The sequence below is a fragment of the Nestor notabilis genome, unplaced genomic scaffold, assembly GCF_000696875.1.
Source record: "Nestor notabilis isolate BGI_N333 unplaced genomic scaffold, ASM69687v1 scaffold32234, whole genome shotgun sequence".
In the NCBI taxonomy this organism is placed as follows: domain Eukaryota; kingdom Metazoa; phylum Chordata; class Aves; order Psittaciformes; family Psittacidae; genus Nestor; species Nestor notabilis.
This window is the reverse complement of record NW_009924863.1, coordinates 329-53647: the sequence shown is the minus strand read 5'-3', so window position 1 is coordinate 53647 and position 53319 is coordinate 329. Positions and strand designations below refer to the sequence as shown.

Sequence of the window (53319 nt, the reverse complement as noted above, 5' to 3'; positions counted from 1 at the left end):
GGAATATATATATATATAAAAAAAATAGCTCCCCAACAAGTAATTATTTTCTTGCCTATTTTATCACCTAAAGACCTGTAAGGAAAAAAAAAAATCAAGTCATTTTGGAGATAAACTGTCCTGGCACTCTAGAATCCATCTGTTCCCTGTCAACACGCATGACATTAAGGAGACCACACATGGGAGAGTGGCACAGAATATGAGGCTTATTCAAGTTTTCCCTTCGTACCTTGACACTGGTTTTAACTATAAATAAAACCTCATTATTTCAGATAGGGCAGGGGAAGCCTGCATTTGCTGTCTCATACAGACTTTCCTGAAAACGTTCCAAATTGAGTATCTAAATATAGGCACTTGAACCAAGTTCCTTTCAGGCCATCGAATGATTGTTCAGCTGGAATTGTTGCTGCTCAGCCACTTGTGCGCTATAGAATGGGGAAAAAAATAACTTGTTTTGACAACCCTGAATGGGGACATACGTAATAGTAGGTATCCACATTTGGAATATTGTTTTGTATTATGCAATTTATAATCAATTAACTTTCTGCAATAATTTCACAGTAAGGACGCAGTGTACATTACCAAGGATTGATTCTGCATTCCAGTTGTCTCCATGTCAAATAGTATTCTTTCAAAGCTCCAAGTGTTTGACACCCATATTTGCTTACATAATTGCCATAGTAGTTTTCTTTTCATACTCCTAGTCCCGTTTCAGATGAATATACAGATACATCTTCGCCTTGTAAGAACACTTTAAAGCTGAGTATTGCACAGGCAGTGGTTTGACCTTTTTTGTTGTTTTTTTTTCTTTTTTCCTTTCTTCTTTCCTCTTACAACTTTTTGAGACTTTTTCCCCCACAGCTTGCTTACTCTGAAACACAGGATTGAATATTATTTTTACTAATAACAGAACTGTTATGGAAATGTCATTTTTATGATAATGCAAAGAACAGTTATGTAAGCATGTGTGTATCTTGGCCAACTAATGCACGTGCTGAATTGTATTACTGCACTTACTGTTTGCTCTGTCAATAGACTAACATATCAGAATGCTTAAGTACTGTGTCAATTTATCTGCCAAAGAAAAGAATTTAAGCTTAGTTTTGTGCCAAAACTAGTTTTTAAACTCTAGATCACCTGTGCCTCTCTGTGCCATTTTGCCAATAGGAATATGCTAAACAGGGCTATTAATCACCAGTACTAATAATACTGTGGCTGTTATAGCTGCGACTGTGGGGCTGCAAGGAAGGAAGGCAGCACAGGAAATAGCATGCTAGTTACCACCTGTAACAAAACCACCTGTGGTAGTTCTTAAGGTTTTACAGAAGCTGCCTGATGCAATTGCCAAAAAGGGAAATACACTTCAACATAAATATGTATGGTTTCCGTGAAAGAGAAGCATGAAGTGGGCATCCAGAAATAAACCAAACCAGGAATTACGGAAACATACCACATTTGTAGAATAAATTGCATACCACTTTTACACTGGAAAGTTCGCACTGGAAGGAAGAGTGAAGAAATGAGAGAAATACATTGCTATTCAGAGTAGCAAATGGAGTTAAACAAAGTACATCCCCACCATTTTCCCTATATTGCTGCTTATGTATGTGATTTGGCATGAACTTTATAGAAGTCCAGGAATGAGTTCAAAGACAGGAATTACCAGTAATTGAGATTAAGCGCATTACTCATTAAGTAAAACAAATGAACATTATGACACGCCATATATAGAAAGGAATCCTTAAAGAAGTTTGAAGAAAAAATAAATTAATGACCTTTGCATGAGAACCTTTCTGCTTTAATGAGAAAACCCTGTCTCAAATGAGACTAAATAGCTCCTGACTTTGCTGTGCTTCTTCAATTGAGTCTAAACCCTTAGAACTTCTCCACTCTTTGCGCTCATCCATCTCCCCTTCTGAAGCAGAAATTTGAAGCCAGTGATGTGAAGACCCCAACTTCATCAAATCCTACACTAGATTGTTTGCTAGTAGTTTTAAACTCAGCTATTACTATTCCCCCTGGACAGTATGGGTTTTCTACTTAGAAGCTTGTCTCATGTTTCATTTATTAATTTTTAAAAAATTATCTGTGAAGATGAAATTATACATATTTCAACCGAGGTTGGCTATTTGAGAATGGAACTGCATTCTGAATTGAAAACTGAAAACCAAATTATGTAGGTTTTCTGTTATAAGGGGGCACTTCCCCACCTATTTAAAAATATTAACACTTCCTTTTTTCTGAGGTATGGCAGTTTGTCTTAATATTTTTAACATTCCATAGATATTGGGATCCTGCCTGTTATCAGGGTAGCCCCCAGAAGGCAGTTAGCAAATCCCCACACCAAACCAATAAAAACACTCCAAACAGTAACATCCCTCCCCAAAACAGCAACAACAAAAACCCAACTACACAAACAACAAAACCCCCAAACCCAAAAAACACCAGCAAGAGAAGTCACACAGAAACTTGCCTTATGGAAACTCCCATTACCTGTTTAAATTTCTGGAAGGTATTGCATAGGTGACATTCATCCTCTCACCGTCCACACTTGCGGACATTATACCCTGTGTACCATGTCACATTTTTTGACTTTGACCCACCTTTCTACTTTAAGATTATGGCCAAAGTAGTGCCAGAATATATGCGTACGCAACCTAAGCATATAAATGAATAACAAAAAAAAAACCCACAAAACCCAAACAAAAAGCCCAAACCGAAAACCATGTAAACGTCACAGAAGACAAGAATCTGAACCAACTATTCTGGAGAAACCTAGGTGGGTTATTTCAGTCATTACAGAAATCATCATATGTTTAAAAAAGTTAGATCTTTAATGGAGTTTTTCAGCAGCACAGGAACTAATCTTTGTATTTGTCTATTTGTACAGCCTGATGCTTCAAGATCTCACATCTAGGACTAGGATTATTTCTGTTTCAACTTTAAGATACCTGTAAAATCCATCAGGTAACCTGTAACATGTTTGGTGTAATTTTTACTTGGGTACATCAGCAAGATTGGAGAAAAGGTGTGAGAGAGAAAAAGGTATGGGGCTAAGCACAACTTGTGAGGTAAATTATAAGGTATACTGCATCATTATCATAAGAAAAAAAATGCTTGTACAAACTTCTCAGCTTACACTGTCACCTCAGGGCTGTCAGCATGTGACTCAAGATGATTAAAATGACCAAATATTAGACAAAGCATTTTGCCTACAGCTTGCATTTAAATACTTGTTAGTAACGGAAACTACAGGGAAATAGTCCTTCCTCTTCGACTTTTAAAATTTGTATTGCTTTACAATAAATCTGTATTGCTTTACAATAAAATTTGTATTGCTATACAATACATAGCACCTTGCCACCCTGTGGCAAGGGAACACTGAACACTTACCCTTCTTTCATTAAGTACTTTCAAGGTCTGTGGATGAAAGACACAGCATAAATGCCAGGTCTGAGCATTAATGCAGATCACTTGAATTCTATAGGGGGGTTTCCCTGTTACTAATTTTATCTCTTTTTCCTGTTTTTTGCCATCCAACGAAGGCTTGTTTCTGTATCACCTAGCAACAATGTCACAGAGACCAGGAAAAGCAAAGGCTGAGCAGTTGAAGCAGTGTTAAACCCTGTGGAGCTCCCACCCCTCAGCTGCTTAGCCAGCTACTCAAGTAACCGGTAAGTAAGTAAGGGGTCTGCACGCTGAACGCAAGCCTGGCTCGCTTTGAAGCCTTCTTTTCTTATATACATACACGCGCGCACACACGCACAGAGCCCTCAGAACATTGAATTCTCTCTCTGCTCACTGGCACACTAGAGCTTGTCACTGAAACACCGACCTGGAGCAAAGCAGGGGATATCCTGCATTTTTTGAGAAACCAGAGCCAAAATCTTCTGCACTACTATTTCAGAGGGGCCAGGTAAGAGACTTTTACCTTTAAGTCTTGAATTCAAATCAGACAGTAGATTTACTTCGGCTGTTCTATGATTCTCCCAGCTTTTTTCCCTGAGTAGGAAGAATGACCAAAAACAGAGGATGAAAGTGGTGAACAAAATCACAACCCCTTAAAGCAAATTAAATTGTCTACTCTGATTTAAAATCCCATATAATTAATGTTTCTAAGATGAGAATAAAGATTTGTATCCTCTTTTTGGTGAAACTGTTACCTGGACTTACATAGAACTACCATAGCATTTTCAATAGTAATCCTACTAAAATAATTATGACCTCAAACAGTTAAAAAGCTTGGTCATATAATTTTATGGAACATTCTCCTAAGATTTATATATGGATGACTTTTGTTATTTTTCCATAAACATTTATTAACATGAAGAATATTTTAAAAGCAATTCAGCCAGGTTGTCTAATCACTTTTATTTAAAACCAAACAAAACTCTCCATTCTTATAAAGCACATGCAATTCCTGAACACTGCAGCCACTGTTTCTTTTTAAACCTTATTCTGACTGTAGAGCAACTTTGTCCCCAATTTACGTACATAAAGTGACTTTTAAAACTTAAATTTTTATTTTACCTAAGTAACTTAACTAAATTAGTGTCTATATTCCCAGTGCTTACAACTCTACTCCCAAACACTGATATTTATTTATAAATGGCTGCCTATATTGCTGAATCTCACAAATAGACAAAAGTATTTCAGCAGCAGTATCATCACAGCTGAACACAGTAACACCGATATAGTCTGTTTACTGCTATTAAAAGATTTCTGGTTTATTTAATCTGTGTAAGTCATATAAACATTAAATATGCTTCTGTAATTATTTTTAAGAACCTTAATTAAATTGTATACATTTGTCTATGCTACTGGAAGTTGCTCTTATTTGTTACTGGGAGCTGTTGCTTACTGGCCCAATTTTTATTCCATATGCATGGTCTTTTAAAAACAATACAATCATTCCTTATTACATGTGAATAAATGTTGCTAGCTTTGTACTTTACAATATATATACATGAGCAGAGATTAAAGATAATGTCTTGTAATTTTCCATGTATTACTATTTGTTTACTTTATATACAGTCTATAGGTTGACTGTAGGAATACATATGCTTATCTATCTATGGGCTGTAAATATGCATTTTCTCACTATAGTTATCTGCATATATGATGGGGGACAAAGACATACAGAACTGTGTGAGAAACTTGCACACTGATTTTCAAGGATTCCAGAGTCCTAGGAATAACTTTCTAGCTACAAAGGCACTATACATCTATGATTGCTAGCCTAACCCAGAATTTGAAAATATGAAGAACACAGAAGCTACAGATCTTACATGGGAATGACTTTTTCATGTCATGGTTTAGAGAAAACTCAGTTTAATGGAATAGTTGGAGATCAGCAGTGAAAAGAACAGATCCCTCTATTATCATTGCAGAATCCTTACAAGAAATTTCTTAATGAAAAAAATTCCTCCTGTACTTCCAATTTCATCTTTAACTTCCTCTGCCTTATGATCTCTGCAAATGAATGTAGTAACCACACAGACTGGGTCTTAATACAGCTTACCTTGGAATTAATCAAAATTAATTCTGAAATGACTGGAGGGTTTACAACTGTAACTCCTAATAGGAGCTTCCACACCAGCAATAAAGGACAACAGGTCAGGTCTCTGTACAAAGAAACAAGATTATCTCGATAGATCAAAACATGATTGCACAAAAGTATCTTATTAAAAAATGCCCACAAGCATAGGGAGGGAGAGCTGGTGGCAAAAAAGGTGCCCAGATTACATAAAAAAAGACAGAAGATTGAGAAAACCACAGACTATTTTTTCCATATGCAATATATTTAAAATAGGTCTGACAAACTGTATTTGTCAGCTGATCCTAGTGCACAGGACACGTAATGAAAGACAAATCAGTAAGCATGAATAAAAAAATAGTGATATAACACTAATAACGCAGTACTAGATATCCTTCAGTACATCAGATCAGTCATTGCAAGTTTTTAAAACCCTGTCACATTACTAAGGTTTCTATGCATGTTGTTATGCTAAATGATTTAACTATCACTTCTCTCTCCAACCATAAGCCTTAGTTACTATGTAACAACGCAGTACATGAACAGCAAGATACCTCAGCTTGACATCATGGAGGTTTTTTTTCCACTTTCAACTAGATCTACCTCTTTATACCCAACTTCTATAAGTAAAACCTATTAATTCAGTCTTCAGATAAATGTTACCACGTTAAAAAGTCAGGCCTCACAATAAACACAGTGTATCTCAAGGATGTTGTAATTTATTTGTGAGTTATTCTCAAGCAATGTTACAAAACATTTTAATGTCTTGATAAGAAAATAAAATTTAAATAAAAATACATTCAACAATACATCATCATAATACAAATTAAAACTAATGACAATTTACAATCCTAACAGAACTAATTACTGATTAACATCATCTTTCTAGACTAATCAAAATGAAGGCAACTTTTATTATTAATCATCCTACTCGTACCTAATTAAATTCTAGAACATCTACTGCCTTTTAAAACATTATAAAATGAGAAATCAAATCTTAATGGTCACAGATATTCAATGGCCTTTGTTTTTTTCCTAGATATTCCAGTACCAAAGCAAAAACAAAAAGTGCATATTTAAAAAACAGTTTCAAGAGCATACAATTTAATTTTTTTGTAAATTTGACTTTGAAAACAACAGAAAATGGCTCCAAGGAACAGATAATTTGCCACAGGGTTTATCTATATACAGCAAAACCTAACTTTGACACTCAGCCACATTCATCTTTGTTTAATGGCAGCTTTTTGTTAATGGAGCGTTTTATGAATGACAGTCAGACCCACTCTACCTTGGCGAAACACATTTCTTGGCATTACTATATTCCCTCCTCTCTCCCCCCCCCCCCCATTTCTACTGTTGGCAAATAAGTCCCTTAGAATACACCAAATGTGTAAAAAGGGTAAAGGCAAAAACAGTGGACATGAATAAATGATTGTGACGTTGCACACACTAGTACTGAATCCTGGATATTCTAAAATGGTTTGTCTGGTATTAAACCAAAATAGTTATCCTAATCAGTTACATTCATTCCAAAAGATATTTAAATCCTGTCTTTCTAACTTGCTCCTATTACAGAAAGCCTCCTTACAACAGTATAATAGATGTATAGTGATTTAACCAGCTTACAGTTTCAAGCATTGTGGATTTCTATTCTATTTGTAAGTTACGTTCCAAAATTAATTTGGCCAAATCATGATTGTAAAAGAACAATAAACCCCCCAGAAACACACCCAACAACAAAAGACCCCACAGCAAATGCTCCAAAGATAAATGTACCGCATACAGTTATTATTAAAAATAATATTCCAAGGAATACCACTGTATTTAATACTGATGAAGCAAAGTTGCCACAGTAATACCTTTGCTTCTTCCTGATTATATACATATATATTCTTTCAGCATAAATCTAGCTTCTCAGATGATGTGAGCAAAAATTAATCTTACCAAAGTCAAGAATGCCAGTTTAAAATCATGTTAAGTGGCAAATACAAATTCATATAACTAAAGATACAAAAATACTCACTGAAGCATTGCTTAAAGACAAAACAATGTTGATCATTCAACTGATCATAACAAGCAGATACTACAAAGTATCTAAAAATAATCTGGGATAGTCCAGATATCTAAAGTGCTTTGAGTGATTATAGTAGAGATTATTTATTAAATTTGTAGTCAAAAGGTGAGCTGGACCTAGTTATTACTTTCTATCAAAAAAAGTAAAATTATACATGGGATGATTGTAAATGGAACTTAATCACAATCAGTTCACATTTAATTTTATCTATCTGTAGGCAAACTTATTTAAAAAGAATGTTGCTACCCCGCATTTCTTTTTAGATTAAGAAAAACTATGTACCTTAAAAATCCTAAGGAAAATAGTGGTCTAATGTCACTCCATATACTACTCACCCCAAATGTAAACAAGAGGTACGACATAAGTTCCCTGATTTCTTCTTCTTTAGTACTTAAAACCATAACTAACACTGGTATCTGCTGTCCAGATTACTTGCAGCATACTGCACAATTTTGTAAGACTTCAGATGTAGATAAATCAAGTCCTGACAACACCTAATACAAGAAAAAACAGTCAAACGAATGGAGTGTGAAGCTTCAGATCTTTTCCCATGTCATAGTATCTTGGGATTTCTATTTCAAGATCTGTATCAGCAGGGCAGGCACTCATGGTAAACTCATGCAAGTTTGCAGTGTATGTATTGAGAGATGTCGTCCAACCAACAAATGCCGTATGGATTTTCTTCCATTACAAAGCTTATTGTTTAGAAAGTTCTTCCCGACAAGACAACAATGGCAAAACAACATTTAGATTTATTCACTCCTGTTAACTCAAGAACCTGGAACTTCAAGTTCTTCAGCAAAATGAGAATAAACTTAAGACCAGATTTCCAAGTAGATATTTTTCTATTAAATATTAAATAGATTGTCAACACAACTAACATTTATGTTCATTCTTAAATACTTTGTAAAAAGGCATATAATGATTTAAAAAACAAAACAAAAAAACAGGACACCCAAGAACATTTCCAGTTTCTTTTTTCATCCAAGTGTGCCGCAGTTTGTTTTGGTTAGGAAACTTTTCCAACAATTGGATTTTCTCTGGAAAAAATAAAATACTGTATTTAAATATTTTAAGGTTAACATTAGCTTTTTAGTTCTCATCATACAAATTTATTAATCAAACCTTTATTTTTTCGCATAATTTCTACCACTACTTGAGAAATTCCAGGATTTGTGGAAAACCTCACATACTTTCATGTGAGACCTCTAAATCAAAGTTAACTTTTCTTAACAATTTGGGTTGACACTAAACTAGGCAAACCAAATCAGGGTTTGATCATTCTCTTTTTTTCTGGTGAATCAAGCCTTATTGATGCAAAGAAGAAATCAGAAAACTTGCTAGTGGTGTTGCATAGATATCAGCCAGGATTGAAGAGAATTGAAAGAATCCACTCCGAGTCCAGAACTCCAAAGAACTGGTTATTTTTTTTTGTTGCTGTTTTTTAGCCTTTTTTTTTTTTTAACTTAACCAGAAATAGTATTTATCAATTTATCATTGAGTATGGCAAGTGAATTACAATTAATGTTTTAGTTAATATACTGCATAAAAGATATGTTCCTGCAGTATAACTTTTGCAGTTTTATGTAAGTTGGTATTTAATTATTTCTTAACTAAAATTTGAAATGGGGGGCAGGTGGGTGTGGGGGTGGAAAAAGGAAAACCAACAAACCCTCTTCCCCCTCAAAAGAAAACCAACCCAAAAAACCCAAACCCAGAAGGTAGGCAGACAGGGATAAATTTTGTGTGCACTTCAGATACTAAGTTGCAAGGAAGCGACATAATTATTGTACCAGCTTATGGGAATCTCAACAGGAACACAGGTGAATCCCATACCAGAGGAACTTCTTTTATCTTCTAATAACTGGCAAAAAACTTGCATTACTACAAATTACGAACCCTTTTTTCTCCATGTCTTTGTGTTGTCTAAATCTACCTTTACCTTAATTATCTTTATCTGAGCAAGCCTGGATTTGTCCTGTGATTAATTTTTTTTTTTAAAAACCACACATTCATGTACATCAAAATCACACAAGATACTTACTCACTACCATATTTAGCACTAGATGATCTCTTCTTTCGGTATTTTTCATGTGATTCATTCAGCTTTTCTACAATATCTATTATCTGTTTAAGTGTATGAAAAGTTGCTACAGAATCTTCAATTGTGAAGTTAGAATAATCATCTGGTTCTTTCCGTGGACCTTGATAGACTGCTATACTTCCACAAGCCTCTACAAAAATTACCACAATTATCTCAATTAGAATTTTGTTATTTAGCAAACAGATCTATTATGTAAATGGTGATTCTAGAATTCTAATGTGTAAAGTTACTCTAGCTTATACATAAGATGGGTTAAGACAAAAGCAGGAGACAGTATCACCTAGATGTAATTACAGTTCTGTGGCTTATTCTCTGCTGGCTGTGTTGAGCATCTTGAGCATCCAGTTCTCTCCTGTTCACATTAACAGAAGACTATGCTTTCTTGCAACTCAACCATGTTCAACAGAATTCACACCACAGTCAGAAAAAGGAGACCAAAGACTCAAGAGCAACTGGCTACAGTTGCAGCCTCCCTAATTAGGCTGAGATATTTAATATATGCAAATTCAGTTAGAACAATGTGCATGCCTTATGTCTACTGTAAAAAAATGACTGACAAATGTCTGATACCAGAGCACTAAGATAACAAAAATACAATCTGTGTCTCTACTCTCTATTATTTTCAAGTAGGTTGTTAAGACAACAAACTCATGTTACGGGCCTAAAGAATTAGAGCTGAGCAGCATCAGTATTAATTCTTTTGAATTATTATTTGAGTACCTTCTAGCTTCTGTAGTTTAGACATGTTGATAGTAAAAAGTGAGTAAATTCTTTCTGTCTCTCTGTCTCCATCAATCTCAATAGGAACATCTCTAAGAGGTGAAAAAAACAGATGGGTAATCAATATAAGTCACTCCTGAAAGCAAGTAAAAACTAATTCTGTTTCAGTACACTTAGGCTTTTAACATGTCTATCACTCAGAGATAGCTTCACAATAGCTACACAAAACAGCATTCATTGCAAGTGTTCTATAGAAACAGGCATACACAGTTTTGGGAGCAATGAATACAGCAATACTAAAAAAATCACTTTTTCCCCAACAGAATTCATTATTCCATATGTCAAGATAAAAATATCAAAATCAGATTAATTGCCATTAAACTACAATTAAACACTTAAAAAAAAAAATCTACTATACCAGAACAGAAGGACAAGATACATTCCTAAACCAGAACAGCTAAACAAAAAACAGAAAAACAAAAACAACCAAAAGTTATTAAATAACATGTATCTTTTGAACTGTTGAGAAATCTAATAAAAGAAAGAACTGAGTAACATGGAAAAAGTATTATGCAAGTTTTCTGACAGTTATCTTGTAGGTCTTAGACTGAACTCTGGAGGACTGAGATCTTTAGTCTGTAATTTATGCAAACTATCTAGTGAAGGGTAAATTTATTTAAATATCAAAGCATTTGTTTATTTTCAGAAATCAGCAGCTTAAAAGGCATTATTCGTTTTAAGGCATTACTCATTTTCCTGACATACCTACAAACGCCAAATGATTTGTCAGAATCTACATCTAAGGTTTAGTTGATTTTCTTAGTACACTGTGTTTTAAAATATGTAAGGTTAAAATTAAAAAGTGACTGTATAGACAAGACAATATCATTATGGAAAGAGAGAGACTTCCAGGCTGAGCCCTCTGTAGCAAGGTATTTCAATTATTTTATGCAGATGATCTAGGCATGTCCTATTTCTGCATTCAGCTTCCCATCTGAATAATTTGAGCTATTAAATCTATTATTCTGCATGGAAAGAAATCAATATTTAATATTTCTGATTTACATGCTGCATTGGTTACCTTCTCTACATATGGTGGCTGATGACGTAACTGACTTTGTAAAATCCAGTAGGATGTGCCTATTACTAAGGCATGGTTTTAGTAGCATAACTTGCTAAAGGAGACAGGCAAAGCTTTGCATTTGGGTTTTCTAGTTGAATAGTGAATCATACATTATTTGTCCTACAAAACATATGTATTTTCATTTGAGAAGCAACTTACGCAGTGCAAGGAGCACAGCCAATTGTGTTCTCTATTGTAGCCTTGCAGCAAAGCCAGTTCCCGTTCAGGAAAGCAGAAGGATGGTAAAAACTAAGCCGCTTCTGATTTGATCTCGTTACCCGACAAAGAGCTTCTATCCATTCACTAGCTTCTACACAGTTATTTGCTTGGATATAGAGCGGCTTTTCTCCATGTAGTACTTGAAACATCTGTAGAAGGAACACAAGATTATTCTTCTCAGTAAAAAAAATCCAGTTATTGAGGAATTTTGAATATGTAAAAATGTATTTCAAAGCTCAAGGAATTCAACAAAGCCAAATAAAGACAGAAGTCAAGACAGAGGAGAAAGAAAGGAAGACTTTTCACCTCTCTTTCATTTTACTACACAGCCCTAGGAAAAAACCAAACAAAAAACTAACAAACACACATGTACAAAAAAGCACACCAACAAAAAACACTGCCCAAACACACCAAACGAAACAGCAGCCTGTGCTCCACCTACACCATTTCCTCGCCCAAAAAATAATCCTTCGACTATCAGAACATGATGCATTTTCTGTCCTCTTTTTTCACGTCTTTAAATGTGATCTCAGACTTCATGCTTCATATGCTTAGCATGACAGAAGATTCTCAGAATTCTCTCCTTCAGCCATCCATAGCCTAAGTAACAGCTGTACTTTTATCACTGCCTCAGAATTTTGGACTGAGGTAATACTAGAAATAATGATGTGTTACAGGTCCAGAATAAGGCTGTGAGCACAGACAACTGTCTCAGCTGAGGAAGGTATTATAGGAAGTTCTTATCAAAAGGAATAAATATAAGTTTGGTAATACTACATTTCTAGTAGAACGTAATACCGTCCATACTACTGCTATCTTACATAAAAGTGGTTTGAAATAATGTCATAGAAGTTTTACCCTTTGTTCCAGATATTTAAAAAAGGGGCAGAAGTCATAAAATTGGTCAGAAAAATTGGTACAGAGATCCAAATCTCGAGGATAAGTTCCATGTTCAGAGTACTTGGAAATATTGCATACAGCTTTTTACTCTAGATCCAAACCAGATTTTTTGCTGAAGTGTTTAGTAACAGGGTTTCAGTAACACTAAATTAATTACAATCTTATTTAAAGAATACATCAAAAACTACGTATAAACTCTTTTGACTTACATTTTTCTTGTTGAAGGAGCTCTCATCAAGTTTCTCCACTGCAAGGATGTTTTTGATTGGAATAGTGAAAATTGGTTCTTTATCTGTCAAAAATTGTAAACAGATGAGTGAAACTATTTTTAAAAAACTTTTATAACTTCAGGGCACTGATTCTGTAAGTTCTCAAAAAGTGCAGTTTTATTATTGAGAAAATGTATGTGAATCATAGGCAGAAGCATTTGGTAGCCAAGGTAAAGTAAAACGTATTACATGTACCTTAGAAAAAAAAAATTATCCATTGTAGAAAGCACAAATCAGATGCAAACACTTAAAAAATACTGAGAAAATGAAAATAATGGTAAATATGTACCTTGCTGTTTGTGGTAGGTGAATTCTCTACTTGTTAGACAGAACCACCGCTTCTTGAAATTCTTTTTACCAATCCGAGTCCTTCCCTGAGCTCTTTTGTACATTTCTCTGTCAAGACATAATCGAACCAAATGCAACCATTAATCTTCTGAAAAGCATTCAAAACCATTTATTGAGAAAACACATAATTGTTCATTATGCAACAACATAAAAATCTACTTCACTGTAGATTAAAAGAATAATTTACTAGATGTTCAATATTGATCCTCAAGATTACCTCCCAATATGGTGATCGTGTGCAGGGTTCTGTAAACAGGAAAGGAGTTTGAAAAATATGCAAGCCAGACTCTCGTTCATAGCAGTAACTTTGGAGCGGGTACTTATTTATTCAGATCCAGAACTCTGAATTTTCCCGAAAGGGAGTAAGGTGTATCCAACTACAAGGTTCTCTCTTTCCTGCTACTTTCTACACTGGCCTTATCTGGATCAGAAACTGAATATAAATGAAATGATGCTGAACACAACTCAACAGCCAGGGAAGACAAACTAACTGTATTCAGTACACTTCAAGTATACTCGTAACTGGAAACTGTTTTTTTTTTTTTTTGAGTGACAACCATCAGTTTAATAGAGATTAGCTTCTAAATTGCTACAACTAAGTGTTAATCTATTACTACAACTGTCTCCTTCATTTCTATTTAGTATTTTAGTCAGAGGAACATTTTTTCCTTTCTTCCTTGTTTGAAATTTGGATGCTTCTTTCACAGAAGAATCTTTACTCCCTATGAATCTGCTTCTCAAGAAAATTAAAATAATATTTTTTTCCGCATAAATGCTGTTTGAATTAATTCATCAGCTATTCCTGATCAACATTAAAAAAGGAAAAAAAAAAGAAGAGTTAATTTCTTGGAATTATTTTCACCTCAATTTTTATAAAAGCATTCTGTTGCTTACTGTTAAGTATTCCAATTACAAGGTAATTTTTTCTCCTACTTCAAAGGCGTAACATTTAGCTGGCTGGGCACAAACAGCATGCAATGTAATTCTAAATTAAATCAGTATATTCTTTTAAAAAAACACTGTCACAATCTTGAACAAACCATCACAGAGCACACACTGAACTGTAACAAAAGCACAGACAGGCTTTAACAGGTTTTATGCTGCTTTTAATTACTTTCTTCCAATGTATCTAAGAGTTGTGAAAGTTTACAGCTGTTGGTTAAAGTATTTCTTCAAGCTAACACAGAATTAACACAAGTTCAATATCTTAATTTCTGCAGTATACCAAACATTTTAATGAGTATTAATCTGACAGCATTAATAAAAAAAACAATGAAGTCAATTCTGTTCTGCATGATATAGATTAAAGATGTATTTACCCTTCTTTTAGATGTATTGGCTCACTCAGACCACTAGGCTCCTTGCTTTCAGTAGAGGAAACATCATCTAGGAACTTAAGGAAAAATACTATTCAGAATCAGAACCAAAATCTGTTTTGAAAATATAGATGTACAGTTTCTCCCGCAACAAAGTGATTACTTTATGCAACAGATAAAATGAAAATACATTGCAGGGACTAACAATAATGTAACAAGGGATGCCCATAAGCAGATCTAGTAACATTTGTTTCAAAATTTTTTTTTTATACTAAATTTACTTTGTTTACTATGTATAACTCTTGTGTTTCAACTGTGTACATTTTGTTTGGGTTTTGTTTAATAAAAAAGTCTGAAATGAGTCACAATTTTTCTTTTTCTCTCTAATATGAAACTGAGCAGTAACAACCTTCCAATAATTAAGACTGATCAAATACATTAAAATAACTTAGTTGAAAGGTACCTTTTTAACAGATTCAGTAAATTTTTCTTCTTGAAATGTTTTGAAGAACTCGCACATAAACGTCTCCTTGAAACTTGACTGGAAAAAAAGAAGTATACTGACATAAATAAAAACTGTCAAAGAATATTGTCTATGAAATAAGAAAGAATTTTAGTAATCTTACAAGTTTGGTTTTGGTCAAACTTCCCCAACTTCCCAAAGTCTGGATGGCTTTTGATATCAGAGTTAATGTTCTAGAAGTCTGTGCATCCTAAAATAAAGAAACAAAATTCAGAAGTCACCTTTTTTCATAATTTCAGGTGAAATTTTAAAAACGAAAATGTCACAAAAATTACACAAGGGATAAATCAGACATAACTCCATTCCTTTTCTTTTTCACACAAAGAAATGCATATACGGTATTGTCCTCTACTAATACGTGTGCTTTGTGAATGTATTTTGTAAGCTACTCAGTGTGTTTAATATTTTACTACTGCTAGAATTTAGTATTAGTAGTCGGATAAATATTTTTATTTATAAAACATCTCAAACCCCTCAAATTCTGTAATTCTAACTACACATCTAATGCTTCTGAATTATTCAAAACTTAACACTCTTCCACTGGACAAATGGTAGGTAGCTTCCTAACACAAAGTGAACTTAGAACTTGGCCTTTAAGGCTTTTGCCTAATTTGTTTGCTACCTCACTGCTTACATTTCAGTACAGGATTATAAACACAGAGAGAGAAAGGAGCTTTACTGTTCCCTTTAAGACGTTTAACCCTCGACTAATAAAATCCTGTAATCTTTTTACTCAAACTGGATAACGTCAGAGGAATTCATCTAAGTAAGCAGATTCTTTTGAAGGCACAACACACAAGATATCATACATATTCCATGTTTTATACGAAAATAATGTGGGGGGTATGTGTGTGTGTCATATCTCCATATTCCTGTCTTTGAAGACTATTTTTTTATGCACACCTACTTGACAACTTGAAAACTAAAGGTGGAAGATTTGGCAACCCACTGCAACTAGTTGAGTCCAGAATAAATAAGCAGACCAATTATGGGATAACTCTACAACCTCTGTCTGAGACACACATGGAAATATTTTTTTAAAATTAAAAGTGACATCTGGATATTTAACTTCCATGGTGGAAGAAACCAATGCAGTTTAGGCATATGCCTTAAAGAACCCTCAGTCATGTTGCTATTTTAACACAGAAGCATGTTCTCAAAAAAGGCATAGTGTCTTTAATATCAAAAGCTCTTCTACATCATTTGTGAACACTTCATAAAGACTGAGAAATTTGCTATTAAAGAACTGCAAATGCCTTAGTTCCTTCAGTGAGGTACAGAATTGAAAACTCAACCTAGAGACCTTTAGTAATCTTACTTCCCAGTTACAGACCCACTGAAAGTAACTTATGCCTTCCCAGATAAACAGATCTCACTATTATGAGTAAAACAGAACAAAGCTTCACAAAACTTACTGGATGGTGAGGTCGTAAATGAAAAGTATGAGGTGAGACTACGGCTACAGCAAAGAAACGAAGAAACACAAAGCTGCTCACTGCAGAATACTGTACATGAGGGTCATCTGCAGAGAAAAACCATGAAATGTAACATGCACTAAACAGGAAATAATGAAGACAGTCAACATAAAAATCTTCAAGAAGGTAACATCAGAGGAGACATTTGTATTTTAAAACAGAATAGAAAAATCAATGAAGAGCATGAAATGAGAAAGGTGACCATCGTAAGAAATGTTCTACTTATAATGGAGGGTTTCATTCTCTAAAAGAGTTCTGTTCTCAAAAAACTGGCTCATCAGCTCTACTACTCTGAACAATGAGATTATTGTAAGCATTAACACATACACCCCATGTTCATTAGGCATGGCTGTATGTACACTGAATCAAAAGAGACAATACTGTAGTAGTTGCCTTTATATGCTAGGACTATTGGGTCTTTTCACCCATAAAGCTAATCACTCACTGATCAACACAAATACATTAATTCTGTGCAACAAATGCAGTCAACCCACACAAACAACTTCAACTCCAGTTTTGAGTTGCAGCATCAAACGGTAGCGTTACATAATTTTGAAGCTGTAAATGAGGATTTCCCCATTTAATATTTCAGGTATATTTACATCTTTATACTGGAAAATATAGTGGGATCACATTCTTACTCTAATGGCTACTTTGATCTGACCTATCTGGGAAGTTAGCTATTCTGAATGGACTGTCTGAACTAGAGGAATTTATGACACCAGTTCCAGTGACAAACATGAATTAGAGAAAGGCTGCAGATTGTGAGAAGTATATTCTTTATCTGTAGCTTATTATATGACATTTTTGATTTTAACAAATGAAGTGTAAGAGTATTTCAGATGCACCACATTATTCCTATATTAAAACCATTCTGAAAGAATAAAACTGTTCTAATACTGGTCGCATTACGAACACATTAAATTATCCACCGTCCTCAAAACTACCCATAAGCAGTAACACAATGGCAGTAGTAAAGCCAACTTTATCTAAGTTAGCAATGTGTTAGTCACGGTTAACATAGTTGCAGTTTACGCAGTTAAGATGTAAGCACCAAATTTATTATCAAGCTTACATCTCGCTTCTTTAGAAGCAGTAGAGATCAGCTTTTCCAAATTTTACATATATTCCAACTAAATCCCAAATTACTTGTGCTTTTCTTTTACTATCTCATACTTCTGTTGGTAACTTCTTTCTTGCTGCTGTCTTGCAGTGTTTCTGACCTGCTACATTTTTGTATCAGAAAATACTAAATTCTTCCTGACTGACCACAAGGCTTTACTATGATTTACACACTGACAGAAAAGCAAGTGCCTGATTGACAAGTTCAGGGCACAGCTTTGGACAAGGCAAGAATTTTAACAGCCCCTATAAGGTTATGGCAGAAGTTAAGTACTTCACTCAAACAGCGTTTTCAAGTTTTTAGAGAACACTTACTTGGAAATCTTTTGGCAGCCAGATGCCTCAAAGAATAAAAAACATCACACATTAGGGTAGGACAACTTATACTTGACTGCACAATTTCACGGAATACTTTGTCTACATAATAGCGTAGATTTTCCTGCAATTATGAAAAAAGGGTTTTTTCAGACCATGAACATTCGCATTTCTGCTTTTTTTTTTCCTGAATGTAAACATAACACTGCAATTTCTTTTTTCAAAGTGCTGCCTGACTATTCAATTATGTGTTTTAGAACAGTTCATATTTAAAAAGCCTCATATTATTTATAAGGGATTACTAGTGTTGAAAGACAGTTTAGTGATGTTCATTACATTGATGTACACAGGCAGTGTCTGGCAATATACAAATATCTATCAAAACCTGTTTTTGTCATTTGACAGCAACATATTACAAAGAAGGCAACACTTCCCATGCATACCTAGCAAATGTTAATTTAGTTTGTTGCAGCAACTATTGCCTTAAATGTCATCCTCTAGCAACAGGCAAGCAGCACGCAAAACTTCAATGCAAAGTGTCAGAGCAGTCCTAACTAAATACTTCATCATGTAGATGCTGAGTACAGAACATCAGGAATCAAAACACCCACCAAATTGGCATGGAAAACTGTAATCCCTCTGTTCAGTTTCTCTTCCCTGTCCCATTCTCTGTTGGACTTTTCCTTTGCTGTATTCATAAACATGGATAAGAACATGCAACTTTTCCTCTGTTTACTCTGGAATCAAAGAATTGTACTGCTACCTTTAAGTTACTCACTTTCCGTTACACAGAGCTGCTCTTTAAAATGTTTTTTTCTCAGATCTTGAGAAAGTTTAAATTAGGAGAAACAGACTAGGAAACTCACCATATTTATTTCTACATTATCCCCTTCTCTTAATTTGATGGGATCTATTTCACAGGGTTTAGGAGATTCGCATATCTGCAACAAACAAAACTACAGGAATTCAATTTTTCAGACAGAAAGCACGGAAATGCACCTATTTAACACCATAATCTCTCCTAGATTTAGGGGTATGTCCTGGGTTCAGCTACAGCAGTCATTTTTTTCTCCTTCTTAGTAGCTGGTGCAGTGCTGTGGTTTTGACTTTCAGTCTGGGAACAATGCTGATAACACCGATGTTTTTAGTTGTTGCTCAGTAATGTTCACTCTGACCAAGGACTTTCTCAGTCTCATGCTTTGCCAGAGAGGAGGGGAAGCCAGGAGGAAGCAGAGACAGGACACCTGACCCAAACTGGCCAAAGGGGTATTCCATACCACAGCACGTCATGCCCAGTATATAAACTGGGGGGAGTTACACGGAAGGCCCAGATTGCTGCTCGGGTCGGGCTGGGTATCGGTCGGCGGGTGGTGAGCGGTTGTGTCCTTTTCCCTTGTTATTCCTCTTATCATTATTATTGGTAGCAGTAGTGGTTTGTATTATACCTTAGTTACTGGAGAGCTGTTATCTCAACTCGTGGGAGTTACATTCCTTCGATTCTCCTCCCCATCCCTCCGGGAGCGGGGGGAGGAAGGAAAAGGGGGGGGAGTGAGCGAGCGGCTGCGTGGTTCCAAGTTGCCGGCTGGGCTTAAACCACGACAGGTTAAAACTGTATATAGGTTCTAACTATCCATAACAGCATGCAATAATCATCCTTGCTTTTGTGTGTGCCTTTACGTATCATGTGAGTAAATTCCGCAACGTGTCAGAGGCTGGAAAACCTGGCATTGAGCATTTCATTTTCAAGCATCTGGAACATAAATAACAAAAAGCAGCTTCTCCCACTAAACTTAACCAATCATTGCTCCATTTGACTTTCCTCTAGAAGTCCCCTACCCGAGTGATTACTACTACACAGGGTGCAGGAAGAATACCTATCAAATAGACAAGATACCCCAGGGGCTAAGTATCCTGAAAACAGCTTCAGTAGGATAACCTACCTCATCAATAACAGGTTTCAAAGTAACCTTCAGGTAGTGCTTCCCCACTATTTTCATCATTTCATCTACACACCGAGTTGCTAATGAGTTGCCTCTGAAGACTGTGTTTGCTTCTCTGTAAAAAATAATTGATTTTATTTTAACAGTGAAACAATAAGCAGCTCAGTTACAAAATCCAATTAATATTTTATCTTGCAATTAAATAGTGCTTTTTTTTAAATGTATTTCCATATATTTCAGTAAGGAAATAAAAGATACACAAGTTGCAATGGCACTCAGGAGCAAGGAAAGAATACAAAGTATTATTATAGCTATTAGCAAAACCAGAAACAGAAACAAAACCGTAACGAAAAGCCTCAGAAATTTTAGACAAAGGAAGTTATAATCCAGTGCTGAGTGCAAGAAAGAACAACTGGAGAAAATTAAAACATAATGAAGACTTGTACCTCACCAATATACAATTCTTCCTCCAGTAGAGTGATGAAAGACAATCTAAAGACTAAGTAGCATACTACAGTGATAAACTCAGACACTTTAATCAAAAGATATTTAACGTAGGTTTATGCTTTTTGCTCATTATAGCTGTTGAACAAAACAGAGCCAGCTCTGCAAAGTAAATCTTTCTAATCTGAGAGATTTAGTTTAATCTTTCTTTGTTACAGTTCAATTATAACAGAAAGGAATGTGTGTACTAAATGGCGTTTTAGAAAATTATTTTCCATGAGTCACCTCTTTCTACACAGTTAAATTGTCTTACCTTATTTAGATCAGGAGAAAGTCAGCTTTGAAACGAACCATCCTGTGGTGACAAAATCCCTTCCACATCTCCACAGGACATGACTTGGCACCTCAGTGGCCACTACTTGGGTCTACTTCATTTCTCCCCTAACCAGAGAGCTGTGAATTCACAGGCCATATAGCGCTACTTGGAAATACTCCTGTGCTTGCTACTTTCAAGGCATGCAGGAGATGTACTTACTTTTTTACAGGGCATCTTTGCAGATGAATAAAATACCCCTCATTTAAATCATATACTAAAGGAAACACGATAAAATTCTTTGCTATTTGAAAAATGGTAAGTATCAATCTAATGACAAGTAAACTTTGAAGAGTGGCCAAATATGACATTTTAAACTAACAAATGTGTACTCTTAGACACAACTCCAGACTGCTGGCTTGATATATTCAGCTGTACACTAGCTCCAAGAAAATTTTACCAGATAGCACACAATCATTAACTCTGATTCCCAGCTTCAATGTGGTTTTAATCAATGTTTTTATAATCTAGCATTAAAAGACAAATGTATTTAGTCAGGTTTACATAATGAAAGAAATGGACATGCTCACTTAACAATGATATATCATGAAGTCCTTTGAAACTCTAAAAATAATTTAAACATGCTTGACATTACTAAACATGTAATACATACTGTGTGTCCTTCAGATCTAGCTCTGCCACTGCAGCAACAAATGGAACTAGCTTATGGTGGTGTAGCAACAATCGTACAAGAGGCAGAACAGCATCATACTTGTCTCGACAAACTTCACTCAGTACATAGGCAGCAGATGCAGAAATTGGCTGTGAGAAGAATATGAAATCATGAGTGAAGAAGTTAAATATTCTTCATGTATTGTGCAAATTACAGCTCGAATCTAATAACCTAGACACAGCTGCTTAACAAAGTTTCAGCATTTGTTGTATATCATGGCAATTAAAACTTTCCATTCTACAGAAATACTTAATTAAAAATTAGTATTTACTTCATGATTGACATTTAATTATGAAATTTGGCATCTACTCACCTTTCTAACTTTCCCTAAAAAGTCAGAATATGGTTTTGTCACAAATCCAAGTAAGAAGCAGTAAACAATCACTTTACTATAATGTCATATATCTTTATAGGACTATTCCAACTATTATCAGAGCACATTAAAATACAGTTCTCAGTTTTGAAGGGTCTGGTGCCATTCTACAGTTGGTAACTGCAGTAAAAAAAATTTATCAAGTTATATCATCTAGGTAAATAAGATAGTCTTTAACTGCCACTAGCTACAAACTCAGCTCTTCCTGAATTCCAGTGAAGTATTATTTGAATATGGGCTAGCAAAAATTTTAGTCACAATCTCCTTCCTCTTCACCTTTCTTCCCCTCTGCCAGTACCTCATCAACACTGACATGAAATAAGGCTACAAAAGATGTAGGAATATAAAGCCTGCTTACTATAATTTGATTCCTTTCTCACGATACGCTCTTTGTCACAATGTGCATGTGAGAAATCCAGTCATGCCCATTAGCATACTGGGGAAGACAGAAGCCATTCAGAAGTGAAATTAGAAATCAATTCTGAAGCAGACCATTTTTGGTAAAGGTGATTATCCATCCCTACAGTGTCAGTAATGGATCAATGTCCCTGGAAAACCACGAATCCATGGGGCCAATAGCAGCCAGGGGGTAAACATTGTTGAAAAGAGCAACCAATGAGAAGAAAGTATTATATCCCTTCCAGTCACACAGCACAGGTTATTTCACTATCTCTGCTGGTTCTTCTAACATGAGAAAAAAATCTTGGTAGTTTGGAGCTCTGCAAGATGCTCCTCTGGTTGTGACAGAAGTAATTTGTGCAAAAGAACAAAATAAGTATATCTAGATATGCATAATTCACAATGTCTTACACAGGATTGCATAATTCATTTTATGTTCTCATATTAAAAGAAATTTTCAACACAATACCTGAACATCTGATGATTTTAGCAGCAAGTTTCTTAGAGAACTGTAGTATTCAGATGGAAGTACACAATCTTCAGTGTAACAGATATTTAATCTAAGTGATCCCAAATCATCAGTTTTAGAAGACTTGTTTCCATTTTCTCTTGGTTGAAGTAAGTACCTGAAAGAAAAAGAGCAATTTCAAAATATTAGATTCAAATTTCATTCATTTGACTAATTCTACAATAAAGCAAAGTACCACATTTAATTATTTTAGTATATATTAACTGAGTCTGAAAACTGGCAACAGAATTCACATAAAAAAAACCCCTTGAGATGCAAAAGAAAGAAAAGCAGTACCACTTGTTGCACCTTTATCACAAAATGAAGCATGTATTTTCTCATATCTTTCCCAACAGTGACATAGGATATACTTCCTGTAGCTCAACGGGGATAGCAAGAGCAGTTAGAAATTATGCTTAGAAAATATAGGCCTTCTCATTTTACATCTAGTTATATTTAAGGTGTTGGACATTGCAGATGGAACAGCTAGCGCCAAGTATTTAAACAGTCTAGCCTGAAGCCACTAAAAATAAGTAACATTAACAGGCTGCATTCCTGAGAAACAAGTAAGATTAAAATAAATTTTTTAAAAGTGCCTTTTTTCCCCTATTCTCAATACAAAACATATTAAGCAATTCTTCGTTGGCTTTTGCTGTAGTTCAACTGTATTCCAACAGGAGGTGCAACCCTACAAAAATTTTAGCAGCTTTTAAGCAGTTTAGTTTCAACAAACTGAAATCATCATCATTTTTTTTAGAAACATTTACATTTGTACTTCTACGATCAGGAGATCAGATTTTTCTTTAATAATGGAGCCATGCTAATACAAAGCAAAACTGATTTATAAGTACTTCTATCTGACAGGACAAGTCTTAAGCTTATTTTCCCAAGATTTAATACTAGCGATACTGTTCTATCTGCTGTACTTCAGCTGAATTTAAAACAATTCAAAAAGCTATATGAACACAATACACTGGTAATGCATCCATGCTTACATAACCTTTCTCTTAAGCAGGTAAATAGAGACATGTCATTATGTTAATACGGTCATACAGCTTTTGATCAGTTCAGAGCACTGACAGAACAAGCCTGTGTCTGCAATACACCATGTGAAAAACAGAAAACACTCATGTAAACATTCATTATGTTTAGGATCACATTCAATCACTAAGAATGAGAACCAGAGCTCAAATTTGACACGTTCAAGACACTTGGAGCCTGAGGTAGGTACATTTTGCAGAGACGAAACGGTTCCTGCACAAGAGCTGTGTTCCATTTAGCTCCTATTTGCCCACTTCCGTCATGTTTTCTAAATGGATATGCGAGGGCTTCCTCCACTCTTTTCTCTGTACTAAAAGGTTCACTAAAAGCAGAATATTTTACACTCTTTGAGGCATTTGAACCTGTCACACTCATCGCTTCCTGCTGCTAGCATTTGGGATAGTAAAGGGGCTAGAGATTGGCTTCTGTTTGCAAGAACTTCAGAAGGGAGAGGTATTTCTTCCCTGAGTTCCCTTCATGCCTTACCCTTCCAGCTTTTAAACTTCTGTGCCTGCTCCCCTGAAACCACTTTGGGTTGGTTCCAGAATACTTTCTGAGCCTTCGCAAGGAAGAAAAAAAGTCATACTTAATAATTATTTTAAAATAAACTCTTCATCAGTCATTCTGGAATTTAATTACAAATGATGCAATTCTGAGAAGTTCCTGGTTTGCTGATTAAGCTGAAAGCATACAGAGATCACTAAAACCCAGGAAGCTTACTGAAGAATAGCTAGCTCAGTCTTCCCTTTCTTCATTCTCCACACTTTCCCCTCAAACATAACTTCTATTCTGTGGGAGGGGGCAGACTGGGGGAAGAGAAGAGCTAAATGTACCCTCTCGCAAGGTTGATTTATTGAGCAGGGAAACTCTCTAGAAAGATGTTTTACCTAGACTAGAACAGGAAGACATATTTTTTAATGAACAGTTAGAATAAAATATTATCCTTTGCATGACAAGATCAGCAGGATAGAAGCAAAGTCACTTCTGAGACACCATTTCTCACCATGCTTGAAATGAATCATTTCTTAACACCTTCACAGGAACTTTGATTTCTCCTAGAAAGACATCTTGTACCAGATTGCCATTATTCCATAAGTCAACCCTGAAAATAAGAACATTGTTTAGTTTTTTTTTCCTCCCGGAGAGAAACAAAAACTTTCAAGTTAACAATAGCTGCCTTACAGCACTAATCCACATGCATGCAGGCAGAAAAAGTTAGAAATCTCACTCCATTCTAAGAAAATCAAGAAGAATCAAACAAGTGGTTTATTATCCCATACAGAAAAGACAAAGAAAAACAGTGAAAGTTAGACTCGCAGACCTTGCATCAGTAAACAGAAGTGATATTGGCAACATATGTATTCTGAGCAGTCTCCACCCACAAAACTGTGCACATTTCTTCTCAGGTAACTTTTTAACAAATCTATTTACATATCCCTATCCAGTTGCTAGAATTTGGCACACTGCAATGCCACATCAACACATGCTCTTGTTTTTCCAAACAGCAGCTCATATGCTTACAACCTCAAAAGGAATCACAGACTCCAGACATGCACCTTGGGTTTTTTCTGTTACTTCTTACCTCTCTGACATTTCTGACAGACAGCAGTTGTTAAGAAGAACAGAAACAAAAGAACAAAACAAAAAACAAAGCTAGATTTGTTGGGGCATGACTATTTTTCTAAATATATTTGCAACTATAATGAAATATACAATTCTAATTAAGATATTCAGGAAGATAATAGTTAAAAATGCACATACCAAGTTAGTTCTATAATGGCTATTAAAACTAACCACTAAATTCTTCTTCTGATGCCTGTTAGGAAACATACGCTAGCCTTGAAGACTACTTGTCACTCAGCAGATAAGGTGCACATATATATGTATAAGCACAATAAAAAAAAAAAAAATTAATATTTGAGCCCAGGGGCTCTCAGCAGTTCTAGCTACATAGTATAAATACAGACAGACCCACTCTCAAGTGTAAAGTAGCAGAAAAGGGTTTGAAGATGCAACACAAATGTTCCTCCAAAAAGCAACATAGAATCATAAGAATCCCATCTAAAAAAAAAAAAAAAAAAAAAAAAAAAAAAAAGGCTTTTCCCTCTGTTTTTACTAAACCAGCCAATTACATTTGAAACCATAGACTAGCATCAGGTACGCTGTTATCCTCCAATACAAGTTCTATTATCAACTGTGACCAAACTAACATATATTAACAGGTGGTCTTCACACCACTTTACTCACAGGCACAGGAAACAAGTTTAGGCTGCTAGATACACTCTACCACTACTTACTTCAAAACAAACCCCCCCTGTATTCAGTAAGAAGCACCCTAAAAAACTGACTAATTTTACATATTAAAAAGGATCTTTTCTACAAGTCTGATCAGTAATTCTCTGGAGATACAACAAAATACAACATTTATTGTCTTGATGACAAACTACTATGATTTATTAATAAGAAATCACTTTCTAATCTATGTAACTTACCTGACTTCTAATTTCTCAATATCCTCTTCTTCCACCTGAAACTGGGACTTCTTGGTGTAACTGCTGGACCTGGTTACCTGCAAGTAAATTCTTCCTATTAACACACTTCTTACTTTTATACCATGGATATCAAAAACCAAAGAAAACCCTGCTTCTTGAACACTGGTAAATAATTACTGTTCCTTCTAAAAAGGAGGAAGTTTAGTTCACCAAACAGCCTTTTGACAGAAAGTAGGTGAAAAATGGGTAAAAAAATGTTCATGGTGGAGCCTGGTGAGGACCAGCTCATATCTAAGGGAATTATAGTATAGATCTATTGGGGGGGGACACCAAACAAAAAACAAAACCTCAAAATAAATAAAAAAAAAAGGCAAAGAAAAATCAACACAACAAAAATAACAAAATCAACCAACCAACCAAAAAACTCAAGAAGCAAGTAAGACATAAAACTGACAACAAGGTCTTTGGTTTCAGCATAAGCCCCAAAAACGCAATAAAGTTAGTTCCGATATGTTTAAAGAAACAACAAATAAGCTCACTCTTCTTGCCCTAGTTATATCATAACTGTAAGCTCTTATTTTAATTTTCATAATTTCTTGACTGATTGCATTCTCAGTTTAATTCAAATCATAAGTTATCAAGTTATTGGAGTGGTTTGGGTCACATTTTTATACTAGTATCATACTTCCTAAGAAATTACACTCAGTATCTTGAGCAGGCCAACTGAAACACACACCATATGCTGGCACTCTATGCATAAGTATGAAACACTTTCTCAGTGAAGTCCCTCAGCAGGACCAGGATCTATATAAACACAGTAAATTACAATGCACTTGAGGGACATGTAACAGCTGCACTACTTCCAGTTCTTAGCCGAACAGTATAGTATGCTTACATGCAAATGTAGTTTTTATTACAGAGACGAATCAGAGGAAAAATCAAACTCATAACTTGGTAGCTCACATAGAATTGAAATCGATTCAAAATAACAAAAAAATCCATTGTTTTAAAAACAAAATAATACAATTAGCCTTTACTGGCTATGATCACTACATTGTTTTATTAAAGTAGTAAGTTGGAGGGGTTTTTAGCTCAGTGTTCTTGAAAATATTTTAATTCTACAGGATAGGTTGAAGTTCTCTCAGAACTCATAATGGCAACAGATGCTGTATAAATTGATTCAAGATAACCTTCACATGTGCCCACAAGGAAGCTATTTTTCACATAAAATCTGAAGGGGAAAGCTATTGTCTGGCAGCCCCCAGAAATTTACTTATATTTGAGAGGCTAGTAAAAGCTCTTCAATTTGGCTGAAGAGAGCTTTCTGTGCTAGGTACTGCTATGTAGGTCGCTTAAAATATTTGAAAGATTACATAAAATAGATAAACAGGCAGAATACCATACAAAAAGTTACCTCAAAATAAAATGTTTCGTTAAACTGCGGATTGCTTGTTTTCTTCTTTACTTTGGTCTTCTTTTGGTCATTCCTGTTCCAATGTGGTAAAATTTTTTACCATAGACAACTTAAACACACAATTATAAAGACATTCTATTGTCAAGAAAATCCATGCATTAAAGTTAAAACAATTTTTGTCATTTTAGAGATCACTTTGACCAATGAAGAAAACCTTAAAATGAGTTCATCTTTACAATATAGTTTGAAAAGTTAAAATTTCAAGTGCTGTATGTAGTTAATTGTGCAGCTGCCCAGCTCAAACTTTCATTTCACAAATGAGTATAACTTACATATATCAAGTAAAATATATCAACAATTTCTAAAGCATTTCAAACTCCAGCCTGCAGACAATTTCTTTAACACTGCTTGCAGGTTACTAACACAGATTTCTTTGTCTTGTTCAACTGCCAATTTCTGGTTTCCCCCCCCACCCTCTTTTGGTGGGGAAATACCTACTACTTCTTTACAGACAGAGGCTTACACCAAGCCACTGAATGTTTTCTTTGGGAGCAATCATTGCTAATGCTAAATAGCACAGGGTTAAACAAAACAATTGCTCCCCACTGCCTTGTGAGATAGATATATAGAGATATACATATACACACACACATATGCATACACTTTTTTCTTTTTTACATGTTTTATGAAAGAATACAATAAAGGGCTATGATAGTGTAAAATGCTTTCTAAAAGAAACAAATATAAAAGGGGCTGGGGGGAACAGATGAGGAAGAAGAAAAGTCATCCTAGATATTGACTGTTTTCAGGTGCTGGCTATATAAACATTCCAGTGATGGTACATGAATCACACATGCATGAGATGGGAAAATCTTAACCAGGAACTTCTGTCAGATTTGCACATATATTCCCACACCAACAGGGTAAATAGTTTGTGGGATGAACATTCACTCAGTTCTATCTGTATCACAGGACTAAAACAGGAAATATATGTCAATTTCCCTTCTTCGGCAACCAACAGCACGCTTCGTACGTATAATGGTTAAATCTCCCTAGTCCTCTTAAAAAAACCCCAAGCAACCAGAAAAAAAAAAAAAAAAACAAACAAAAAAACCACCAAAACCCCCCAACCTAAAAAAACAGTGATCATGTATTACCAAGGAGATGAAAAATGTCCCATTTACTCATAGATTACTCAGGAACAATCTCTTCTCAAGTGTCTAAAAGACACAAGTTTGCTAGTAGGTGTTCTGGAACTATCTTCAGTACCAGAGACAGTAAATGGACCTAGGTTTGATGTTGCAAGAAAGAACAATTGAAACCTAGCTTACTTTAGATGTTATTGAACACGGACTTGCAGAAAGTGAATGTGTGGGACATGGGATTTTTCCTAATTGGAAAACCCCAACAGTTATTCAGGATTACCAATCCAAACAAAGGAGACATTCAAACTGTGGGGAGTTTGAATGTAGGATCCTGAAGATGCTGGCACAGAAAGGTCTCACCAGAATCCCTTCTCTCGTGCTTCCTCACAGTTGCTAAACGTTTGCTGCAAAGAAATTCACCCATCAAGAAAAACATGGAATGAAGATGAGTGAGCAACTGACTCTTATCATTCCAAACAGAAATTTGACAAAAACTAATAGGAAGCACGGTACAGATATCAAGAATCCAGGGCAACACCTGAATAGAAAGAACTGAGTGACAAGTGGTTCTTGACTAGTGCAGGCCATTCAGATAGACTCAGCATCTTCATAATCTTGAGAGTATGCCATGGAAGGGGAGAATACAGTAACAATGGAAAATGTGATGCATACAGAAAGCATTTTAAGATTTTTCCGTATTTCAAATGTTTTGCTTAAAACCTATGACTTTCTTTTCCAGTTTAAGATCACAGCATTTTAGATTTATTAATTTTATTCCAAAATGTTACCTGGAAGGGCCCACAAGAGAGACTGTTGCATAAGGGTCACAATTCTGTCCATTTATAAGAGGCAACCCATGGCACTCCTTTATACTAAAAGGAAAAGGGAATCAATACATCAGTGGAGTCATGACTTTGGCTTAGAAAAACAAACCCCAAATAATCCTTTCTCTTTTAAAAGATCTTTTTAAGTCCTGCTGTATTATACAGTTATATACGTTGATCCAGTGTAATGTATGTACAGGAAGTAGAGCGTAACTACAGATCTCTGGACGGTAATACAAGGTAATACTCAAGTGTACAGTCAGACGTAGGGGGCTCTGTGAGAACAAAATTCTTGGAATTGCTTGACAAAAGACATTCCAGTATCACACATGCATGGCAAAATCCTAAGTAAAATGAACTGCTATGTTAGGGGAAACTGCACACTTCATTAACTTATAAATTTGATTTCTCTAGGCCCACAGAAAACTATTGAAATTTGGATTCAAGTATTTTGTTTTGGATAAACTCCATTCTGAGTTCAGTAAGCTGAGAAATGCAAAATCATATCCTGAAATTATATTTAAAATCAAGCATCCGAAATTATTAGTATATAGTCCTAGCACATGTAGGTTCCATCCATACTGTTCAGCCACAAACAGAAAATCAGTTTACCTTTGAAATAGTGTTTAAAGTTTATTTTCAAACTCTTTCCACAATAGTGCAGGGTTAACCAGCCCTTTTTAAAAACACTGTTTTCTTCTGTAATTCATACAGTAGGTTTTAAGCTGGTGTTTAACAGATACACGGGAGGGTTAGAAAGTAATGCTCATGGGAGCAGACACACGTTTCCTGGACCTTCTCTGAAAGCCTGCAATCACTTTGTATCACCACAGCAGCAACACAGAGCTGGGTCAGCAAGCTGACAAACCTTCAGATACTGCCCACATCTGAGTATTAACTAAAACCAGCAGGAACAACAAAAGCAAAACATTTTGCAAATTTACACAGCAGAAACCAGACATTCTAGCAAAATGATGCTACCATGTAGCCATGCACACTGTGGTCTTTATTAAGTCCAGAAATATTCAGCAGATTAGGAAATTTCATAGGCAAGACAAAACGAGATCTGAGTATTATATATTCCTGTTTTCTCTTTTAAAAATCATCTGGTTTTAATAATGTATTGCAGGAATTGAGCTAAATTAATGCAAGTAAGGTTTGGCTGTCATAATTAGCCAGTCTGAATAACATGGAACTTAAAAGAGAGAATAGAGTTTTCTGATCTAAGTTCAGATAAATAATCAAATATTCTAATACTACCATGTGGAATATGAAGTTGTGCAAATCGGGCTAAAGCAACATAGCAGCAACATTAGCTACACACTGTTGTTAAGTAAATGCTTTCAGTACTGTAGAAAAATAGCATTAAAATAACAAGAGCTGCAAACTCAAACACAAGTGGAGAAACAAGACACTAACACTCCTGTGCTGCCTCAGAACTCCACCCTCTTTGGAGTATGCACGATTATAAACCAGATGGTATTTCCCCCCCAAAAGTCCCTTTGTCTTAGCCAGTTCAGGGAACATTTTGTGCTGAACCACTGCACAATCATTTGTTATTTTTCTTCCAGTTTTCAAGCACGTGGCCTTCAGCATTTCAATAATTTTTGAATCACAATGAATCCTACAGTGATTTCAAACCCACCATTTAAACGGGTTCTTGAAACATCCAGTTTCATAAGCATTAATCGATTCCTCCTCCAACACACACATGACATAAAAGAATGGTGACAAAATTAAACTGTCTAGACTTTCTAGTCCTTTGGGGTATCTGATTTGAGGCAGCTAGGACTTGATTCTTTCAGACTACTATCAGGGATTTTGTGGCACCAAACATACTGTCTCTGCAGCTCCCAGAGCTTTTTGGTTTCAGGTGTGAATGCTAAAGGTACCTGGAAGTCAGCCTCAAATTGAGTCTCATAGGAAATTCATAGCAGATGGGCCAAGTCAAACTTATGTCCACAGAATTCAACTATTTAAACAATACAATTTCTCTTCCTACAGACTCATGTTCACCAAGTTCCTGAGTTTCTCTATAGCAAGCAGATTTAAGTCTTTCAGAAAGCAGCTGCTTTTCTGATGTATGAAGTTTCTTATTCCTTCCCTTATCACTTTATGAATGACCCGTACACTTGACATAATGATCCTGTGGGAAAAAGTGTATTATTGTATCAACAAAAACTGATCACATTGCCCTACTTTTGGTTACAGAAGCAGCTTGTTCCAGCCTCCCCTGTCTTCTTACAGCTTGACTGCAACATACACAAATCAAAGGAATGCTTGTTTGTGATTTCCTGCAAGCTGAAAAACATTTTACTGACAACTACACAGCCTTGCAGCAGAACTAGAACCTCCAGATTCACCATACAGATCTGTCACTTCAAGCTGATTTCATGCTCCAGTCAGTCGCCCTGTGTAGGCAGCTCTAGCATTCCCTTTTCATCTCCTGCTCAAACCCTAGTTCTGTTGCCAGCAAGTAAGGTCTACCTACCTTAGACAGCCTACTTTTTCTAAAATCTCAAAACCCAAACAATACTCCAGTCCCCCTCAACCAGCAGCTCCTAACATTCCCAAACCTATCCTTTTCAGACTCATCAGGCTCAAGAATTTGTTCCAAATTTCTCTCGCCTCCTCCCCTTCCATCTCTCACTCTAAACTAGCCAGCTATCCCTTAACTCTCCAGTTACTGTCTGGAGACATATTACGTGACACCACAGCTAAATCAACTGAATGGCACCAAAATAGTGGATCCTCCTTCTCTTACAACTCCTACTTTGCATATATCACCTACAGTGATTCTGTTTACTGACATTACATAAACCTATTTAGGTTTTGAGCAAGTTTTCAGTCAGTTTGGCAACCTGAATTAACCTAGTCACGCACAAGATCCTGCAAGCTCCAAAGGTGTGCAAAGCAAGTAGCCATTAAAGGTAGGAAGCCATTAAATCAACTCAGCACCATCAGACTGAATTGTTACTCCCTAGGGGCTCAACACACAAGGCTGAATTACTGCAGACAGTTTTATGCTACTGAACAAGCAGCCTCCAGCAAACATGTTTAAAATTTTAAGATGTATGAAGTGGCTCAATTAAAGTAGACTTAACAGAAGTGGAAAAGTGCCACCTTTACAAGTTACCTGCTAGCAAATCTTAAGGAATGCTGCCCTTCCCTGAAGAATCAGGCAAAGTGCTAGAACTGCAATCTTCTGTAACAGCAAAAACACAAACAAACAAAAAAAATCTGCCAAATGAAGCAAGAAAACCCTCAAAACACTTTGATCAATCAAAAAAACCCCAACCACCAACATGAAATATACATTCCTATTCTGACAACTATAATAAATTTAGTTCTACCATATGGTAAACATTTCAGCTTTGACAAATGGTTTCACATATCTAGGCTGGCACGAGCAATTTTCATTCAGAAAGCATAAATGCATAGTGTTTGAGGAAGTAGACAGGAACTTAAAAGCCTTTTATATTTTAAACTACTACATCTTTATGTAAAGTGTAAGCAACAGCTAATAGAAGGACTTTTGTTCTTTTCTCAATTTACTGATCAGTTACCATACAATGTAAGGTATTCAGTTTACATCAATTCTTGCTTCACAACTCAGTAGTTTGTTCTGCAAGAGGAGTTTCAGATAGGAAATAGGAGCCTATCAGATACAACTGGCATATATTCAGCTGATAAGATGGAAATAAATCCTTAAATGGACACAGCCTGCAATAAATTGCCTTGATGACTGAGAGACTCGACCTCTACCACTCAAATTAACTGAAGTCCTCCAAATGCAAAACCTAACTGCAGCCATTAGGATTTGTCACTTCACAAAAATTGTTATGTTCCCTAGAACAACTTCATGTGAGCAGATGAAGTATAAACAGAACAGTAACAAACTGACAAGTCAATTTAAGCTAGCATAGTGCATAATTTATTTAGAAATGTAAGTAAAAAAAAGATACCAAATCTAGCTTTACTAAGCCATTTCTGGCTTTCAAGTGTTCCCACTGTAAATATGTAAAACTGTTTATTTCAGAGCTGAAGTCGTGTTAAACACGGAGCAGGCAAGTACTACCATCCAATAGCCTAATTTGGCAAGAAACCGTTCAAGTATCATCTGTTTCAGCAGCAGCAAATATGCAAACAATAGTCACGCAAACTTGTTTTTCCGACTCCCACAAAGAAGAGCTGTACGCATTTATTTTTGAAATGTGCTGCTATGGTTTTGAACAAAAGAGCCCACACTGACTCAGCAGTTAATCTCTTGCATTATCTTTTTCCCTTCCTCATTCACACATTAGAAAGGGAAACAACTAGCTTCAGAGACAAAACAAAATTTTAATTCAGAAATGGCCTGTGAGTGCATCTGCAGGAAATATAACAGCAAGTTTCCAATTAATAAAAAAATTATGTGTAAAATCGGGGCTTAGCCCACTGTAAGTAGTCTCTAAGACAGCCCTTCACCAAAGGAACATTAACTTTATGTTTGTATAGCTCATATTAAGAATTTTTTTCCACAATTTTTTTCTTTGGCCAATACTTTTCCAGTTTTAGACAGATTGAGAAGAGGCAGGTACAGAAATATCTATATATGCCCACTCTTTGTCTTTCTTTACTCAGCCACAGCTCTGCATCTTCCTATCTTTCAGCTTTGTTAAAGGATTTACTGGCATAATGCCTTCTCAGGGCCTGGTGACAAACAGAACATAGCATTAAGCGCATCGCTTACTAATTATCCTTAGAAATTTACAAAATCAGCAGACTTCTAAAAAGCTTAAATTTTCTATTATATCTCACAGGTATTTTCTTTAAGTTCCTCGTACTTTAAGATCAAAAGGGCCTTAAAATGCCCTCACATCCATTTCTATAATACTATTGCAGTGAGAGATTTCTTATTTCTCATACTCTCACATGTACATCCAAAACTATATTTATGTACAATATATTACTTACAGAGCTAATTATTTCGAGGTTCATCAGCATGTGTGACAAATACTACTAAACATTTTTAGTTTGAAGAACTCTAGTGCATTTCATAATCTCAGATGAAGACAAAGGTACTGATGTAATACTGCAGCGTTTAACGCACAGTCCTCTCTCACATGGCAGTGAGTGGGTGAGCACAGCAACCACGAGAGAACCCTGGCTTCCTTTTGTTTATTTATCTCCATCACAAAAAGAGATCCTAAGAGAGGGCATGGTGAGTAACCCACTTCTACTGAAAACTGCAATCTAGAACAGTAACTTTCTAAAGCAACTTTTCTTCATTGTATGAAAAACCCAAACATGTTTTAAAAATAAATAATAACAACTTGGACTAGAGTGCATGAATTTATAAATAAATAAAAAAATAAAATAAAAAGAAAATAAAATAAAAAATAAAAGAAAATCAAATCCAAAACCACATCTATCAGAAAGTTAAGTTGGAAATAAACCACAAATCATAAAGCTCCAGCCAGCTTTTGGTAGCACAAGGGAAAAGCTCTTCTAATTCTGCCTTGTGCTGCAAGTGGGATACAAAAATAAGAGCAGCAGGACTCCTAATGAACCAAGCTGCCATCTACTATACAAGTAGAACCACATTCAGAACTATCTTTAAGTTACAAATATACACTGACTTCAAGCACATTTCCACATCTTAACTGAATTATCAGCTTACAACAGCCACTAAAGCACCAGCAGTTATGCTGGCTTAGTTCTATCACAGAACTAGCTTCCCTTTTCATACCAAGTAACAGAGAAGCAGAGAGATTATTTTGCTAGGTTTTGCTCCAACTAAGCTATTCGTCTTGTTTTAGAGAGTTGACTAAAACAGAAAGACCTTAATGTAAACTTTATAACAAAAATTACATTAGCAAAATTGACTGTGTAACGGTCTACCCCTGCTCCCTGGAGCTGATCTGAACATACAGTCACTGAGACAAACGGAAGACCACACACCATTTCCTCCCCTCAGTTTCACAATATGACCCATTCTTTCATTCTAAATTCTCAGAGAAGATTTAAAAAAGAAAGAAACAAGAAATCCTCACTTTCTGAATAAATACAAGTTAATGAACACTGCTGGAAAGCAAAATAAAAGAATTTTACTACCTTTAGAGCTTTTAATCTTAATTTTCCCTTAGTCATTATAACCCCCTTGGCCATACCCTTCATAGGATCTATCCCAACACCTGTTCGGAGACAAGCGCAGAAAAACCTTTGTGTCTTTCTGAAGCACTAAAAATAAAAATCTGCAGTAAGACTGGCTTGTTCTCCTGAACCTTACTCGTGCTGAGAATGTAAAGAAGAGCATGCTGCCACATCTCACTGAGTGTCTGCAAGTCATTGGTCTCCACTGGTCTCTTCAATGAAAGCAAACAGTCTCCCAGGGGCAAGTGACTTAGCAGGCTACCAGACTTTTCAAAAATAAAGGATAGGATTAGTATCTAGAGAGCCTGGTACCCTCTAGTACTCCCTTATCACACAAACTTCCAATAAGAACGTCAAAACATTTTTGTACAGCTGTATTTGCATTACCTTCTTACCAGTTTCTGGCCTTAAATATATTGCTTGATAATGGATTAGAAGAATGACCAGTACAGGTGGAATTTTGGGTCTTCTGTGACTAACCTCTATAACCTGTATATTCAGATTCCCAAAGCCATCACATAGGATTATTATCAAACACAGCTTTAAGAGTAATAACACAAGAGAACGGACTGGGTAGTAGCTTCCAGTATGTGTCATTCCAAGCTTTTTCTTTAATATTGGTAAAATTTGTCTTTTTTTGAAGTAACACACGTAAAGAAATTTACTGTTTCTATGAGGCTCTCTGAGATGGTGTAATGCCTTTTTACTTTGCATTTAAAATAAAGTTTGGCAGTGACAACTCCCCAAGTTGCTGCTAAGAAATTCTACTAAAATGTGATAATCTTACGCTGCCCTAGAATGGCAACTCCTACATTTTCCTTTTCAATAAACATTCTTTATCATGGTTAACCATGAGAAAATAATTCTGAAGCAAAACTAAAACTGGATTTTCACATACCAAACCAAAACATTATTATGGAAAAAGTTTCTCACTGTTCCCAATACCACCACCACCAGCTTAATTCTGTCAGCAACAGCAGTACTGGAAGTTCTGGCTGTCAGCTGCAGTGGGTATTCACAGCTTTCTCACCAGACCCAGCTCAATAGGAATTACAAAACACTGAACTAATGACACCAGATAGTCATGCTGAGTCCTAATAAAAGTGAATGCTTTGGGAGGAACAGAGATGAGCAAGTGTGCAAAACTTCTGCAGGAGTTCCATAAGCATATAGCCATTCCCTCAGCAAGGAAGGCTCCAATAAAAGTCATACAAAAAAGAAAAATGCTATTAGTACCAGGAGACAAATTACACAATGTTCGAATAAACAACTAAATATTCAAGGATTAACATATTTTCTTACTGTACTACTAGTTGCTGGCACACAGATCCATTATCTGTTATCAGTTCATTCAGTTTTAATTCAAGGTGAACTTTTCCCTGGGGAAAAAAAAAAAGAAAAAAAAAAAGATACAAATAGTTTTAAAAGCCTTTATTTTAAAAGTAGTATTAGAGCAATAATGTAGTTAACAGAAGCTATTTAAGGTAATTCCAATATAACCACTTAAAGCAAATATCTGTTCTAAAGCACATACCCTGCAACAAGAGTAAGACGAATGCATTTGAACTTTGAGAGAAAATTATTAAAGGGAAGCATTATCCTCGGCTGCAGACAGCGCAGGAGTTGGACAAGCCCCCACAGACTTAACACACACACACAAAAAATATTTTTTGCAGCATGAGAAAGTACCAAGAGCAAAAGTCCCTCTCACTTTTTGTTCCAAGCATGGGATGAGCACTTGAGCAAATAGACAGTGAATTCATGAGCATTTCAGCAGAAAGTTCTAAAATGACCTTGGACTCTGAAGGCAGTTAGACTTATTCAGAAAAGCACAATAGTATGCAGTAGCTGTAACAACGAACATTTAATATCCAGCTGTGAAATCCTGTCCATTGCACCAGACTGAAGATTATTTAGAAATAATTATTATGCATCCCAGTGTAGCTTTCAACTGTCTCACAAAGTCTGCTGATGTATTCACGGAACAGAAAACACACAGGAGAGGAAGAGGTGGCAATAATTGCTAAACCTGGCTTCCTCCTTTACTTTTTTCTGATACAGAAAAGTGCAGCAAGAAAAAGAATCCATAGATGATGGCACAGAATGGATCAGCTTCAGAACTCAGCAAGGGCCAGCCTATTGTACCCTCTCAATCAAAGGTTCCACAAACTCCAAACCATGATACAGAATTTGCTTGAAATTACCAAAATTAGGTACTGTACCCTTACAACAAACATCTACTGCCTGAACAATACTGCTACTCCTTTCAGTGCCCAGCAATTTGTGCTAGGTTTCACAACTAAGATAATCAGACACTGACAAAGTCTTTCCTCTAAACCATGTTCTCTTTCGCATTCTTGGAATCTGCCCATTTATTAAAGAGAACATCAGATGGCACTGGTCTGTCCACTATTATGCTTCTTAGGGAAGGGACTTAGAAAGTAATTTTAGAGTACGGCAAAGGAAGCAATCTACAATTTGAACCACAGCTTTTCTGTACAGCACTAAAATGGAAGTAAACCCCTTAGCTAACATTGCACACATTTCTATAGCACTTATGTTTTGACACAAAACTGAAGTGTTTTTATTGTAAATCCCCTGGGGCAAGGGCCGTGTTTCTTTCTCTGTACGTCACATGGGAGGAGAAATTAAGTTTCTTTTATAAGGAAGTTTTAAATGTAACTATTTTGGGATGCCTGCCAAGTGTTTTGCAAACTGTTACTACATGGATTGGAACACAGGTACATTAAGAAAGTATTTGTCAAGCACAGAAACTCAATTACAAAAATAGATTTACAGGATAAAAACAGGATACTGAGAAGCATGCCAACAGCCTTACAAGGCAAAGTTCTTGAATGACAAATGAAAAGACAGTAGTAGTATTCATTGTAATAGCTGACAACTACTTCTAGTAGGCAGACCTTGTGAATGGCCTAAACATCTTCCTTTTGCTTTAAAAAAACCCAAACCAAACACAAATCGGGTGTTCTACAGTGATCAGCAAAACAGTTATTTTACTGCTCCTGAAAAAGTTCTGTAGATGTAGTTTGTTCAAAATTCAGCACCATGATGACTACAGTCAAATAGCTCTATGTATTTGCCTGACACATAAGGAAAGTTTCAGGTATATTTCTGTTGTTTTGTTTCTTGAGAGCAGTGTGATCCTTTCCAGGAGTGGCTGATCTGCAGATCTGTATCAGAACTTTTGACATAATATGCAACCAGGTTATAAACATGGTTGTACAGACTGGTTTTTGTTCAAAACATAAGGAGAAATCAGCCATTCTTATACACTTATAACTTGGTATGCATTTTGTACATCTACAAGTCACAATATTCAATATGCACCTCTATCATCAATGTACCTGATATGCAGGCTGCTTATTATACCAAAGGTAGCCTGTAATAAAAATAGATCACTGGTACACAGAAAGTTCTCTTGAAACAAATGAAGATTTAAGAAAAACAAACAAACAAAAACCAAAACTCAAACCAAGCAAACTGCAGTGTGTCCTGCATATAGCCAAAGAACACAAAATCTGTCTACAAGCCATCCTATTGCCTTGCACCCATCATAAATTCTGGAAAATACTCATATGGAGGGAATTGGAGGAAAAAATGTCAGTTATATGTATGGTTCTGTAAGGAGAAGAGCACATATGAAAACAATTTTTTCCCATTTTTTTCCCCCAAATATTACCTGGTTTTATAAACTCTTGTGCACTTTTTCTGTGAAAAAGCCTGCTATTTTCAACCATGTCTCACCAAAAACCTTGGCAATCTCCTAGGAGTACCTTTCAGTACGGTACGGTACATGCAAACCAATGAGATTTCAGCAACATCTGGCATTTGGGAACTGGTCTCAGCTCTGCTCTTACAAATTTAATGGAAAAAGAAAGCAGGACAGAGCAGAAACCTACCCAAACACCCTAACTCAAAGAAGATTAACATGAGGACCACACAAGTTAGCAGAAAAGGTCATCCTTTAATGGACGTGTCACGCAGCAGAGTGCCTTACTTTTTATCAGTAAGAGTTTACCTTCCACTGTGAGCTACAAAGCCATGAAATATAAAAACCTTATTTCTAATATGTAAGAAATAGCTGAATTCTATTAATGGAATATTATAATTGAAATTTCATGCATACTTGCATAGTATTATGACATTAAGTAATTTATCATTCAATACAATGTTACGACAGAGAAGAAAAAACATAGCAAGCATGACAATAGTTAAGTCAAAGCAGGAATAGCATTTCAGGTTATACCTGGAAAGGACTTTCTAGAATGTTCAGAGATTCTCAATAATACTGTATTCTGTTTTCTTCCCCAAATCAAAAAGAATTGCTGCAACTTCTAGAGCCATCTCATTTTTATGTATTATTGGAACAATCCTGGCAGAAGAACTTGAGCCACAGACCAAATTAAAACTCCCAAGTGCAAGTTACTTGATACTGAATGCAGAAAGTATTTCAAAACAAAATGCATGAGCAGAGCACAAGTACCTCCAGTTTTGGTGACCTTAAGCATTTTAAGTCACATAATCTGTCATCATTTCATATAACACTAAAACTGACTAAAACCCCCCAAAAGATTCAGTAGTTTCCTAAATCATTCACCTGTATCAAGTACATAGCTCCTCTTGCAAAGATTTTAGACATCAAAATACTGTTATGACATTTCCCCAAACAGTTGCTTCAAGTCTTCTGACAGTTTTAAGTACCATAAGCAACAAGACAGCCAGATTAGAAGTGTAGAATATGCATCATTCTCTAATCAAGCTGAAAGACACAACTGTCTCATAAGAATTACACAGATGCTAACATCTATCTGCTACAGCTCAAGATAAACTTTTACCATTACATGCAGCTCTCCAATTTTTTTAAATATGAATGTGCAATTTAATAGTTACCTGAACCTCTGAATTAGAATCAACAGGTTGAAGCATAAACCAGTTCTCTTTTCCTGTGTATTTGCATAAATCTTCTTTTTTGATTGACACCTTTCCTAGGGGAGGGGAGCAGGGACAGATAAGCATAAACATCACCTTCATCTGAACAGGACAAATACTTAAAGGGATTTGAAGTCTGACTTTTGTTTAAACTCTTCTAAATTTTTGAATCTTATAATGCTGTATGAAAGCTTCTGGAAACTAGGAACACGAAGCATAAGTAAAGCAGAAAAATACTTCATATAAAGCCAAATTAAGTTAATTACGATGTGTTATCTTGGACATCGCTAATAACAAGATTAGGTAAAATAAAGAGCATGCTTGTAGCTGGAAATAACGTAAGAAAGATTTGAGAGAACAGTAATCATGCTGAAGAATGTTTAAATAGAAAACTGCAAGTAGATGCCTTTTACTCTTCTGATTGCTATTTGGAATGCTGTCATTATACTAAATTATCTGGCATCCTGGTACAAATTATTTCCTTCCTCAACTCAAGTAATATGAAGACTACTTCCACAGCAGACTGTTAGACCTTTACAGCAACTATATCCAAGCAGCAGATGCAACAGATCCATTATGCTGGGGGGCAGGAAAGAGGGGAAATCCACCTCCTGTAATTTTTCGCCTAAGCTACACAAGTTGCTGCAAAATGCTTTGTAAGTCCAGTTGCACTGACAGAGAAAAAACAAATTCTCTAAATAGACTTTCTCCACAATTGCAATTACTGTGGAATTACTCCACAATTTACTCTCTTAAGTCCTACCAGTAGTGACAACTACACAACTATTCCAATGAAACACATGTGGAGAAAAAAACAAATACAATTTAAAAAAAATGTATTGAGACTGTAATTTTAAGAATATAAAATATCCAATTAGCTTAAAAAATAAACTTATATCACTATCATAGAATAAAAGCAAAGAAACAAAATTCCTGCTTTTCAAACTTTAAAGGAACATTTAGTTTAAAGTGCACCATAAACTGTGTTCTGAAAAATGCATCACTTCAGTAATTGTATCCTTAATACTATAGATAATGATACTGAAAACAAGCAAACATTATAAAATACGTAGACAGTATTCCAGAACTTACCTATACGCAGGTCTTTTTGTAAAACACTTTTATCATAAATGTAGAAGGACAACCACTGGAACGTTCTTGGAATTTCAAAGTAAAACTCTTCCCCAAAATATGGACTGAAAAGAAAGACTGAAAGTTAAAACAGAAAAATACTTTATGCAATTTACACAGAAGACAAACATCAAAATGCTGCATTTTTACTTCAATCCCAAACCCTGGACCCAAAGCCATCCACAACCATTTCATTACAATAACATACAGTAACAGCGCAAGTTAAAACTTCATGAGAATGCCTTATGTATGTTCAGAAAAGAAAAAAAAAAAAATAATAATCAGAGCATGAACAGAAAAAGTGCCATTTCCTCCAAAATGTCAGTTCTGTTTTTCTGGCTTCTAATTATTCTATTTGGTTCTCTACCACCCAAAATGACTTCCTGAGACCCTCACAAGTTTTATGTTTCTTTTTTCATTCAGTACATGATTGAATTGCATTAAAACGTGATTTATTAATTACTTCACTAACTGACATTTGTTTAGCTCCAACTTCTGTGTCAAATTTGATGCCCAAAGATTCAGACCTGTAAAAAGAAGCATTAGCAACTATAAAACAGAAAAGAGCAAAAATTAAATATTAATCTCCATCTGCATATCTCTACATGAAAAAGACTCTGGGTCTTTTTAGAGCCAGAAATATGTCTATGGGTTGGTATCTTCACTCAAGGAATTCATACTTCCATTGAACTTAAGGAGTACTTCTTGATATCATCATAGGCAGTAGTCAGAATGCTGCATTTCTTAACAAAACCACAGTTACTTGTGTGACTGTAAGCTGTGAATTCTGAAAATCAAGTGCATCCACAAAAAAGCACCAACGCTGTTATTTTGGAACTACTCGAATCTTAAAGACTTAAATTACTTTCAGTTACGATGCACTAAAATCATCAGGAAAAGGTGTTCAGCTTCACAAAACTCATTTTAACCTCTGCTTTCTTTCTACAGAGAAGTATTGTAATGACAGTTACACCAAACCCAGAAACAGATTTGGGGTTTGGGGTTTTTTTTATTTGTTTCCCAGTAAATTACCTTTCTGACACTGTACTGTTACAATACTTTATTAAATAAACTAATACAAACATGCTTATGTTTGGAATAATCAGTTCATATTATTACCTACCTAAACGGATACCAGGACAAACAAGCTATCATGCCTACTCTCTTCCCTCCAAATAGTTACAGAAAAAACCACCAAATGCTTATGGACCAATGGTAATAAGTTAAGAATAAAGGAGAAGCTGATAACTAACTTTAAAAGTGGAAAAAGACACAAGTGAGATATCTAGCATCCCCAGTTTCTGGAACCGATTTTGAGAAACAGGAAGTTTAACTGCAGGGATTCATTATGAGGAATTTCACAAGTGAAAAATGTTCCTTTGTTCAAACACAGACCTTTTACCTTAGGTTTCAAAGCAGACAAATCAGCCTTTGCACTACACTGCGAAATAATTCAAGAATTCTCAGCTGAAAAATTTACTTGTGGTTTTTCAGCTCCCCACTTTTTTTTTTCTTTTTCTATTTCAAGGCTGACAAAGTCAGCTTTGATTTCAAGAGCTGGGTTCTTGCCAGCACCACCACTAAAGGTATAAATTCATGAGCACTTTAGCAGCTGTGCAGCCCTAAGCAGCCTCAATTTCCTTACAGAATCACAGAATAGTTAGGGTTGGAAAGGACCTTAAGATCATTATCTTTTTACCTTTGCCACTCATTTTAATTGTACCGACACAACAACTCAGACCAAAAAAGATATAACAAAGGATTATTTTAAACTCGGGTCAATTCTGTGATATGGCGCCCCTAACAGCTGCACAATTTGTTGCACCAGTGCAGAGATACTACAGCAAGAAGAGGGAACTGTGGGTGAACTAGCTGGCACCAGTATCAAGGAGAAACTCTGCTACTAATTCAGCCTCAATCAGACATCCTAAGAGGAATGCTAGACTACAATGTACATCCACAACTGCGTATCACTCAGAGTTAAATCCCTATTCTTGTTTTATCTATGTAACTCTCTGCATCCTATTATCATCAGATGAAAAGTCTGGGTTAGAGACTACCAGCAAAGACTTCCAAAAACCAGCTAGATCCTATAGCTAATTTCACCACTATATTCCCCCCACTGAAAGAACAATCAGCTACTAACAATCATTTTGACCTCAACATCACATGAAGTCTCAGATTTGCAAACAAGGAGCAGGTCAGTAGCACAAGCATAACCAGAAAGTAATGTATTGTTTTATTCACTTTTCCTTATCTAGATTAACACCACTGCCTTATGAATCAGTTGATGATTATTCTTTAGCAAATACAAGGCACAGAGAGAAAATTTACGGTGGAGAATACAAACAATTAATAAAGAAATTCTAAGGTGGATACAGAACTGGCTGAAGGGGTACAATATGTTATACCTATGAGGAATAATTAAAATGGAGAACTTACTCAACCTGTTCCTCAGGGATTCAGTTAGTTTAGTACTTTCATTTGTGACTTTGATGCAAGAACTTTAAAGACTGTGACGGATACAAAATTAGAAGATAGTGCTAATTCAAAGGAAGACAAGACTGTCATTCAGAAAGAACTGGATTACAGTAATACAGGAAATTCAATTCAAATGTGTGACATACTCCTTTGCTCTTCCTTTCCTTGTTAAACTGGCACTTCTATGGCAGAAACTGACCAATGCCCCTAGATCTGTCATTTGATAAATGCAACAGTTATATCAACGAGAGATTTAAATATTGCTATGACCTTGCTTTCACACAAAGCTCAGCTTGAAAAAAAGAAAGTGAATTTAGATTAAATAATAATAAAAAGATGGAACACGTACACACCACAACCCCTCCCCAGTTCCTCTTATTTGACCACAGAAATGTGAGGAGTCTCACGGATGTTCTTTAAATTTTCCGAGCGTTAAAAAAAAAAAAAAAAAAAATAAAAATACATATTTCTTTGGAACTCACAGAAATCCCACATTGTGTCAGGAAATACTTCCTGAGCCATTAGTCAAAATATCCTTCTTTCACTTCAGTATTAATTCATGTTTTTCTAACTTTGAAAAGTCATTTGCTTCACATCTGCACTCAAACAATAGTCCCAGTGCTGGTGGAAGCCAAACCCTACTTGCACATTTTAAAAACACATTTCTTCATTAGTTTTAAGTCGCTGTCATAATTACTTCCACAGATGTTTAACTAATGGATATTCATAGAATACAATTTAGATTACAGCTAGTATAAATTTGCAACCCAGAATGCAGTGACAAAACCACACTGTGAATTATGTAAGAAAATGCAAGCAAATAATATAAGACAAAACAATTAAATTCAAAGTTGTATTTATGACTAAAACTATACTGTGCTACACCTTACTGAAAAGCAATTTATCAAGTTCTCAAAGTAGTAAGAGATCAGAGCTTTCATCTTCCTTTCCAGTACCTCTAGGTTAGTACGCTATTCCAGTTTAAGACAGTAATAAGCAACAAGATGGTATAATTAGTTTCTGGAATAAGTGCCAGCCTTCATAACTGCATACACACTAGTAATCAAATGTAAGCACCCAATCTGGGTGCTGCTAATAGAGGATGACTTATCTTATTACATTTCATTTCATTGGCTTGTATAGAACCCTACGCATGCTGTGAATCTAACTTAATGGAGACATAATTCAGAGGATGGAGTTCCCTATGCAGTGAGTGAAGACTGCAAGGCACCTACAGGCAGGGAGTCATCCACAACACTGACTTCTAACTCCTAATAAAATGTTCTCAACTTAGAAATATTAATTTCATACCACCTGAAAAATTCTCAATTTGAGAGTGAGGTGTATGTCACTTGTGACATCCCCTCCAAATTGTTGTTTTGTTACAGTGAGATTTTTCTTCCTTTGTAAAGTATTAATGGCATTGTTTTCATTTAACCAAGTTTCAGTTAAAACTTCAGTACTATTTTTAAAAGTTTTGACGTATCTAAAGCAATTTATCAAATGTTCTACTATGCAATTGATACTTCTTTTATTATCAGATGTTTAAAGTATACAACTCTTAAACAGAACATAGTCATGTCTGCATAAACATAGAATAAACATTAAATGTAACAGGTCTTGTTTCTAAGCACAGTAGTAATTTTTAGGGTTTCAATTATTAACATGTCAAAAATCTGTCAAAGTTTTTTTGTTTCTTCTTTTTTTTTAAAAAAAGATACACTGGGGTCCTTCTACCCATCCAATTACTGTTTATTCAAAGGGGAAATTTTAAGTTTCTGCTTTATCAACATAGTCTCTTTAACATTTTTCTCTGAAGGGATTACCCAGTTGATTACCAAAACAAACTCGATCTCAACTGCAGCCAGTTAGATTTTGAAATTTTCTGGATCTGACTACAGCAATTACAAATCCAGAGTATGAGCAAAGTAGTTGTTCCTGATTGTATGTATATGGTGATTGCTTTTCATACAGAAGCCTAAGAAGGTATTTAAAACAACATTTTGAAAAAGTAAAATTTCCTATTTCCATTTGCCACATGAGAAGTATGCTGTTCCTCACTTGGAAACACCTGATGAGACAGCTCAAAGAACAAACACTAACTAATAAAACCACTGGAAACAGGAATTAGGAAAACTTTTTAAGAGTTTGAACAGGCATTCTGGATTTAAAGAGGAAGCTTTAATGTCTCCTCCCAATAACTGAAACTGTCACTCAGATATTCTTAACGATGCAGTTGCAACAATGCTTCAGCATGGGTCACCAGTGAACTGAAGAGATCCGAGACATGAAAGCACATACTGCAGCTATGTTATTACTTCTTTGATTGCTTTTAAGGTTGTAAGATAGTAGCAGAACCTACAGCTAAGTGCCGCTCAGGAAGGCAAACCAAGCCATTCTGTGTCAGTACTGGTTACAGCTCCCAAAACAAGAATTTCAGGAGAGAATGAGGCCTATTCAGACATCCCACAGCACACAAAACGGTAATACATGGAAAAGATCCGGTTCCTTTATACTAGGAACAGGTTTTACAAGACAGACACTAGAAGCAGAATTCCATCAATGCAGACCCACTGCATGTTAGAAGTGGGAAATGGCATGAAGAGCTACCAAGTAGCAAGCAGATTTTTTTTTCCCTTGAAAACAACCTGGCAAGAAAAACAATGTACTCTGCTCAGTAGAACAGAATATAGTAATAGTGAAATATGTTTTAGCATGCTTCATTTTAAAAGCACTGTACTACTCACAAGTCTTGGTTTGTCTCCTTTCAACTACTGTCATGATTTACACTTGCCGTAACATTTCTGAGTAGTTGCCACAAGTCAGCTCTCATTCTTCAGCGGTACAAGCAAAAGCACATGCACATTGATACGTATCTTGTTTTTATTCTGAACTGAGGCAGCCTTGCTTATCACCTCCATTTAAAAATTAAGCTTACCTTAAAGATTTTTCAACTACCTGTGTACGGAAAACTTCCTCCTGGTCCAAGTTTATCGTACAGAAAAAGTCTCTCATTTTGTTGGGTACCAAGTGTTTGGCGTCATCTGTAAATAAAAAATTTACTGTAAATATTTTTGGGGGGGGAACCCACGAAGTATTAGCCACAAGAATTTTACAGTTTTGACATGTGTCCAAAATTAACTTTTCCATTCAATTAGGATGCATTTCCACAGCTTCAGTTCCTAAGATCCAACAGCATACAGAAATTGCTACATCCAGCTTCACGTGGAAGGGAGAGTCGACAGGAAGAGGACAGCACACTGACTCATGAACACCACTTCCTGCAGCACCTGCACTTTCCCTTGAGAGGTCTCATCTCAGGCTTGACCCTGCGCAGCTTGCTAAATCCAAGAAGCTTGCAGCCTGAGGTGATACGGCATTAGGTCATAATACCAAGACATGATCCGGCTAAGCCGTTGTTCACTTGGTATTTTCTCTGCAAATACTTTGGTTATAAAGGAAGCTGATTAATAAGAACTTACCCATAAAATCTTTACTTCATAGTAGGACGAGGGGGGGGGGAATAAAAATCACCCACTGACTAATTGCAACATGGGGAAGAACAAGTGCAAAAGGAAGTTTCTAATGAGACAGGATGATTGTCAAGACAGGAGTACAAAGATTCGCTGGGCATTGAGTCCAGATCACTGTAATAACACACACCAGACACGATGCAGTCCTTCCTGGAAATGGTTAGTTCTGAGTAGATACAGCAAAAACCAGATCCCAGTGCTCAAATTGAAAAGCTTTTCCAAAATCTCAATGCCATGGACATCTGTATTTATTTACGGCAACACTGTCCTTTAGCTTAAACAGTTATTCTCCCTCTCTGTCCCCCCAGCTGTTTTCTTCCCCTCTGAATTTCTCTGAAGACAACAGACAGACCCTCTTCACCTTTTATTCTGCTAAAAGAAACAAGACAAGTTTTTTCTAGCACTCTCTCATGAGAGGCTCCTAATCACTGAGTAGCCACTCTGTCCCTGTTGCACTTCATTATCTTAAACACAGGCAACCAGAACTGTATTCTCCATTAGGTCTTAACCAGGACCTTTTACAGTAGCATTCATCCTTATCTACTACTAGAAATACTTTCCCAATGAAATTGGAATCTAAAGTTTATATAAGGTATTAAAAAGTAATAGGATGAAGACTACATCAAAGTATTGAGTTTTAATTACTTATCGTGTCTAAATAATGTATCACCTCCACTTTCAAAGACCACAGCTTGAAACTAGATGTGAAGTGTCATATGCAAGATTCTTTTTAAACAGTTGCAGATATGAAAAACAATGAAATAAGCTTTATTGTCTATCCTGTTAACATGTAAAACCAGAATTTTGTTTTCTCCCCCCTTGTTCAATAGATTATTACAGGCTTGAAAGTTAAATAAGTAACGTCTGGTATTGGAAAGGCTACCACAATGGTATCCGAGCTGAAAATACGACAGCTGAACAGGAATAGAGACTAAACTTCATGCATGCTGTTTTCCAAGTCAGGAATATGTACACTGATGGAAAACATGAACAGACACTTAAGTAACTTTCAGAGTTAAAACTTGTGCTCTCAGAAGCATCAATGAGCTTTTCATCAACTTGGGTGTGGGAGAGGAGGAAGAACACACATTATTTTTTAACTACCACACTTTATGTTGACAGATTGAGAGTCAAGAACAGAACCAGTTTTTAAATGCCATTAGACTCCAAAATGAGACTAAACTCAAAATCACCCTTAAGCGAGATATTGCAGAACAACCAAGAAAAGCATCAATGACTGAACATTGCCTCAAGGAAAAGAAAAAAAAAACCAAAACAGCTATTTTAATAAAACCTATCAAAGAAAATACAAAACTAAATTCATGAAAAGAGGCTAGTAATCCCCAGAGAGCTTCTGATACTGTAGTTTGTAATTAACGAGCATGAATTGTATGTCAGTTGTTCCTGATAAGAATCCTTATTTTTAGTTAACACTCTGTAGCTTCACCATACTATTTTTTACATAAAATCTTACAGATATACCATTACTTAATCGGCACTGTAAAGTGGACTTTGAAAGGAAATTACAATTATTGTAGTGTCATATTTTCTTAAAAGAGTAAAAATTAAATATTTCTACATAATTCACAATTCTTATGTCTACTATACTGCAATCTTTCAATATTTCCACCCAAGGAAACAGAAGAAATAGAAGTTTCAATTTTCTACTGAGATAAAGATCTTTATTTTTGTAGCCCAAGTGTTTAACTTTAAGGCACGGACAAATTTACTGAGGCTTTTGAGAGGCTAGGGGGAAGAGTCCTAGAGTTGGGTTAAAAATAACCTCAGAGCTGAAGTGGAGAGCATGCGATTTCGCATCTTTCCAAACACCTCTTGATATCTGTGATTGTGGGAGACTTTTCACCCATACAGTACTCCAAGTCTTCCAAGAAACTTATTTCCTTAAAAATTAAAAAAGAGGTGGGAAGTATCTCCCAGATATCACACACAAAGTCTTTGGTTACACTTTGGTTACTTTTTCCTCAAAAACCTACAGCTACAATGACCGCAAAAAAATGAAATATGAACAACACCAGATACCTGCTGGAATGTTTCGCTTTTCAGCGCATTCATCAAGTATGCAATTCTGAAGACCACGTTTCACTGTCCAAAGTTTGCAAAAGAATAAGGTAAGAACTACAAGAAGTATATCAGAAAATGTACACCAGTGTTTTCCAAGGGTTTGTTTAGAAAGTGTAGGTAGTATGACCTACAAACCAAACAATACTGTTTTGGGGAGAAATTAAACCTATTTCAGATCTAACTGTGGACCTACATTTCAAGCCTTTTCACAGAGGCTGTCATTTAAAAACCACATAGTGTGATGCCTAAACTTGCAGTTCAAATGGTGAAATGTGCAAGTGATGAAGCAGCAGCAATAACAGATTTATTTATTTTGTATTGACCATATCAATTCACCACTTTCAGACACAAGATGAACTTAAACCAGAAATTATTTTCACATGAGACACGTAGTAGCCTAATTCATCATGGAACCCTGAAATGCATCACTAAACAAACATTTACCTTTTTGGTTTTTTAAAAACAGAAGTTCATAATTGCTATTAGTTACTTGACTTTTAAACTTTCTTTATTGCCACTCAGCTACTTTGGGGAAACAGTGAGGGGAAAAAAAAAAGTAATAAAAAAACCCCACAAAACTTCACTTTGGCCAGTTATACATGTTTGGAAAATAATGTTTAGGTTCTCTATGCAAAACCTCACTTCAAAATTAGATTAGATCAAACCTGAGCAAAAGGGAAAAGCTGCAAGGCTAAAAATCTGAAGTGTTAAAGCAGTAGGAATTTACCTGTACAACGTCTAATAAAGTCAAACTCCCCATATTACTTAAATGTTGCAACAGCGTTATTACCAACAGCAATGGAGCAACCTACCAAATTCAACAGATCCGTCAAACTCCCCTGCCTGCACATTATCTGTTAAATGTAGACGCTATATGAAAACAAAGTTTGAGCTTGTTCGCTGTTAACAGTGCATAAGCTAAAGCAGGAGATGGGATAGATAAATGATATTCACAATATCCTCTGTCAAGTCAAAGTGCACAATTACTGTACATTCTCTGATAGGGATCCAGAACAAAGAAATTTAGGAGATGTTTATGCACACAAATTCAAAATATTAACTTCACAGGACTAAACATTATATAGCAACAACTAAATCCACTCCAGGAACGCAGCATAATCAGAGAGAACCACGTAGCATTAACAACTCAGTGCAAGAAGTGTGAAAAAGAACATGTCCTGCATTTCGCCAAATGAGTTCTAGGACACAAGACATACATTTTCCAAGTGTTCCACTAAGACAGGTTTCAGTTTACACACCAAAAATCAAAGCAGCTAGCATCACCTACCACCTAAAAATGTACTACTGGATGGAATGAAATGAAAACAGAAGCTGAATACACAGTTTAAAGCACTACACTATAAGCTATGCCTAAAACTACATGGTATCCACATATAAAGTGCTTTGCACTTTTTTTAAGTGCTTCTGTTATTAGTATGATGCAAAATGTAGAGCCACCAATACAAGAGAGTTATTATAAACTAAAGACAGACTTTCAGTGCATTTCTGGTGGAAATATGCTAAAATGTAATACCATATTAAAAAAAAAATTAAAAAAAAGTATAGGGTCTTAAACTGTTAAGACCAGTTCATCTTACCTCTTTCTTGAAAACCGGAAGCAGGAGCATGGCTGCAAACACTGGCATCCCACAAAACAGAGTACCAGGGATTGCAAAGGTGTCCCTGCTCTGTTTTTTCACTGCCAGGTATTTAATAGCTACTTAAACTGCCTTTAAGAATACGAATACGCCTGAATTCTAAATCTGTTGCAATGATCTGTATAACATCACTAACTTCACACTTCACCATCTATTTGAGTACTGTAAAACAACAGTGTAAAAACTCACTGCAGATGGTATTTTCTATACATGCAGAATTACACAGAACTGACATTACCTCATTAAAACGACCACGCTCTCATGCAACATACATAAAATTGTCAGTGTCAAAAGTCTTGTAGTAGTTTTTATGCAAACAAAGCTTCAGCAACAAAATATACTCCACCTTCTGAGAAACACCTTACAAGAAACTCTTACAGACTATGAACATTAACTTTCCAAAGTGAGGTCTGCTACTGCCAATCCCCCCAGATCAAGGGGGATTACATTATTATATTTATTATTGTTCATTCAGAGTGCTTTCCCCTAAAAAATGCATTAGTAAAATACCAGCAAGAAGTGCAACTTCAACAGTATTAGCTGTGCAGAGAAGCCTAAAGAGCATCTAGGGACTGGAGGGTTCACAAACTTCCACAGCATATTTAATTATCTTTTTTTGTAAACAGCACATTACCTTTTTTTGTAATCAGCATTTTTGTTCTGTTAGAAGAAACAAGTAGGTTTACAAAGCAATTTTCACACTATTTCAAGACACATCTTTTATTGCAGCTATTACTTCCACTCAGTTTCCAAACAGCCTCCTGCAGTTCTTCCAGGTCCATCTTTGGCAACCAACTTTTTATGTATTCCCTAGGAAGCAGGTTGTAGTCTTCAGTTTACCACTACTTTTGCCAGGTAACCAAACATTTGAAGTTACGATACAACTTCAGACCCAAAGCAGAACACATAAACGGGACAATAAAACTAGTTTCAAAATATGTCTCGAGACATTTCAGACGTTACCTTTTAATGCTTAATGGAAAACTTTTATCAGGTTCAAGTATCACGAAATGCAGAACTTCTGAAGCGTTGTGTTGTCCAGTATTGAGAAAAAACTTGTGATAAAAGTTAGGAAGCAGAATGGTGTCAATAAATAAATCAGCCCCAAAACTAACAATATTCCTTTTTAACGGTAAGCTGACGTACTATTTCTGTGATAATTGCTAACAACACAAGATCTCCGTATGCTCAGCCTTGTCTACACAGCCAGCAATAACTGGCTATGGAGTGAGAGCACCTCCAGCTATACCTCATGTCTCCTGTTCTCATGACCTAGTCTTCTATTTACTGAAGGCATATTCAAGTCTTTACTGCATGATGATGTTTAAATGAACGTGACTCCATTCCTCCACAAAACCTCATCCTTCAACAGATTTTCACAACCGGTTCTCAATCACAGCACTATGCCCAATTCAAGGCGCTTCGCTTCATTCTCAAAAAAAGTCGATCGGCTGTGTGAGAAAGGAAATAAATGGGTTGCATCTGAATTGTATGAATGTATTTCGATACCCCTTCAGGAAGCCACTGCACATCCTGTTTCTCCTACTCGCTTTGAAGTCCTCCCGAGCCGAGCCGCACCACGCTATCTGTTTTCCTCCCCGGCCTCTCCTCCCCAGCTCATCCTTCGGTTTCCCACGTTACTGAATGCATAGGCATTTTTAGTCAGCACTTCCTAACCA

The 53319-nt window shown here is 35.8% G+C and overlaps 1 protein-coding gene across 1 annotated transcript; it reads right to left on the bottom strand.

Annotated features, from left to right (window-relative positions):
* Positions 1-6228: 6228 nt before the first annotated feature.
* Positions 6229-47405, bottom strand: RASA2 (RAS p21 protein activator 2). The gene is made up of 23 exons (XM_010012782.1): positions 47306-47405; positions 41848-41951; positions 40717-40811; positions 37108-37184; positions 29635-29718; positions 27702-27774; positions 26288-26364; positions 24799-24897; positions 22716-22872; positions 21415-21563; positions 19985-20099; positions 18911-18985; positions 18045-18168; positions 16548-16654; positions 15236-15322; positions 15073-15150; positions 14613-14686; positions 13235-13341; positions 12886-12968; positions 11717-11925; positions 10435-10526; positions 9655-9844; positions 6229-8650 (listed from the first exon to the last, which is right to left on the bottom strand). The coding sequence occupies exons 1-23, from the start codon at positions 47380-47382 to the stop codon at positions 8620-8622; spliced, it is 2364 nt and encodes a 787-aa protein (XP_010011084.1). The 5' UTR covers positions 47383-47405; the 3' UTR covers positions 6229-8619.
* Positions 47406-53319: the final 5914 nt, after the last annotated feature.

Excerpts from the sequence above, each read along its gene's own strand:
- RASA2 (XM_010012782.1), bottom strand. The coding sequence starts at position 47,382 with ATGAGAGACTTTTTCTGTACGATAAACTTGGACCAGGAGGAAGTTTTC. Across the intron at positions 18,169-18,910 it reads ATAATGTAGAAATAAATATG|GAAAATCTACGCTATTATGT; the intron begins GTGAGTTTCCTA and ends TCATAATTGCAG. Across the intron at positions 11,926-12,885 it reads GCTCCTTCAACAAGAAAAAT|ATGTTTCAAGTACTACATGG; the intron begins GTAAGTCAAAAG and ends TTCCTTCTACAG.